This window comes from Hippoglossus hippoglossus, chromosome 5, assembly GCF_009819705.1.
Source record: "Hippoglossus hippoglossus isolate fHipHip1 chromosome 5, fHipHip1.pri, whole genome shotgun sequence".
NCBI classification, from domain to species: domain Eukaryota; kingdom Metazoa; phylum Chordata; class Actinopteri; order Pleuronectiformes; family Pleuronectidae; genus Hippoglossus; species Hippoglossus hippoglossus.
Genome location: NC_047155.1, coordinates 12,452,842 through 12,524,930, shown reverse-complemented (window position 1 = coordinate 12,524,930; position 72,089 = coordinate 12,452,842). Strand labels below are relative to the sequence as shown.

Genomic DNA, 72,089 nt, shown 5'->3' with positions numbered 1-72,089 from the left:
ATGAAAAAAGGCTTTGTCATGACTAGAAGAGGCAATTTCACCGGACGTTGCTAAGCTGATGTGTCACCTGAGCTGTACTGTTAAAGGCGTGGGTCATTGAATTGCACCACTGATTTAATACAGTGCTTGATTTACAGCATTAGAACAATTTTGAAATGTTAGCAATCACACTGTTTGCTCCTGGGCTGGATTGCTAAAGTTGGTATTTACACCCAGGTGTTAACCATGGTGTAAAGTCCGGGTTCTAGGCTCAACAATAGTGAAATCCTAAATGTAACAAAGTAGATTACCTTGTCCATATTTTCTAATAGCGACATTAAGGGTATAGTTCTTGCTGGGCGGTATGTTGGTCCAGTGATGAGCAAGTAGGTTCTTGATTTTAATCCTAGTTCAGACTTTCTCTGTGAAGTTTGTGTGTGTGGGGGTTGTCTTTGTGTACTCTGGCTTCCTCCCACAGTCCAAAGAAATACAGATTAGCGTTAGGCTACTTGTACACTCAAAATTTACCTTAGGTGCAACTGTGAGCGTGAATGGTTGTCTCAATACGTCAGCCCTGTGATACGCTGGTAACCTGTCCAGGGTGTGCCCAATGTTTGGCTGAGATTGGTTCCAGCCAATCCAGGAACCACTATGGATAAGTGGTATAGATAATGGATGGATGGATGTTTATTATGCGTGCCAAGGAGGTTAGGTTTCCACTCCTGTCCATTTGTTGGTTGGTTGGTTGGTTGGTAAGCAAGATTACACAAAAACAACTGAATGGATTAACACGAAACTTGGTGGAAGGATCCTGTATGGGTGAGGGAAACACCCATAAATGGACGGATTCCAATTTCTTCGATATTGCGGCGTTCTTCAATATTTTCAGAGAATGGTTTATGGATCTTGATTAAAAAATCTGGCATATTTAGAGAACTGAAGTATGTGAAATTTGTTGCAGCTTGATTGAATATAATTGGAATGTTGGGCCTTGGCAGAGGTACGAGCTCTACTGAGTACCATTCTAGTTTGATTTAAATAAACAAATGATGTTGTAATTTGATATTTTGGGAAATATGTCTCTTTGCTTTCTTTAAAATAATTTGAGAACTGTGCATCTCACCAGTGTATGACAAATCTGTAATGGGTCATCAACACTGATTCTCTAAATCAATGTAAATGTATGTGTAGAACTGCGGATCCTTTCTCACGATGTCTCCTCCCCTCAGGCTGGATGAAACCTTCACAGTGAAGGTGGCAGATTTCGGCATGGCGAGGGACATCTTCGACAAGGAATACTACAGCATTCAAGACCACAAACGGGCCAAGCTGCCAGTGAAGTGGATGGCCATCGAAAGCCTGCAAACGCAGAAGTTCACGATCAAGTCAGATGTGGTGAGTGTACCTAAGCATGCACACAGAAATACGTTTGAATCTGTTATATGTGTATAAGACACTGCTTATCTTTCCCCCAGTGGTCGTATGGCATCTTATTGTGGGAGCTGCTAACCAGAGGTGCTAGCCCGTATCCAGAGGTGGACCCCTATGACATCACAAACTACTTGTTGAAGGGACGACGGCTTCCACAGCCGCAGTATTGCCCTGATAGTCTGTGAGAATCTCAACAGCACACTAGAAACATCACAAAACATGACGACAGGACGCAATTGCTTCAACGTCTTAAAATATATATTTCTTCAAGAGACTTGGCGCTTAAAGGGATAGTTCAGCGAGAAATAAAAATTCACTAATAATCTACTCACCACTATGTCGATGGAGGGGTGGGTAAAGTGTTTGACTTCACAAAACACTTTAGGAGTGTCAGGGGTAAACAGTGTTGCTGCAGAATCCAATACAATTGAAGAAATTTGTGACCAAAGCTTTAGACTTAATAAAACAACAGAAAAAACATAACATCCCTCCATACTGCTCGTGTGGTGTCATCCAAGTGTCCGCAAGCCCCGATATTCAAATTTGACTCGAAACGGAGTCATTAACATCGTGTTTTTAGCCTAAATGTGGCTGCATTCAGGGACCGTCGGAAATGCTATCGTCCGCTAGCTTAGCCACTTCTGGTGGACTTTCAGGCTTAAAACACGGTGGAAATTACCTTGTTTCGTGTCAAATTTGATATCGGGGCCTGTGGACACTTGGATGACACCACACAAGCAGTATGGAGGCATGTTATGTTTTTTCTGTTGTTTTATTACATCTGAAGCTTTGGTCACTAATTTCTTCAATTGTTTTCGTTTCTGCTACAACACTGTTTACCCCTGAGACCACTGAGTGTGAGTAGATAATGAGTGAATCTTCCTTTCTGGGTGAACTATATCTTTAAGTTCTTTGTTGTAATAAGCAGCCATCATTCAGTAGTTTACACACCTGTTTAAATAGTCATGCACTGACTCATTCTCTCATTTATCATTCCACAGGTATTCAATCATGCTGGCATGTTGGGACCCGGAGCCTGAGTGCAGACTGAGCTTCCACCACCTGGTTTCAGAAGTACAGCACATCCTGTCCTGTCTGGAAGGAGAGCACTATATCAGTCTGAAGGTTAACTATGTAAACTTGGACCAGCCGAGGCCTTACCCCTCTATGACTGAATCTGCAGATGAGGCCGAGGCCTCAGACTTTGACACAGACTGTCATGGCACCAGCTAAGTGTCTCAGGAGCACATAAGACTCAACATGATCTGGAATCAAAGTTGGAAAGCATTCAAGAGGAGGGACATTCTGCTTCGTCCCGTAGGTTGTTGAACATGTGCAACCTGAGCTTGCGGAGGGTGTGGCTACTGATTTAAGACAATGTAGGTACGACAAAGTGTGATTTGAGCCGAGATGAACTCACACTGGAAGTCCTCCATCTTTGTTACATTTTAATTGTCACAAAACAAAGACAATGTGCAGATGGAAAGTGTTTTTACTCTGTAGCGAACAGCGGAAGCACAAGTGTGAATGAGACAAAGTGAATGTAACGTGCTTTAGTTCTCAGATTTATAGAAAAGAATCAGGTCGGCTTACTTGAGGATATTTTATAAATGTCTACGAATGCTGACTTGTGCTCAGGGTTCAACATTTTTCTTGCTATATGGGGATATAATATGGATTATATCCCTTCATATAGACTATAGAATGTAAACTATAATGGTACGAGCACCTGTGAAATCGTCATGTTCGATGCAGAACAACTCCATTGCTCTGCACCTACTGAATTATACAGGGATATCAACTGTACCTGTCATTATCACTAGAGGGCAACCAACTCCTCCTTCTGAAGATCAACTCATGTTGCTGCAGCAGTGACGCGCTGCGCTACAGCACACAGCTCAACACAAAGGTGTTACACCAACAACACAACTACAGGCATCTGCTGAGCAAATGGGACAAATCCAGTCCTTCAACAATCAATACTTGTTTCTGCATTTAATCAAAATGATCTCCACGGGAAATCCGACAATCCAAAGCATTTTAGGATGTATGCACTGATTTCTTTCTTTTTTTACTCTCAGACTGACTATGCAATTTGATTTAGCTAAAGATTTGTTTTTCAGATATACTTGAGTCTTGTTATCATGCAATTTTTCCCCCTTCCGTTCGAGATTGTGTCTTTTTACTACATAAATATGGTTTACTGCTCATAGCACAGCAGAAATGTCTACCTGGACTTGTGTTTTCTTACATCATCCTGAATAAATAGGAAAAAAAAACATGCAGGTGCTGCAGATGAGCAAAGTTCCACCTACATAAAATTGTATTCCTACATTTTTTTTAAAATCTGGTGTTCATGTTGTAAAAACTGCAGGTAACTAGAGGAAGAGAGGGCACAGGGGTTCTTCATGAAAGCAGCTCATAAAAGCTGCTGGAAAAATGATGCTGAGTGCGATGACACAGGTCTGTAGCAGCACAGCTCCAGTTCTCTGCCGGGTGGATGATAGGAAAAACACACAGTTAGAGGTCTGAATATGTCAGCACGCACTAAAAACTGCATGTTTCTACCTAATCTGTGTATCTAGCATTTTTTTATAGTCTTTAAATATTTTATGGATCTAAAAAAAATATCATCCGTTGCATTCAGGTTTTAAAAAGGTGACGATGACAAGCACTGGTTGTGTTCAGATGGAGGTCGGGGATTTGAATATGCAAGAGGAGATGAACGTGCAACAGAAAGTGATGGTTATGCTTTGCTCTGCACAATCTTCACATAAGGGATTTATGGACAAACAGAAACCAACACAGGTAAATGGTTACTGGTTAGTTGAAGATCTGGTTTCAACTGATGCATTATTATTTATCGACTGCACATGATGAAGAGGAGGAAGGGTTAGACGATGAATATGCATAATGAGGTTTACGTGAACTCAGAATGGGGAAAATACACGACATGTTCCCATCAGCCTAAAAACAACAAGTCCTCTTTCTGCTCCCAGATACAATGACATAAGTGTTAAAAACAAGTCAGTCTATGTTTCTGCCCAGTGTCACCTTGGAAAATGCTCTTGCTGTTTATTTGCTATTGCAGCCTCTGGGACAATCTACATCCAAATAAGGTATTAAACTAAAGCACCTAAATGAAAACAGACATTTGATAATTGAATTATAAAATCGATGAATGGATAAACAATTGTTATTCCCAAACAAAATAAATGAAATGAATAAATAAATAAGTTAGCCATTAAGCTCGGAAACTAATAAATAAAAAATAAAAAGAATAGCTTACAAACTTGATTCATACAACATTTAGTGTTCTACAGATTTCACTGCTCATCCAGGAAGAGGTACAAGGCAGTTGTTGGGAGAAAGTGCATCTTCTGGGATTAAATGAAGTTATTTGAAATAAAACTTGGCGTAACACAAAGACAGAGGTATTGAAATCAAAACTTGAATTGCACAAAGAAAGATTCGGCTTTGAGACTTTTTTTTTGTTCTGTTTTGACCATGAATGTTGACTCTTGTTTTCATTTATTTAATTTCTTAGAGTTATTGTTTCTTTTTTCTGTCCTGGATGTGATTTCAACAAGGGGACTTAGCGGGGGCACATTCAAAGGTAGAAACTAGAAACTCAAGCAAAAATGCAAGTTGAGATAACCTGGATGACATCAGCGTTATTTTCTCAGACTTAAGATTAAGCCTCCAGAGCCACAGAACACATTATACAATTGTTTGGTTGGGTAGTACTCCCCATGAAGAACAAATGGACTTTCATCAGTAAAATTTCCTTTTGAAGAAGTTTGTTTCCATAGGGGCAAATTAATATTTGATTACTATCAATGAATCAATGAAACGCCTGGTTCTCCATAAGAATCCTGAGCACCTAGAGAGAGAGAGAGATGGGGGGAGCGAGAGCCCCATCCCAACCCAGTAGCGCAGTGAGGGAAAATAGCTGCACTGAGCTGCAGACCCCTAAAGTGTCTGGTCTAAAATTCCTTTTGTTGTCTTCCAGTGTATATATTTATAAATATTTTACACTTTCATTTCACACTGCCCTGCTTTTGAAGCAGGGCTTGGTTGGAATCTGCGAAACTGCAAATATCATACAGCAGCTGTTGTGTGACCCATGACAAACTGGACGAGGGGAAAAGAAACTAGCCAGTCTTGGTGAATGTGTTCTGCTAAGACACTCAGACAAATGTGGTCCCAACAGATGGGAGAGCACAAAAAATCACTGTCATTGCCAAAGTTTAAAACTAAAGCAACTTAAACAACCCATGTCTTGTTTTCCAGCCAGGAAAAATAGGGATGGATCGCTGCTTTTAAAGTGCCAAACGTGACTGCTGCCAATGTGGCTTATCTTAAGGTTGAGCTGAGTGAGTCACATGTTTATACTGACGTGAGTTAAAACTATATAAGACCAAATAAACTCAACATTTTCTGTTGATACAATCTATATATTCATTTTTCAGAGATCTCTAGCCAACAGAGATCCATCTATCCATTATCTAGACTGCTTATGAAAGGCAGAGTCCACACTGGTCACCAGCACATTGAGACAAACAACTATTCACCTTCACATTCACACCTACAGTCAATTTAGAGTCTAAACTAATATGCATGTCTTTGGACTGTGGGAGGAAGACGGAGAAAACCCACACAAACACGGGGAGAACATGCATAACCTGCAGAAAGACTCCAAACCCAGGATTCGATCCGGGAACCCTCTTGTTGTAACACAGAGATCTCTGCATGGTTCTCTTTAAATGTTCCATTGGTGCTGTTTGTGTGGCATTCACCTGTGACTTCGTGAAAATGATGTTGTCACTTAGTGAGTGTTGGTCTGTGTTTGTGTTTCATGCCATCAGATGTTCTGCAGTGCACCACTCGGTATAAAATGGCCTGAGGAGTAAGAAAAAAAACACACACTTGCTTTATTCACTGTTGTCAAACCTTTCCTTGCAGGTGTTTTGAACTGGGCTGTGTTTGCAGTCCGAGGGTTTTCAGCAGTGCTCAAGGTCTCAGGTTTTTCGAGATGTTGGTGAGAGAAAGTCTGCAGAGGGAGAGGAGGAGAGAAAATATGAGAACGCAATAAAACAAAATGCATATTTGATGCACGCAGTCTGGTTTTCCTCTTATATCTTGTTTTAACTTCTTATGTATTTTTGCCATTTTCTCTTTAATTAAGACCCATAAATATAATATATGGACAAAAGGACTTGAAATCATTCTATTCATTATTTAGTTTTTATGTCAGAGAAATTCAAACCTTTAACATGGTTTTTGATTTTGTATTTTTCCTCTTAAGTTAAAAATGTTCAATCCCCATTTTGTAAAGTAATGGACTGAATCGTCCCCACCTTAAAAAACCAACTCCCTGTGCAAATATCTTGCAAGTAAGTTTGCAGCCTTTCTTACACTTTTGTTCGCTGCTATCCTTGAGCTTGTGTACCATCAGTAAATACCTGAATAGCGAGGCAGTCTTCCTCCCGCTCCCTTGCTCTTCTCCATTGTTGCATCGCATTCAGAGCTGGGAGGTCACAGATGGAGAGAAGTGTTATGTTTGTTCCCATCTCTGCTCTCTGAGTGAGCGTCTCTCCACAGATGGGATTACATTGAAAGGCAAACACAAATTTGCAGAGCAATTAAAGCACCTCGAGGTACAAGGCCAGGCCAGGTACATAGCTCACTGTACTTGATAAGAGTGTTTCATCATCCAGTTTGTTATCAATGTGCCAGGGTGTTATGTGGCTTGAGAATTCACACTCTGTAAAGATTCATGCACAAATTGTGCTTAATATGTTATTATTATAACTGCACAAATGCAATGCAAAATGGTAATGCAAATGTCTTCAGACCATATACGTTGACCCTCTCATGTGTATCATTACTGCAGTTTTTCATGTACTGACTTACACTTCTGCATTAATAATGAAACAGATTTTGTCAACACTCATCTTATTAATTTTTCATACTGTGATGTAGCAGCATTACCGAAATGTATATTTGCATAGAATAGTGGTAGAAACAGTGTGTTCTCTATATTTTCTGTTGCTCCATTGCTATGTTATCTGTGTTATTTGTTTTTATAAACATGTGCAGTATATATGATGTTCACGTATAATGATGTATATGTAACAATATTGATGGAAATTAGATTAAAATGCCTTTTTCCTTCCTTCCTTTATTTTATTATTATCTTATTTTTTTTATTTGATGTTGTCAGGTTTTCTTCTTTACTAGTTGTTACTTTTGACCTAGCTCTAGACACACACACACACACACACACACACACACACACACACACACACACACACACACACGCACACGTACACGCACACACACACACACACACACACACACACACACACACACACACACACAGTGTAGTGAGGTCTGTCTCATCATGTCTCATCATGTCTCACCTGTTATGTCACATTTCACCACACAAAAAAAGGTTCATGTCATGCTATGGTGACAGCGGCTAAGGAAGGTAGATATTCCGGTATCCTAATTCTTCACTGATAACTAATAATTTTGCTCACACAACTCATCACATGTTGCCATACTTCTTTGTTAGTTATGCTTTCTTCCCATCAATGGAATTTGGTTGTTTAGCTACTGCTCCTGTCCCTGGTATTTCTGGGTGATAATGATCAAATACACCCAGAGGAGTCATATCCATGGCACACTGACAGCATGCCCTTGCAGTCAAGTCCCACAAAATCCGGCTGGCTATGTTAAGTAATGCGATATTTGGTATTCACTGTCTGCAAGAGAGCAAACCAGACCACCCATAAACAAGCACATGCATCTGAAGGACGACAATGGCATGGATGCATTCAATCAATATTGTTGCTCACCGAAGTTACAACCTGAAGGCCGTTTGTCCAGTCAGCAACCATCAATATATACTGTATATACACATATAAATCCTCTTGAAACCAAGCACCTATAGGATTACTGCTGCTGTAGTGTTCGTCAGCTTGTTGGTCTCAGTGATGGTCACAGTAGGGATAGTGCTTATTGCTGCATTCACATCTTCTAGCAGACTTTCTGAAGGTACTTTATGTACAGTATATATGTATAACCCCTCTCAATCTATATCAAATTTTCTTTGCTGACAGAATTCTGCTCTTACTTTCTGCATTGCAAATTAAAGATGGTGCAAGGAATGTCATTATAAAGCCGGCCATTCAGTGAAACAGTTGTGTGTCATCTGCCTATATGGACACATGCATGACAATGTGTTTTGATTGGTGATGATAAAATGGTAATGGAATATGATGAGAAAATGGTAAAAAAGTTGAAAACACTTGCACTGTCCTGTCAATAAAGGAATAAATCCCCCAAATATCTAAAAAAACAGAAAAGAAAATTGTTTAAAACTGTTCACATAAGATATTTAGAGAAAACATCCCTTCAGAAATTATTTTTTTTGTTTACTTTGATATGAAAATACCCAATAATGATTTACAAACACCCGTATATGGGGTAGGTTAGATCATTAGATGTTGCATACTTGGCCAAATTGCCCTCATCTCATAATCTGCCGTCTCTCAGGTTTTTTCTTGTAAACTATTCTGCAGTGGATTTCAAAGTCTATTCAAGTAATGGGGATGAGAGGTGTTCCTCATCGACCAGCTCACACATCCATGGCTGCTATGATGTGGACAAGGAATTAGTGGTAGTAAAAGGTAGCCCCTCTTTTCCCACTTGTCCTCATAACAATTTTGCTCTCACAATGGTTTTGTAAAAATGTCACACTTCAGCATTTGCTGAGACTGTGTCAAGTTTTCAGTTTCACACCAGGCCCCAGCTTTTGGAAGCAGCTCAACAGTATGTGATGGGTTTCAGTGCCTGGTGTGTCAGTCTCATTTAATGTACATTCATGCATATTGGTCAAACATCAACTGTTTTGCAGAGCTTAGATGACTATACAATTGCTGTTTTCTAAACAAAAGGGTCAATAAGATGAGAGTTATATACATTGAGAACTCTATTTCAATAATAGGGTTTACATGAATACGCAGTTACATTTTTTAAAATTTAAATTATAAAAAATGACAGTGACAGTGTACCATGTGACACAGTTTGCTCATTGGTTCTTGTCTATGGCGCTGGTTTACTTTCATCCCTTCATCTGCTCACACCTGCCGTTCGCCCTCCATCCACCAGGTGTCCCTGGACTTTCTTCCTATCTTCAATTCCACTGGCTCACCTGTTCTCAAGTCACCTGAGCTCCACTGCCCCCTCACTAACCCGTTCCTCTTCACCCCAGTCGGTATTTTAACCTTCCCTTGTCACTAGCATGTCTGTTTAGGTTCCCTTGTATTCTTTTATATGTCAGCTACCTTCGATAGGGAACCTTTTGTATATCTGCCTGTCCGTATGAAGACCAACCTGCTTACTGGAAGACACGTCTGTAAATTCTTTTCACCAGTTAGAGCAACTTGACCACATCATCCTACCTGTGTGTGTGTGTGTGTGTGTGTGTGTGTGTGTGTGTGTGTGTGTGTGTGTGTGTGTGTGTGTGTGTGTGCCTCTCTACGTTTTCTTTTGCTTAGAACTTTAAAAAAAAAATCTATTTAATTGAATAAGAATTTAATTGTTTGATAAAATCCTCATAAAAGGTATATACCATATGTAAAAATACAAATACAATATACAAAGATGACAGTCCTTTCTATGACAATAACAGCATGGAAATTTTGCCTTCAATGGTTTAACCATTTTGTTTTATCATAGCTGGTCTCAGTATTGAGCAGGTATTTGACATTGACTGTTACCTTTTTTATTGTTAGACCATCAAACCAAATTTGCAACAGGATTTTATCAAAATTAAATCAAGTTTCTTCAACATCATTGATAGCATTCATCTTTTCGTTCTAGTATGAATCATTTTGATAGATCCTCAAATTTCCTCCCCTGACATACATGATATTACTGCAGCACCCGGAAGAAAATCTATGCACGAAGTCTGCAAACTCCAGACATAAAGGCATCAGATGTTTTAAACTCGTATCCAAACATTGCCCAATGTTGCTGAATTGCAAACCGCTCCATGCCCTGCTTCCATTAAATAATAAGTATTATCTGTTATCCAGAAAAATTCATTGAGTTGGTGGTGTCAGCAGTCACCCATGTTGCTGTGACGTCAATCATGTTAGGTTTCATTAGCCGGGTTTAGATGGGTTTGTAGACAGAAACTGTGGATAAGAGAGATTTTCTGTTATGCTGATCTGTGTTTGTCTTCCAAAAGCCCTGTTGTGGCTTGCAAGCCTGTTGCTATGGCAACCACCATTTGATACCAGTGTTGTGTAGGAAGGCAGAGAGATGGTTGAAAATTAGCAAACTGCTTTATGCACGTCTTATAATCTATTCATAATTTTCACGTATGTGTGTTTGTGTCAGGGGATTAAATTGAAAGAAGAGCAATACACATACTCAGGGGGGAAAAAAACAACGTTCATTCAACCATCTGGTAACACTGGGTCATGTTCCCTCCCATGATTAATTCAAGAAATATTATAATGTATATGCCTCAAAGTGAATACTTTACTGGGAGAACACTGGATGCATAGTTTCCTTTCTTTCACTAACTCACTGAAGTGCATCTTTTGCTCATACTTCTTAGTGGGTACGCAGGTAGTGACCCATATCAGTCCCCTCTAAACCCTGCAAGAAATGTACATATGTATAAATATATTCCTTTATAGAATGGTGGATAGTGACCATTAAACCATATTAGTATAATCACTACTGAGCTCAATAGCAGAATTGTGTGTTAACCATCACATTACATAATTCGTCTATTGCTTAATATTAAACTTAGTTATGAATATAAATGGTATTTAAAGATGAGGAACACCTGCATTACTACATTTTGTAATATAAAGGTTAATACAGTCCTAATATGTTCTAAAAAAAAAACTATCACAATTTCTTAATCTGTAGAAATAACACATGAGGTGTAATAGTTTTATTTAAATGTATCTTTGTTTGTTTTATAATCAACATGCAGCAATTAGAAAGAGGAGTCCCACTTTTTATGAAAGTAGTTGAATGCAGACCTAAAGGCAGCTGTCATAAACTCTGAATTACCACAAGAACTCACTCACATACTTCATCAGGAGCCGCGATACTACGCTAATTACAAGGATATGATCCCTCTTAAAAACATACATTTATTTGTTTCTTTGTCCTGGAACAATGACCTCATAATGAAATGCACCAAAGCTTCCTTTGCAGGGTTGAAATGAGGACTGGGTTACTTGAGCTGATCATTTTTCTGGAGACGCTCACTACGAATTGGCTTGTTATGGACATGTTAGCTTTGACACAGAAATCATAGATGCACCACCGGCTACGTGTTAATCAGCGTTATGGACATCCGGTCTCGCTCCGTTGTGGTAGCTATGGTTACCTCAAAGAGCACCAAATGTTCTTGTTGAAGTGTGAGGGTAACGTTTGTGACACCATGCCTCGCTCCAACATGGAGGCAGAAACAGTCAAACTCCACATGACTCCCCAACTGTCCAAATGATTTGGTCTTTATCGGATTTGTTCACACTTAGTTCAGAGCAAGTCGTGTAGCTTTGGTTTCGTCTTCTCTCTTTGACTTTTGTGGAGTTTGTTCCTGGAAATACACTTGAGCAGCATTCAACTCCTTTTTCCATTTTTATTTGCTACATTTGTTCCTAAACATCACTATTTTCTATAATAAATATTTATGCATATTAATAATTTGAAAATCCATGACTTAATGTATCCACTTACACCCAGGGCTTTTATTTTGTAGTCATGTTTCCATATTTCATTGTATGATTGCGACTTTTTAATTTGATCTTTTGAAAGGAAATCTTTTGAATGTCTTCAGTGTCTGCTGAAGTCAAGGTCTCCACTGATGTTTGTGAGAAGCATGCCTTCAGCCCTTCAAAAGTTTCTATCACAGACCCCATGACTATTGGTTTTGGTTTCTATGGTAACTAAGATGAACTATAAGTTGACTCATCTTTTTTTACAAGCATGAGTACAGGATTGTGGAGAAAAAAAAACAACATTTTGGTCTGAAAGTCATTTCAGAAAAATAACAAATAAATCAAATTTTCTTAAAACTGTGAAAAAAGTCTGGAGATGGAATGGGATTGTTTACACAGTGTCTTTCCTGTGACCTATTCCGTCTCTTTTCGAAATACAACCATGCAGTTTTTGAATATAAGGGGGAAAGGGCTATTTGAGGCTGAGTTAAGAAGGATGATTTAGCATTTTATTTTGACAAACACTTCTAACTTTGCTATGTGCTCCTTTGTCCTAGTGTTTTAAATACAGTAGAGAGGGTTTATCTACACTTGTTTTAACGTTGATAGTTTTCATAGTTTGTTATGCACTCACAATATATACAGGCAAACAAATTGTAAACATAACCCGCGCTGTGAGGAAACTGTAAGGGATTTCAATAGGCCACTGATGAGAAGACAGACATGTTGAAGCAGGGGAGTCACTCGAGTCCATTCATAGACTTACAAATGCTGGATTAACTAGATGCAGCCATGGTAACATAAGGCTGAGCAGAGCATTGGGTAGTTTCAGAGAAGCACAGGGAGATGCTGCCTGCGAGCTTTGTGACGCAGATCCTGGTTTTGCGTATGCTTCAACTGTATGACAGAGATAATGTCTTATTGTGAACAAATAAAATTAGAGGAATATACTGCATTGGGCACTTTGAGCAATTGCTAATAACTGACGACACCAAGGGATCCTGCATATTGCATCGTCTAAACAGCTACAGAGTATTGGCTCTGGCCAGTTTCTAATTCATCAGTGAGTGTTGAAGGTTGGATTACATCCGATGACTGGCTGTGCAAACACTTGTGACAATTTAAAGTGAGTTCATGGCACAGATTAAAATATCTAGCTAAACAGAGTAACTAAATTACAACTGTGAATGGCAACAGAAGACCCCCCCCCCTTTGATTCAAAGGTTAGAGAATAGATTTTTTTTTAAAAAGTTAAATGAAACTTAGAAGAATCCTTAAATATGCTTGTGTGGACTCTCCAGCCACCAAACGTATGTCACAGCTTATTCATTTTCGATTTAACAATGATCCGGACCTGAAGTGTCACAGGTTGGAAATTTATCCTTAAGGTCTAGTTTCTTCTTTCAAATGGCACCAAACACTGCAATATCTATCTTCCTCAAGAGACTGTTACTATGGTGATGGCAAATGACAATTTGTCAAGCACATGCACATATTAGAACATAAAGCATGACATCACATTGTTTACATACTTGTGCGTCATATACTCAGTCTCTAAAAATGGAGATACCTCACTTTTCATCTGAAGAAATGTAAGACGCACCTTATCTCTGCCTTTTTTAAATAAACCTCCTCATGACCTTTGGGGAATAAATGCTCTCGTTCTTCTGTTGTTACCGTGTCACTGGGGTTATATTTATACTTCCAAGTATTCTTTTCGCATTGAGAATTGGTCTTTGCCCATTAAAAGTAAGGTTTGGCTTCTCCGGTGGATGTTTGGAACACAAACACCCTCCTGCAGGTGGATTTGAGGAGGATTATAAACGTCTCACTCTTAAAATAATGACAGTGATTCCAGGTCTCAGGCAGCTGATGCAGCACAAAGTTGTACTGCAAAAACAACCGGAGTTCTGGAGAGCCCTGCAATACCTGGAGTCAGAAACGAGAGAGAGAGAGAGAGAGAGTAGGTGGTTTTGTGGGTAGGTGGGGAAGAGGTGAAAGATGCTCCGCCGCTCTCTTTCCTGTTATCCCAATGGCCTTTTAGCGGCATTACTCATATTGGGAAAGAGACACTCCTGTTACATAAGCCAGTGCTACAGAAACTGCCTACCCACCAAAATCCCTACAGATCCTCTCTACACCTGTACATAATTGCAAAGTAGTGCCACTGGTCAGATGAGTTTTCTCTTGAAAGTGTTCAACTGCTGACTGCACAGAGAGTTCTGTATAAAATTATACGTCGGGGAAATTCAGAGCTTTTATGCCAGTGTGTTTTTGCAACTTGCCTCCAAGATATAAAGAATAGTACGAATAGCTTAGATGTGGCAAAAACCGGACAAGAGTGTGTAGACAGAAATGGCATCTATACTGTCTCTACCTCATTACACATCCAGGCAGGGGTGTTCCAACAAAGCAGGCAGTTGGGGGCTCGAGCTGAGAGGGCCCCCCGCCAATATTAATCTGGTATTACTAACATTAGTACCAATAATATTCGATGCTTTTGGAATCATTTTCATTTCCTCCCAACAGCTTTGCCTCTCCACGGCTTGGTGTTTCAGTGGAGTAGTCTCCCATTCCCTGCTTGCTCATTAACGTGACTGGTGAGCTGGCAGGTGTTTGGCTCTACCTGCTCTTGCCTACTTGTGTGCATTGTATAAATGATATCGAGCTATATGTTTTCTGCCTTCCTGCCCCCTGTAGGGTCCTGCTACCAGTTAATAACACTGTTCATTTTTTGTGAATCAATTTAAAAGGTGTTTGGGGTCTTGCGTGAAAGCCCAAGCTTCATTGTCAATTCATTAAAAACCCAGAGTGTAGCATCCTGCCTCACTCTAACTAAAGCTGCTTTCAGACTTGCACTGAACTCCTCAGATGCTCCGTGTTTTCTCCGGAGGAGGTGCATGGGTGAACGCAAATGTCCAAGGGAGAGGCTCCGCACTTTCTGCGCACTTTCTCCGCCTGGCCTCCTGGTATAAAATGTGTCGAAATTCACACAGCAGGGGATCCATGCGCATAGAAGACAAAACAAAGATGTCAGAGTTTGTAGTGATAAGAGTTTGTAGTGGTAAGAGTGTGTTTTCAAGAAAATCACGTGATCTCAGCAGCGGAGTTAATACATCACTTCCTGCCTCCTGAATAATGTGAAAGATTTGATGCTTTTGTGAACACGTCTTTGCAGAGAACCTCTGGCTGTGCTGTGCATGTGTGACAGGCAGACTGTCGGTAAACTCAAATTCAAAATCTGCTTCCCATTAACACCGGCGTGAACAGGCCCAGTTTATTTGAATTGTCACTTGATGTGCATTTTCACATGTTATGGATAGAAGTTACTACTTGAAACTAAGATTTTTTTTACATTTTAGTTTTAAAACTATACTTACATACTGTATTTATAGAAATGAGTTCGGAAATAGCCTGAGACAGTTCACCTGACTGTTGCTGCATGGGGGTGGGTGGGGTGGTGGGTTAAACCATTCATCGACTCAATAAGTGACACCGGATAGGTTAGCATAGGCTAGAATGGGATAAGATAGGTATTAGATATTTTGTACTTGTGAATTTTGAAATGTCTTTATCAGAAGGGCCCCCTCCATGCTGAGAGCCTAGCTCCGCCCCTGGGTCTTGTTGATTGACTGGCACCAACTTCCGGAGGGACTTTATGAAAAAGAACATTTTGAATCTTTTGACCCGGAGGTTTTCTTTTATTGCAGGAGAGCTGACGTGCAGCCTCCAGCTGAACAGCGTGAGCATCACTGTTTAAAAAAGTCCTGGAAATGATAACAGTCTTATTCAAACATTTGCTGCACTGATGCGCGCACACACACACTCACACTCACTCACTCGAACACACATCATAGTGGTACACACGCGCGCACACCTCCCCTCCTCCCTGTATCATAGCCCGCTGTTACCATCACACGTTCACGTAATACTCCCGTGAACAAGCTGACTTGTTGGAAATGCTCGAGGATCTGGAAGCTCTCTGATTGCGCACTGGCTGCAGAATCCGTGGAATCCTCCAAAGAGAAGAAAAGTCAACCAATCGGCACCAGGAGAATTCACCCGGAGAACAAGACCAGGAGGATTCGGATTATTGATCATTTCCCCCTCTACTTCATTCAAGGTAGGTGAGCGCAGTTTGCGTAATCTTTGGCACTGGCCGTTTGAAAACGCGAGAAGTGATGGATGTTGAGGACTGTCCTCTCTGACCACCTGTCGTGCTGTGGACACACAGTTTGGTGCTTCAACTTTTTAGTAATTTTTTTTTAGCGACAATCAGTTGTGATTTCCTGATATGCTGATGTGAGAAAACCTGCAGGATAGTTTCCATGCGTTCATCTGCAACATCAGTCCAAGCAGCAGTGATGCGCAAAAACTGTGCCGCCCATCTAAACTGTCAAACTGCTGTGGAGCTGCCGGGTTTCTCTGTTCTACCCCGTCAGCTCATTGTGAGGAGCTCAGTCAAGCTTTAATACTTATCGTTCATAAAGACTCGTAAAAGCTGCGCTTCAGGTTTACATAAGCTCAGCTTGTTGCACTCAGACTGCAGCACTTCTCGAGTTCACAGTCTCACAGTCTTGCGGTGTCCCTGCCTCCCTCCCTGTCATCCTCTGTCATCCTTTCACACCCAACGAGCTTGTGATCGCAATACCCACTAAATCCCTGACGCTCAAACCTGCACTTCACACAGCCCATCGGGATGGCAGGGTGCCTGTCCGCCAGAGCCTCCCGGGTGTGTGGACCTCCTCGTGAGAAACAGCAGTGTAGATTTGAGTTCAGCTGTGCTACAAATTGATTTGCATGAGCAGCCTCATATCATGCACGAGAACTGTGCACAAAAAGTTTGGGAGCCACTGCTGCAAAGCCTATTGATTTGACCCAGAAAACAATAGACCTATGTGGTGGTGCAAGCTAAAGGGGTCTTGTGTTGGAGAAGAAAACATGTTAGAGCCTTTATACAATCAGATAGATTTATGGCTTATTTACAAATTGGCTGATATTTAGAAATTAAACTAATCCTAAACTTTAGAATGAAAAATCATTGAACCCCTGATATGCAGTACGCTGCTGCATGAATCAGTGCTTTTCAAAAATACTGCCTCACACCATCCTTTATTTAGTTTATTTTTTAACAGCTGTATATTTCTGTTTCTCCGCCCTATCCCTAGATGTTTTGTTCCCTTAAAACCTTTAAGTTCAAAATACTTATTGGAAGAGCAAAGCGTTTATTTAAATAAACAGGCTTTTACACTGTATTGAATGTGTTACCTGTGGCATGAAGTGTTTCATGGGGCATTCAAGTGTGTTATTTAAGTCAGTTGTTATAAGATAAGTGGGACTCGCTGTTTTCAGATAAAGGTGGTAAAATAATAATAATAATTCTCCTTCCATTGTCTCAATTTCATCGATGTTCTCGTCATTCGATCGACTTCAAATGGGGGGTAAACACCCTATTTGTTAAAAACTACAGCTGTTGGGACTGGTGATGATATTAGGCACAGAAAAATCGCTGTCCCTCTGTGTGTCCTTCAGTTTTCTCAACAACCGCTCATTGACGTCAGACTTGGTGGGTGTGAGGACTCCAGAAAGTGCAGTGTCGTCTGTCTAGTTGTTTTGGATCAGCGGACATTAGGACCCCAACCCTAAAATGATGTATTCTAGCCTGCTCTTGCTGTTGTCTCTTTATAGTAACTGTATAGATCATACAGTAGCATCCTGTAATATAAATAATAACAATAAATAGTAATAGTAAATCTTTAAATTAAAATGCGATGATCATGAATAAAATTAGGGGGAAAGGCAAGAAGTGTTTTTTAGTGTCCCTGTTGTGCTATCACACGACTTACCCCTTATTTTCTCTTTTCAGGGACACATTGTTTATTTATCATGATTCGTTTGATTCATCCTCTGGTGCATGGCTTCTGTTTTGTAAACTCTTTAAAAATTCGAGATCAGCAAATGGAGTTCAGGTCACACGGAGCGGCAGTGGTCTTTGGCAGTGGTGTCGACGAGTGTGCGGAGAGCTATTCTGTACAGACAGTACCGTGGTGCATGCTGTAGAACTTGGTAACCATGGCAACAAAACAACATCAGAAGAAACTGGTCAGATGAGCCAGTGACGCCTGGAGAAGAGATGAATGGTCGACTCAGTGCACAACAGAGCCAAGGACAAAAAACGCCGAGCGATTCATACTCATCAGAATTGTCTCCTCCTCTCTGGATGAGTGGGAAAAACAGACACGTTTCTTTAGCTCCGTTAAATTCTGATTGAACGAAGTGTAAAAAGTGGTCGTTCTGTTCACAACTATAACAGCAGTAACATTAAGATGTTAAATGAAGCATTACAGGGTTTCAAAATTTGGCTCAAACATCGTCGGCACCATCTGCCCTCTCCAAGCCTTCTCCTTTGAAGAGACTCCACTGTGGCCGGATCCACGGCTCTCTGGCCTGCTGCCACCGTCTGATGTGGCTCTGACCAACAAAGCTGAGCTCCAAAATAGCAACATAAAAAAATAAAATAAATGATCAGACATGAGCCCCATTACGCAGTGCATAAAAAATACAGCACACAAACCTTAGTAGTAAAATAATCAAGAAAGAAAACTAACTTTGCTGTTTGTCGGCAGGATTACACATATAGAACCCAATAAATATGATTGAGCATTTTAAAAAAACAAAACAATTACCTCAATTTCTCAGCAAATAATGGATAAATATTGATGTAATATCAGACATTTTAATGGAGTCAATAGTTTTAAAAATGTGGTGCAGATTAGCAAACCCCCGCATTTTCTACATTTTATTTTTCTATTGTAAGAGTTTGACATATGTACAGAATTGTTTGGCCTTGATGGAGGTATGTGCTCTATTCTGGATATGGATGCAAACATTTCTCCTCTGCAACAGCGGGAACAATGTCCGACACACGATATATAATATATCTAATCTTCTTAGGTTGTTGTTTTGACTTGTATTTTTTTTCTCTCTTGTTATGCCTTCATCTGCGTGATTTATTTTTAATTTTTTTTATCCATCTGTCCCTTCATATGTATGCACATCTGTGCCTCCGAGGAATATTTAGATTTATTATTATTTAGTACAAACATTCAATCTGGGTCAGATTGAATGTTTCTACAAATGGCAGTCAAAGGTCAAGTTCACCGTGACCTCACAAAACACATTCACGGCCGTATAGCTCAAGAATTTGCAAGCTCGGGTGATGAGTTCACTGTTACATCATAATGTCCCGCAAACACATTTTCTGGCAATTATTTAATATCAGGAAATCATTGTTTCCCTTATTTGCAGAAGTTTCTGATATTTCCACAGGGTAACATTGGCCCTGTTTGGATCTGTATGAAGTAACTCCCATAAACAAATCGTCAGGTACCTTCAATAACTGATTTGAACCCTGTGGTCGTGTCCAGAGTGCAGATCTTTTCTTGCTCTCAGAATAACAGAAAACCTTTTTTCCTTCATTAGTTTTCCCTTTTTTCATTAAATTTGAAGAAATCATGCGCTTACAGAAGAATCTAAATGAAAAAGCTTTTATCTTTACCTACTTTGTGCTGCTAGAAAATTAAATGGACACAGATTTGAAATCTGTTGGTCAAATGCAGCAGCACTCCCTCTGTCCACAGTTAAGTTTTCTCGGAGGCTGTCTGATTTTGAAACCGCATTTACATTCCCATTAAAGAAGAACTCTTCATTCAGATATTTCAAAAGACGGAGATAAAAGAAGTCTGATTCAGCAATAGTCAAGTGCCTCCTATCTTTTTCTTCTTGTGGTGAAGGGAATCAGCCTTTTATCTCTGAGACTACCTTGAAAAAGGGGAAAAACAAGCGCACTGAAAATTCGGTCTCACTTGTCACGCTTACTGTTCAGTGGTCGGCGCACTGTGAGGTTCAGGGATCTTTGATTCATTAGGAGGTTAAATAATCGCATTAAACGGTCTCTCATCAGCCTCGACCCTTCACTCTGCTCAGCATGAACAGGACTGTTTGTCTTTGTAAGGCTGCTGTTGGCAATGCGGTTATTTCATAACAGAAGCTGTGGCCACCAAAGTGTCCCACAGATTTCTATGAGACAGAATATAATTTTTCTAGGGCTGTGGCCAACAATAATATAAAAATAAAAACGTTAAGGTCAGTCGATAGCAATAATTATCACGATAAATGTCACATTGTCATTGCTTTTTAAATTGAATACCGATTTTTGCTCCTGAGTGAAGGTTTGGATTTTTAAAATCTTCTTTATCAGCAGAGATTTTAAAAAACTTGATAAACAGCCAAACATTTTACTAATCGAAGGTAGATCAAGTATGTGCTTTAGTGCTCAACCCCATTTTGTTCAATTTCAGAAATCCATTAATCTGATGATGAATCTGTTTGAATACACCTGAAAATATGTAGACAAGCCCAAAAGCAAGTAAGGAAAAGTCTGTTAGTTCCCTTGTGTCCATCCTCTCTGTGCTGGTTCTGAATGATGGATTGAGGGATGTGTGCGGTTGCATGAATCCAGGTCAGAGCCAAAAAGCAGTAATGGTGAGCCCCGGTGTTTTTTTCCCCGCAGGATTCATGCAGGGGATGTGATTTAGCTCATCATATACTCCAGACTATTTGTTAACTCACAGTCCTCCCCTTTAAGACAAAGAAAGTTCATGCTATTGTATATGCTGTGTTTCTGATCAGGAAAACGGTGAAGTTCCATATGTAAATGTTCAGGCTGGAGAGCTGCCGTGAGAGACGGGATCTGCGGTTGTTTACTTTACAACATTCTCCGTCTCGTTTCACAAGGCCAGAGGAAGCATTTTACTTGTGCATTCTCCTGGAATAAAACACAGCCCTGAGTAGAACTGTCATCTTCGAGGATGGACTCAAACATTAAAGTGCTGTTTGAATAGAAGAGGCTTGATCCCTTTGGTCAAATTAAGTTGGCTTCAAGATGCACTTTCACAAGAAAACAAATGCAGCAGGTCTAGTTGACAGTGAGAGTAGCCGGTGCTTTACTACATAAAGTAACAGGGAGTTAGAAACACTGTCAATTTACAATGTCGTAGTTGTTATTAACATATCTTTGCTCAGCTTAATCCTAACTGTAAAACCTTTGTTTTTACAAAAGGATGTGAACTTTATGAGGGAAATTACTAATCAGATTATTATGACACCATATGATGATGGATCTTCTCAGTGCAGTAAGTGCAGATAAGATCCATGAAATCAGCGTCAATAAAGAGGCTAAAAACGAGGGAACATCAGTGGAAACACACTCTTTATATTAATGAATAAACCAACTTATTTACATAATGTAATATTTCTTCCTATCAGCTACACAGATCTGTGGAGACTGGATCACGGAGTAATGAGTCCCTTTGTGGACAGTAGCATGCAGCCGGCTGTCTTTAGCCCTCTTTTGATTTACATGCTATTTCAAAATCATAAACAGAAAGAAAGCACGTTCATCGACCACGTTCTTCATATTTTAGTGTTTGATATTTATAACATTCTTCGCTGTTTTACAGATTTTACTTAGTGCTCTTATCTGGGAGAAATCTCTTCCTCTGACAGGGTCTTGACTGAAGACTCCAGACATCACCTCCCTCAGAATTTCTCTACTCCCACTCTTCTGTGCTGGCTGCCATTTTTACTGAGACGCCTGCCAAAAAAACCTGAGTCTGTTTTCCATACAAGCCTCACATGTCACCAGTAAGAAACATCAGCTGCTATGATGGACTTGTGTAGTAATCTTTAGCACAGCTGAAGTGATTCAAGTTACCCCAATTTAAAGTTCTATGTAGTTATGTAAGCATGAATTTGCAGTGCAGCTGATTGCAAAAAGCACTAGTGTTGCAGGTAGCTGCTTGAAACTTGTCAGGTTAAAGCAACACCAAGACGCTTGCTGCCGAGACAAACATGATATAACAAATTACCCAGTGTTAGATCACCCTGTGTCCATTATCTCCGGTTTGCATGGTGACAAAAATCCGCAGGATTTTGTAGCCAGGCTGTGAAAATGGCTCGGAAATGTGTTAAAAGACTTCATGTGGGTGAAATTCTTTGATTGAGCTTTTTTGTCGTCAGCTGTGAGAAGTGTCTGCACTGATGTATCTAGCAGCTGAGGTTATGTATTGTCTGTTGTGTTGCGTTGCGCAGCAGGGTGACTGGTCAAGTTTGAGGATTTAGGCCATTCAGGGTTGGGCGGTATGATGATCTGCTGTCAACGTTCCACAGTGTCATAGCCATTACTTCAAAATAATCGTGCGTTTGAAGTCATGGCTCGATGCGCCTCTTTCTATTGATAAACGATCTGTGGTCTCTTACGACCCCTTTAAAAAACAACTAAAAACTCAATCATCAAACAGGCCTTTGTCTAGTTTTCTGCTGTCTAGTTTTTCAAATGTGTGTTTATGTTTTATGATGTGGTTCCTTTATTGTTTAATTTCAACAATTATACTTTTGTGAAGCACTTTGTGTCTTCGCTCTGTGAAAGGTGCCATATTAAATAAACTTTATTTACACTTCTAGTATACTCTTTGCAGCACAATGTCCCTTTAACATGTTCTGACTGTACAGCCCATTGTTGGCAATCCGTCAGAAAATTTAGATTTTTATATGATTTTTGTGAATAAAGTTTTACTATCTCTAAATTGTACTTTATCTTATAATATACTAATATACTTCTTATGATGTCTTATGATATACTTGGATATAGCAAGTAATATGTGTGTGTGTGTGTGTGTGTGTGTGTGTGTGTGTGTGTGTGTGTGTGTGTGTGTGTGTGCGTGCGTGCGTGTGTGTGTGTATCGGGTATACTGTAATTCATATAATTGTTCACAACTTGTTTGTTGTCACAGTTGTTGCTATGGTTGCTGATTCCATTATCAAACCTTTCCATATCCACACCATCAGCATCTTTCTATGATTTGAATGTGATCTATAGACCTGCAGCTCTTTGCATGTGAATGAATTATAACAGCTTTTAGTTCCAGCTTCATCTTTTACCGACCTGCTTGCAGAAATTAAAACACAAACTCTTCTACATCTTTTCCTCCAGGCGAGATAATAGCTTTTTTCAACTTTGAAGTTTTTCAAAACATACCAAAAGAGAGAGAGAGAGACAAAAAACGTTACCGCTGCAGTAACGGGGTCAAGTCCATCTGAATATTCTTTACTGTAAAATGCAGATGGATGATGAATAATGCTGCTCCTGCTGCAGCAGCAGCACAGAGCTGACTCACTGCAGAGTGGAGAGAAACAAGCCCGACACTCTGACTGAGCTCTCTGAACAAAATTATGTTAATGTAAAAAATCTCAATCTTACATTCTGTTGCTCTCGTGCTAATTTGAATGAAATAGCTCAGTTGCACTTACATGTTTTCAGACGTATGACCGACAAAGATTTTGGGTAAAGAAATAATCGTGCGTTGAAAATTGATTAACTGCATTTATTATGTTTTAAGTGTTATTTTTGTTATTGTCATTAATGAAACATTTCATGAAAGCAACGTCTACAGAAATACATTCACAGTAACATTGTTTTATGTTTCAAGTTTTTTAATGTCATTACAGCCATATCTGTAAAACATACTGTGAAACTAAATTGCGTTTCTGTGCACATACACTCAAAAATGTATTGCTGTTGTTTATTATTCAGAACACAGATCCAGATGCTGCTTGTATTCAGACCATTTTTTGGAGAGATTGGTCCGTTTGGGCAAATGTAACATGTTGTATATTGTTGACAGGTTGTGTTGTGGCAGGACATTCCTATAGGGCAGGAGCTGCCATGCCATTTGGTTGTCTGACACTTGGGGAGAAGAAGGATTACAACAATCCCTCAGAGGTGAACGACAAATATGACCTCGGACAAATTGTTAAATCGTGAGTACATCTGTTGTGATGTTGTTTTTTTTATAATAAGCACATTAATGCTTGTGAGAAAATTGGTCGAAGAGTGTGATGCATGTTCCCGTCCTCTGCCTCTTTCACAGGGAGGAGTTTTGTGAGATTTTCCGGGCCAAGGATAGGAACACCTTGAAGATGTACACCTGTAAAAAGTTCCACAAGAAGGACGGAAGGAAAGTGAGGAAGGCGGCCAAGAATGAGATAATGATCTTGAAGATGTGAGTGAAGTGTTAATCTCCTCATCATGGGTCTTTCATGTTGGAGGAACACTCCTGGAGCTTGAAGGTTTAATCTCAATTCATCAGCAAAATTCGTTCTTAAGCTCAAAAACCGACATCATGAGATTTCGGCTTTGTACATTACAACAGTAAGACCACAGTAGTAGACACAGTACAGCTCTAGTTACTCCTCTGTGCTACAGGGATCCTCTGTGTCGTAAAACTAGGCAACACTGTAGTTTATTAAAGGAGCTGTAGTTTATTTTAAATACTTATAAATACAATCAGGACTCCAAATTTGCAGCTGGAAAATCCCGACTGTGTAACAAAATGGTTTGGGGCTGAGGAAATCAGAAAGTATGAAATTACTTTTTTGTTTTCTCTTTTTTAATAATAACAAAAGTATAGAGTATCTTTAGCCTTACCTTTTGAAAGAACCACATCAAGGTATGTCTTGGAAATTCTTCATGCTTTCAATTTAATTTGTAGAACCACTAGCAATGAATACAACACCTTCATTATGTTGATGATAACAATAATAATAACCAACATATTTGATAAAAATGAATGAATCATAAAGTTATTTAAAGTTATTTGAGGCAGTGATGATTATTAATCTTGAAATTACATAATATTGTGACATTTTAAATATTTTTTTAGATCCACATTGTGATGATTTGTAATAACACAAGTGATTAGGCCCAATCAACAAAGAAATGTTTGGTTTTTATTACAAGTTTAACTTCTCTGTCCCCAAATGTCTCGTGTGGAGGGTGTGTGGCTGCTTTGTACAACTCGTTCCATCCATTCATTATTTCCTCCTTTTATGCCATTTCCCCTTTATCTGCTTTTTAAAGGGTAAAACATCATAACATCCTCCAGCTGGTTGACACGTTTGAAACTAAGAAAGAGTACTTCCTTTTTCTGGAACTGTGAGTATTATGCAAGCAACAAGAGAGAAGACTGGTGTCTCAAACTGGTCATTTTATTTCAACATGTACAATTGTTATGCATTTCTATCCTCGACAATATACATGTGTTTTAATTCGGTCGTCCCGTCTGTTCAGCGCCACGGGCAGAGAGGTCTTTGACTGGATATTAGATCAAGGCTACTACTCCGAGAGGGACACCAGCAATGTTATGAGGCAGGTGTTGGAAGCTGTAGCTTACCTGCACTCTCAGAAAATTGTCCACAGAAATCTGAAGGTATGTTACAACGCTGACACCTAGTGCAAACCAGCAGCATTTCACCAAAAACTGCCCTTTTGCAAATACAAAATCATGCGGATCACATGCCTTTCGATTTTATAGCCCGCACCTTTATTTGTTTGCTCATGCAGTTGGAGAACCTGGTGTACTTTAATCGTTTGAAGCACTCCAAAATTGTTATCAGTGACTTTCAGTTGGCAAAACTGGAAAATGGACTCATCAAGGACCCGTGTGGGACTCCGGAATATCTTGGTAAGGAGCATAACACCTGAACGTAGCGTGATTTCAAATATTTTTTAGATAAGTTGATTTGTTAGGACACAGTAGGAACAAATCCTAGATCTAGATCTTCAGCTTATGATCAGGAAACCTTAAGCTTGTTTCTGCTCTCAGCTCCTGAGGTGGTTGGGAGGCAGAGGTACGGGAGACCTGTGGACTGTTGGGCCATCGGTGTCATCATGTACATACTGTAAGTGCCCATTCATTTGATCACACAAATATTATTATCTGATGTTTATTCATGTGTTATTAACAAAACATGCCGTGTGTTATTCTGTTCTTATTTTGCTGACTCAATAGTTTGTCTGGAAACCCTCCTTTCTATGATGACGCTGAAGAAGACGACTCTGACAATCGCGATAAGAACCTTTTCATAAAGATCTTGTCCGGGGACTATGAATTTGATTCCCCATACTGGGATGACATCTCAGATTCTGGTGAAGAAAATCAATCAATTGTATATAACGTGTATGGATGTAAAGATATCACAAATGTCCCAGATAATGTAATAAAGATCTTGTCTTTGTTTAACAGCCAAGACCTTAGTGGCGTCCTTGATGGAAGTGGACCAAGATCAGCGATTGACTGCACAGGAAGCTATTGCCCATGAATGGTAAAATTATAATAATAATTAAGTTTATCAAATATAAATGGTCCAACTAACACAGCTAGAGTTATGAAGCTTGTTGTGCAGGCAGCACAAATCTTATTAACTGTCGGAAATAATGTTCTCTTGTTCCTTCTCTTAGGATTTCTGGAAACGCTGCCTCAGATAAGAACATTAAGGACGGTGTTTGTGCACAAATAGAAAAGAACTTTGCTAAAGCCAAGTGGAAGGTATAACTCCTCATAAAGCTTACATATCAATACAATGTTTGCTCATTATTTGAAAGGTGTATAAAACTAAATGATGATGTTCTCTACATGATCATGGTCCAAGTCTCAGGACTGTATTGCACTGTATTGTGTCTTTTTGAAATATTCTATACTCTGATGATACAAGATAACCACAATTTTGACTGAATGAATATTAATATACACACGAGCAATTATCTCGTGGTTCTTCCCTCTGACACAATCCTCTTCTCACAAATTGTCAAAAACATATTCATATGTCCCTGCAATCACTCTGATTCTAGTTAATTACTGTTTTAAACCATTTACAACGTTTAATTAATATTGTTTGTGTGCTATGAGTGTACTGCTCCCTTGTTTTATTTTCCCAAAAAATCTGAAAAATGGTACGCTCCTGAGAGACAAACTGGGTACTCACCCTCGAGAATACAACCAGTTATCAAAGCAATCAATGTCCGTACAGTTTAGTATTTTACTAAAATGTCAAACACCTTGAATCCAGGTGTCTTTCAGGGAGCGTTCACTTGTTTTGTTTCTGTGTTGGTCACATTTCACTGTAAGAATAGATTAGTAAAGTTTGCTGTATGTTGTAATTTAATTTGAACTAACCTTGGTCATTTATATTAATATTCACAGAAAGCTGTCAGAGTGACCACCCTCATGAAGAGGCTCCGAGCTTCTGAGCAGGGGGAATCTGGGGCCTCTGGTCTCGCTGAGGGGGCTGCAGCTGATCCCAACGCCCCCAGCGGCGCTGCTCCCGCTCTTCCCGTGGGCAACAGCCTCGCTACCAGCTTAAAGGCCGCTCTTAGCGAAAAGGCTCCCGACACACAGACTGCCACCATCACCCAGCCCAGTGCAGCCAGACAGGACGAGCAGACGCGGTGCAACGGCGACGTCCCTCAAATGCTGCCACAGAGGAAGGCAGATTAGTTAAATAAATGAAGAGGACCCTTGCAAAACAACAAGCACATGTGCAGTACAGCCAATCAGTTTGGCCTACGATGATACCATGTCTATGATGTTTGACTGTCCCCAGTTTGCTGAATTATTTCACAAAGCCATGCATCCCATCTTCTTTGCCTTCTGTACTGATCTATTGAATAGTGTTCTCCATGCTCCCTTGTTATTTTATGTACAAGTCCCTTTAAAGCTAGTTGCAAAGTAGCTCTTCTGTTGTTTCCTTTCTCCTTAAGAACTGTAGAATCTCAGTGTTATGTAGTGGAATCTTCATCTTTAGTCATCAGCTCATTGTATATAGATGTAATTTGTCTGTTAAAACAAACTGCTAGTTTTCAGCCGCAGAAATTAGAATCCTGAGTTCAAGTCTTGTGACTTAAAGTTTTTAGTTGAAAGATTTAGTGAATTGATCAAATCAAGGTTTATTTCAAGAAATAAAATTAATTTACAAGAAACTTTCATGCTAAAATATATTTGAGTTGACTCTTTAGAAATCATGCCTCAAAAATATAACAGGAAATCTGTCATATATTCGTTGAATGAATCATAGAACAATTTGTTGTGTTGATTTAAAAATTGATTTTAGTTATCCTGAAAACTTCAAAATTGTATGATGCTTGTATGATACTTGTATGAGGACGATCCCTGAAATGTTTTTATGGTGAAATACTATGAAACAATTTGTGGCTTCTGCTCAACATCTTAACTAGAAATCGTTTTGGTTTATCTTCAACTAGACAACTTAGAATTTTAAGGCAGCAAGAAAGTATATTTTTAAGTTAAAGTGCCTTAATATTTGTTGCAGTAATGTTGCTGAAATGTTTCAAAAGAAACAACTTGTTTAGAAATGCTTACCGACTTCTTTGAAATGTTTTAGCCGTTTTCCTTTGCTCCTCTGTTTAGTCTTACGCTGTTGTACTGATACTTGTGTTCTGTCCACTTCATTTAAAACACAGAAAACTAGGTTTAGAGCATCCTATGTGAAGTGGCGTTTTAGCTGTTATTGTGTTGTCCTTTGTAATTAGTAAGTTCAGAGTTTATAGCTGAGTCCATATACCGCTATGTATATTTGCAATGTATACATGTGTATTTTTTTATTTACATACAACAACATTTAGCTGAGCTAACAGGTTGCTGCAACGCTTGTGAATGAATAAAATGAGCAATACTAATGTTGCTGAAACTCAAGTTGTCCCTCGCTGAGTGTTTCCATATTTTCAACAGTTATATTGTTTCTGTTGGTCACAGATGCTTCAATGTGAGGTTTTTCAGGTAAGTCAAACCAACGTTTTAATTCAGAAGTCCCTCATTGTGTGAAAATGGTGATGTGTCTGCCTTTTAACAATAAGCATTAAAGTATCAAATTGATAGGGGTTTGATGAATGTCAAATTCTCATCGTAATGTTATTATTATAATTATTATTACAATTTTAAATGGGGTAACATTGCAGGAGCGGAGGGGTGAGGTCCGATGGATGTGTTTGAGTCCACAAAACACTTTTGGGGTTTCAGGGGTAAACAGCGTTGCAGCCAAATCCAATACAATTGAAGAAGGATAACAGAGGAGATTTAGGCTAAAAACATGGTGTAAATGACACCGTTTCGAGTTGAATTTGAATGTCGGGGCTCCCTGACACTTGGATGACACCACAGGAGCAGTATGGAGACTTTTGTTGTTGTTTTTATACATTTTAAGAGGTGGTCACCATTAACTTCCATTCCATTGAATTTGGCTGCAACGCTGTTTACCCCTGAAACTCCAAAAGTGTTTTGTGGACTCTAACACTTCTCCCACCCCTCCTTCGGCAGTGATGAGTGGATAATGAGGGAATTTCCATTTTTTTGGGGTAAACTATCCCTTTAATCCTGGCTATGGCAGTGGTTTTATGGCCGCTGGGTGGCAGCAGTCGGCCCGACAGCACCGCGCGATGCAGAGGAAGAAGAAGGTTCGTCTCCACTGCAGCAGCCCGCGAAGAAGTAGAAGAAGAAGAAGAAGAAGAAGATCGTCTCCATTTTTCATCGGTTTGTTGGATCTATCGACGACCTACTCCTGAAAAACACTAGAACATTTGATACTGAGCTCGATAAACAAGTAAGTAACGTCCCAAAAAATACAACATGCGGTGAAATATACTAATTATATTGTTGTATTCTAATGGCTCAGTTTTGAGACTGCGTACATCCACCGGCTTTTAACGCTGTTAGCTAAGAGGCGCTAGCTCCCGACACGGTCATCCTCTGAATGGTGTCGTTTGTTACAATGATCCGATTCAGGTCGATCATTTAAACCAGCACAGAATCACCGCTATAATACCTCTGCTTATTTGAAGTGGTTTGCTTGTGTTTGTGCACGCGATCTAAATAGCACAGTTATTTATTTTTGTTGTGGCGTAGATTCTTCAGGCCTAGTGATGGTCAATGAACGACTTATGCAGCTTTAGCCATCACCTCGTCCAGCGTCACTCAGCCCACGTTTCTAATATGAAATGAAATATTCAAATCAGTTTTATGTGGCAATGCACACAAGGACGTCTTCTAACGCTTGTTTAGGGTCGTTCATTCAACGCCCTTCTCCCAGCGGATGTCCTGTATTGAATATGGTCAAAATGGTGATTTTATTAACCTTAATAAAATGATCTTTTATCTTTTTTAATTTTGTTTCCAGATAGGATTGAGACTGCAGCCATGTGGGATGGACCAGGGCCCAGGCAAGGACCACGGGGAGGACCGCCCTTTCGGTAAACAGACATCATTTAGTCACTGGCAATAGATTATTATTATTATTATTATTACACACTCCAATTGAGTAAGAATGAAATATGATCTCTTCAGTCAGGAGACCATGTTGTCTATGCCTGTGCTGTTCGCTAGGGGTGAGGAACATGGTTCAAATGTGCTATCCTCTCATATGTTGGTCTGTATATGATTGCTATAGCCAGGTCAGCAATTTGTGGAATGCCTCATTTTGTGTTCCCTTCTTAAACCATTTATTTATATGTTTAATGTATAATGTAAATTTCATTAATAGCAAAATATTAAAACTCGTATATAGCAATATAATGCTTATTCATTGTGCAGGCACAGGCATTGAGGAGGTATGTCGCATAATTGATTCACCTCAAATTTCTGAAATGTTTTGTTGTAGATCGAGTGTTTGTCATTCTCTGCTCATAAAGAACAGTTTAAAACCACCAACCTTCACTCAGGAGCAGAAACCACTCCTTAACCTCAATGATATCAACAGACATGAAATATTTTATCCTGATTTGGTTTTTGGCCATGTCATCCAGTCCTGTTGTAACACATTAGTGCTCTAGTCTCTTGGTAGACTTGCTCATTGGTTGACTGATTTATTTAATGTTTACTCAGCTAGCTCCAAACTAATTAACACAATGTGACATATTGTTATATTAATGTTAATTGGCTTAGTGAGCTGATGAGTGCACACTTTGGCTCATTAATCTAGAGATATCATTGACTTACACTGTCTTTCTTTAACTACACCTATGTAGCTTATAAATTCTCACGTTTCTGCATTTAGTGTCTCCTTTTTTTGGGGTTTATGGCAAAATGTCATGTGAGACAAATTTCAGTTTGTCACCATACTGCCCCTTTCTGTATACCTACAGTGTACAACAGTCTGACCATGTGTATGTATGTGTATACCACTCTATATGGCGATGGGAACAGTTTACCCTCTGTATTATTTTGTTTTAAGAATTATTTTCTGTTATGTGCATGCCAAACTAATCAGTAGCCTAACATATTAATATGTGTTCCAGTGGAGATCATCGTGGAGAAACGTTTGTTGGCAGAGATCGTCCCATGCCTGATTTTAGAGGTAGAGATGGGATGAATATGGGTCCCATGGGTCATATGGGCCCAAGACCTCTTGATCTACCATCTATGGACATGAGGAGGATGGATGCACCACCAATGAGGGGCCGTGATGTGGATCCACGTGATATGCGAGGTAGAGAACCTAACAGGGATTTCTTCAGAGCTGAAGATGAACCAGATTTCAACCTCAGAAGGCATTTTGAAGGTTCCATCAGAGAAAAACTGATAAACTCCTCAGGGCTACCGGGACCAGGCAGGAACTCAACAGACATGGAAGGAAGGGGAATGCCACCACGGGATCCTAACAGTAAATTTATGGACATGAGAGACAGAGAGTCGTTTCATTACAACATGCCACATTTCAATAATCCCAATGTAGATGCAAGAAGAGGGTTTCCTATGGACCGATCAGAGCGAAATGATGGATTTAGGGACATGCGTGACCGGCCCCCAGTAGGCCCTGGTGACAGAGATCGTTTTGATATGGACTTACCTCCACGTGAAAGGAGAATGATGGACTCTGACAGAAGAGAAGGGCCACCTTTAAATTCAAGAGGTGGATTTGATTCTGATATGGATTTCAGAAATCGTCCTGCACCGTCATCTGAATTTAGAGGTAGAGATCGATCACCCATAAGATTTGGAAACAATGATGCCCCCCCAGTGGACAGGGCGAGGTCAGATATGCCTTCAGACATGTCTGGCCCTCAAAGATCACAGTTTTTGGGTGGGAAAGAATCACTAAGAGAGAGAGGCTATCAAGAGTCTAGTGACAGTCCCCTCATGGATTATCGGAGTGGTGAAGAGATGACTCTTGCGGAAGAATGGAAGAGTCGCCAGAGTGACAAAAAACCATTCGTAGCCCCGGGTAAAGGTAGGGGAGATTTACCTGAACCCAGCTTCCCTGTAGGTTTTGGCAGAGATGCTACTGTTAGGGATTCACAACAGTTTCAGGAAAGGGATCGACCATCTGTTGAATTCCCGAGGAAAGATCTTGGCTTTCCTCGTGGTGACCACTTTCCTGCTGTTGACCTACCACCAATTGGCAGGAAAGGTCCACAAGACAGTCAACCTCCAGGAATAAGTCTGTTTCCTGGCCCTCTTGGTAGAGAAAAGGAAAGTAAGCATTGGCATGGAGAAAGGGAGTCAAATCGCAGTCGGGATAAATCACATCGGGATGAAAGACCCCCTTACCATCAAGACAAGAATCTGCCCACACATGAGAGCCAGCAGCCAAATGATTCTTTTAAAGGGTTGAAGGAAAATCAAGGTCCTGCCAGGGCTGAGATGGGACTGGCACATGATTTCCAAAGCAGCAGCACTGTACAGGCCAGAGATCAAGACTACAGGGATATTGATTACAGAACAGGGTCCGGGAGACCTTTTGATTTCAAATGTGAGGAGCTTCCACCACCAGAGAAACTCATCAACGAGTCTAAACCAATTGCACCTACAAAGTTTAGTGAATCTGTCTCTCAGGTAAGACACATTCTCCCTTGCTAGTATTTGTTTAGTCATATTTGCTTTTTCTTATAATTGATGTTTTGTAACCATCATTTTGATCTAAATGTCTGTGAAGGATCAGGATTACAGGAGTGCATCCGTGAAGGAAAAAGTTTCCAATACAATATCTGTAATTGGTATTCCAAAGACTGCCACAATGGAGCAGGTAATTATCAAAGAGAAAACCCGCTTTGTGTTAATTACCAGACTGTCTTGGTAGTTTTCATAGACAGCCATGGCACACTCCATTCACTCAGTTCAATATTTTGTGTTTTTGCAGATTCTTGGGGCCTTCGCGATCCGTGATGGTGTTCCAATGCAGGGGATGAAAATCAAAAATGTGGTGCCGGGTAAGAATGAAGTTTCTTTTTGGAACTGTTTGTGTCATTCGATCGCTAACGTGTTCCTCGACATTCCGCTCTTAACGACATTTGAAGCTCCGCATTCTTTCTTTTTTACGATCATGGTTGCTGTTGTTGCTGGTTTGTGTGAACTCGCTCATAAAGAAGGGGGGGGGGGGGGGGGGGGGGGGGGGGTCTCTGTTATAGCTTCCTTTTTCAAGTCAGAAGGTGTTGGGTCATTGTCAGTTGTAAGTAAAGGAGTTACCAAGGATCCAACATTAGGAGCGTCGGATAGTGGCAGTCACAAAAGGTCTGGGACAAGTGACTCATTCAATGTGTCCTTCAGGACAGTTTATCTTATTTCTTAATTTGAAAAAAGATCAAGTCAACAAACCTGAAACGAATCTTGTTAGGGCTTTGTTCATCCTGCTGATCCAAACATCTGGATTAGTGAAAGTTTTCCTCAATGTATGGCTGTAAATGTGGTTTTATATGATGCCAAGCCTTTTTGTGAAGATTATGTCTTAAAGTCTTTTTAATTTTGCATTAATCAAAACACAATCACAAATTTGATATAAAAAAAAATGTAATTACTGAATGGGCTCATTGGTGCACACCAAGCAGTCGTTCACTGCCACTGGTCTGGAATATCTGTCTGTTAAGGCTTGCCTCAGGGCCTTTCATGGCAAGGTCTGATATGACTTCAGTCATCTGAAGCCTGGTTAGAGAAAAAGCCTAAACAAAATGTGTTTTTCCCTGAAAAGGTACGTGTATCACTTGAGGGATAAAAATTCGCTCACACTGTTCTCGATGTATTCACGAACTGGTGGCTTGAATGTTTTAGTGGGTGGCTGTCATTACTGGCATTGACTAACAAAAACCCATCTGTATTTCAAATGCTGTCCCCAGGTTACAGCTACGATACGGCCTATGTGGAGTTTTTAAACCTCGAGGATGCAGTCCACTTCATGGAGTCCAACAAGGTGGCCCATCCTCGTCACTCTACGAAGGCCGTCTCTCCCATCAGGATTTCGAGGGGTTGAGAGGGCATTTTGTAGATGGGGGAGGGGGAGAACCTGGGAACTCGGGTTGCTATTATTTGTGGTTCACTAACATTAGGATATTAAGGTGTCACCTTTTGACATTTTTAGGTACTAATGTCTTAAACCTCAACAGTGAGTCTTAGTATTTAAAGTATTATTAAAATTACTTACAAAGCTATGATAGTACTCCAGGTTACTTGTTAAGCAAGTTATATATATATATTTATATCACATTTTCCAGGGCAAGTTTCCTTCCCGTTGTTTACTAGTTCTAACCCCAGAATCAGCCACAAACTGCCTGGAATTAGTTAAACCAGAAAATGTTGAGGAAGACTAATAATAAAACTAATGAGGTTTTAACATTTAAGGAATATTTAACGATGATTATGACAATGAAGGTACTGTACTCAGCCAACATTTCTTGTGTTGTAATTTCGTCTTTGTAACAAAGACGATCGCAGAAATGGTTCCGACTTATTAATCTTTGTGTCTCAAGTTTTATTTTGTCATTGCTTTGTGCTCCCATCCGTTACGTGTCTGTTGTTGAAGAAGCAACTTCAGACATGAGCACTTTTCTTACCAATTCTTTGGCATGCCTTCAGAACTAAAACAGACCCGCAGTGGTATTGTTCCAGGATTGTAGTTTGAGTAAAGAGGTGTATCAGATATTGAATCCGTGAGCAGCGGTGTACAAACTCTGTCACTGACTTTTACAACCCTGGAATTTTATCACAGTGGCAGTTAGTTTATCATATGTCACAACGTTCATTACGTGAACAGGGGATTGTCTTCCACAGCTATGTACCAGGGATGTTTTGTTTTGCTGCTGTAGTGCCTTGGCAGAGAATGGCTCAATGCTTTCTGACAAAAGTTTAGCCAGGTGCAACCTTTTTGCTGGAAAACTGTTTTTTGTTGCTGAATCTCTACAGTGGCATCCCCACTGTGTCGCTGGCCTGACCTCATTCAAATGAACGAGGGGACTGTGTTTTTTCATGTAGGGCTACAGTCGGTCTTGATGTAGCCTTATTAATGAAAACTCTCTTATTATGATTTAATGGTTAATATACAGTCAGTAGTTTGTTTGCTTACTTTTCAGAAGAAATGTAGGATTATTTTAGGTTATAGCAGTTTCTTTGAAAATTAAGATTTTTTTATTATTGCTTCTGAGGACTGTTAGATATGTTAATAGTGTGACTTATTGGATGCCAATGGCAGTAGGTCTATCAAGTTGGTTTCAAGCTGAATTATTCCACTATCAAACACATTGCCAGAAAAGTTTGCACAGGAATCGTATTGTGCCCACAGATTTAGATTTTTCTTTTCTTAAAGAGGCACCAGCTGGATAAAAAAGGTAATTTAACCTGTAAATTATTACTTCATCTACTTGATGGATTGATATTTACCCCTGATTTTTCTTCTCACACCACCATGAGGCTGACTTTGGTGGTGCAGAGAGATTTCTCTACAGATGATGGATACTTTGCGATACAGACATCTGGGGCTTTTGAAATGTGGTTACCGACTTTCCATCTAGTGCCATCATGAGGTCGATTTTCCAATACTTGGTTTGCTTTTCTTTATATTGACAATTACAGCTTCATAAAATGTCTAGTGTTGATTCAGACGTTCAGTCTTGTTGTCTTGAAGCCTGAACAAACATTTTGCTTGTTCAAGTTGTTTTCAGTCATTTGTGACTTCTCCCAGAATGCCCGTCCTCTTGATGGTGTTCTCTTGAAATTGTCAGTGAATTCTGCCCACTGGGATTTCCACTTCCTTTGGATTTCTCTAGGAAATTTATGACTAAAGTTCTCATCTTGGGACAATGAACAAAGTCTTCAGCACTGACCAGATCGCTGCACTTACCCTATCATGAGATGTAGGAGATGGCTTTAGATTTGTTTAGTTTTTTTCAAATTCGTGGGTACTAAGATAGCATATTGTATGGTTTTGATGGTTAATTTCATTTTGTACAAATGAGATGGTCTTTCAACTTGACTTGTAACTATGGCTGATAAACACTCTGTAACAATCTGAACAGTACATGTTTGTGCTGTGAGCTTCCTTTTTGAAACAGCTTCTATACAAATGCAGTCTAGTGTTGCAATGGTGTTTGGTTGTTCACCTTACCTGCTGAGTGTGGATCTCATTTGCACTTTGAAGTTCTGTTCCCTTTGTATATTTTTCTGTGGTTATGAGTATTTCTTTGACAAGAGTCGGGAGTATTTGTAACTGAGAAAAGCAATTATTTTTAATGAATGATCAGTTGTTTTCTTAATTTTAACGAAACTATGGCAAATATTCTGTAGCTCAAATTGTTTTCAGTTGTGGGGGTTTGTTGATTTTCTTTGTCTTGTGTGGCAGTGAACGGCAGATCTATGTTTTTTTTTGGTTGGACAACACAAGCAATTTGAGGAGAACCATGGGTTATAGAAAAAAGTGATGGTTTATTTAGGGATTTCTGACATTGTATGGATTAAAGGATTTATTGACAGAATAGTCAACAGATAATGAAAATTATCCTTAGCTGCAGCCCACAAAACAATCAAATGTAGTAAGGGGACGATTGGGCTGTGTGAAGCATGGTCCTGGAGCTAGGTTTTGCACACCATCATAAGTGTTGGTCCATTTTATCCTCAGCAGTGAGGAGGAGGACTAAACCTGCCACAGTGCATGTCATTGATAGAATTTTAGGTATGAGTCACCAGTGTCGTTTTATGCTAATTTGAATTTTTTTGTTCTTCTTTCAGGGGTCCCTAAAGGTTGGCACTAGAACGGCTGCCATGAAATTCATTCAGCCAGACGAGCGTGAAAGAGTTGTCCATGTGAGTAAAGTGAGAGAAATAATAAATCAATGGTTTTTTTTTTTCATTAGTTTACCATAAATTCCCAAATATAAGCCAGTATTTAAATAATTGTTGGGGCACTATGAAAACAAAATGAACTATATTATATTAGCTCTCTTAGTTAATGTAGCATTATTTCCAAAGCCTTATTTTACTACAACATAGCAAACACATGTCACTCTGAGATTAGCCATTCTTTCTGAACAAGCACATCTGAACGCGCAATAAAGGCGATTCCTCGAACACAAGGGCCCAGCCACTCGTTCAGAATCTTGGAGTACCATACGGTTACCATATTGCTGACACCACCATAGTTTTAAAAGTAATTGAATGTTCCCTCCTTCCTGTCTTCGCAAATTAGGAATCAGATCAAAAACTACCCCAACACCAGGAGCCCCAGTTACCCAGACCAGATGAACCTTCAGAAGATTCGGACACTAACCTAAATGGGACCAAACCCAAAGGTCCTATGGATCCAATGTCCCACAACCTGTGGCAGCGCAACTCTGACCTGACCCCCGAGGCCTGGCAGCAGCAGGTTGACCAGCAGCTCCGACAGCAAGAGATGGAGCTGCAGGCAGAGTCTTTGGGCAACCGCGGCCCTCCTCCACACGGCTCTCGACCTGAGTCAGTGTTTAAAGACAGTAAAAGTACGTTTTCGAAAGCTTCTGCTTTTTGTAACAGTCCATGGACGGTTATGCTTTATTGTAATTCATAACTGAGTTGACGTAACAGTTTTTTTCCCCTTTGTCACTCTACAGCTATGATTATAAAGAATGTGAAGCCCACCACAACAGTAGAGACTATCCTGAAAGCCTTGGATCCCTTTGCTTATCTGGATGAGAGAAATGTCCGACTAGTGAAGGCCAAGCCACCTGGAGCAAAGTGCTTCTGCTTTGTTGACATGGACTCCCATGAGGTATATAACAATAACTCATAACCCAGTTTGCTGTTGTTTATAATTTCATATTCTAAAAGTATATGAGTACCCTCTTTCTGCAGTGTTGCACGATGATTTTCTTTCACTCATCAAAGTGTCTTCTTTTGTAGCAAGTGACACGTCTGGTTGAGCTCCTCACTAAACCCAGACCCCTTTACATTGATGGAGTCCGAGTTTATGCTGAGGTGGCAAAACCCCTGAAGAACCAAAAGTAAGTCACCAACGTTAAATGAAGTGTCCTCGCACCACGTCTAGTCAAGAAATCCAGTCTCATTCCTTCCTGATTATTTTCTGTCTGCTTCAGTTTTAGAAAAGATTTTGATAAACCAAACAGTTCCATCCTTGGCTTTGCACCTGAGCCCGGCATGATGGGGGTAAGTTGTGGTCTTTATATTCAATATTACTGATAAGAAGAGACTGATCAGAGCTCTCAGCTTGACCAGATGTTTTTTTAATTTTACTGTGGCATTCCAGCAGCTGCCATTCCCGCCACCTCCACAGTACTTGCATCCTCTACAGCCGCCTCCTACTGCTCCCCCAGTTGGAATCCACGGTGAGACTTCATCAAACACACTCTTGTATACTGTATTTCTGTCCATGCTCTATTTATTATTAACAAACTTTTATCATTAAGCATCATGGAATCATCTCAAGCTGTCTCACATTTTCTGTCACCAGGTGATATGTTAATCGGCACTAATCTGTCTTCAGATCCCAGCATAAATCAGGTAAATTGTGAATCAAAATGCAAAGATGTCAGATATTTTGTCTGAAAACTAGGCATTTATCTGGATGTATATTTTCCTCTCCTCTCAGGGAGTTGGCTACTGTGAGCCCCAAACTGTGGATCCTTCGCTTCATACTGGTGGAGCTCACGTGCCCACAGAATCTGCTGGTGTGATGAGTGCTGCTGCAGATGGATCTCAGCCCTCTGGTAAGAAACAAACAAAGCATTTAAATCCACATTGTCCGATCAACTTTTCGTTCCCTGAATAACTAAGTTGCTTTTTTGTCTATACCTGTTGTACCGGTCGTAATCTGTCCAGGCTCTGAGGTTCCAGACACGGCCAACTACTTGTATGATGCTACATCAGGCTTCTACTACGATCCTGAGACAACGCTGTACTATGATCCCAACTCTAGGGTGCGATTTCCTCTTATTTGATGTTTTCCTGCACGTTTATTGAATGTTTGAAGATGTTTGAAAATCATGTTGTCTTACATTAGTTGATATAAAGCTGTTAAAAACAGTTGTGGTGTCATCTCACAATCAAGATAAAAACCAAGAGCACCCCACAATGCTGTGGTGACAATAGTACTACAAATATTTTATTCCATCTGCGTGTGTTGTCTCTTAGTAGAAGATTAGCAAATACCCAAAAAATAGTTCATCACTATATGATAATGATAGAAAATGTGTTTTGAAGGATTTCCTGTGCACTAAAAAGTCAACCTCTTCTCTTTAATCATTGTTTTTGTCATTTCTCTCTTTTCTCCGTTCTTTTGTGTGTGTATAGTATTTTTACAATGCTCAAACCCAGGAGTACATGTACTGGGATGCAGTGTCAAAAACGTACGTCCCAGTTCCAGGGGGAACCCCAGCTGAGACCCAGCCTGCGGCCATGACTGCTGAAGACCAGGCCATTCTTGCAAACCCAGCAGCAGATGCTCCTCTGGAAATGAAGAAACCATCAGAGTTGTCGGATTCAGAAGGAGTTGAGATGTCTGCTTCAGATTCAGTCCCCACTTCTGCAGGAACTCCTGAGAAGAAAGATGATGACGACGCTGCTAAAAAGGACAAAGAGGACAAGCCAAGAAGTCTTGCTGCTGTCAAGGTAGCACTTCAGTTATACCTGTGTACCAAATGGGACATGAACATGTTAAAGGGCAGGTTGTAAAGTGGTTTGTTGCTGTTTGCAGATCATGAAAGATATGGAGAGATGGGCAAAGATCCAAAATCGGCAAAAAGACAGTGTCCGTGCCCCATCACCGCTGCTGAGGACTGGAATGGACGATGATAGGAGGCAGTCAAAGACAGCTGATTGTGGTTTTGCTATCTTTGAAAGAAAGGTGAGTGACCCACTCTGGACATTTGTGTGTGTTATAGTTTTACCATTAGTGTAGATATAGGAAATATACATTTGTGCGGTCTTTTAATTATTTTTTTGAAATATTTTGTAACTGTTACTTGTCTACACCTCAGATATCCGGCGGAGATGATCTATTTAAAAAGCCCCTCGCTCCCCCTAAGAAAGATGAAAAGTCAAAGGTATGAATCCTCCAGTGAAGACCTGTTTACACACTTCATAGTCCCTCTGGATGTCACTGAGCCTTTGACCACACATCACTCACTTTGTATGCACTCCTGTGTGGGCCATTTAAACAAATGAGGAAGTTATGAAATCAACACGTGTCTGGTGTTTTTCTCAGCGTCCAATGGGTTCCCTGGGTCTGCTGGCGTCGGACTATGCAGCTGGAAGTGATGAAGAAGTGGAGGAGGATAAGGAGGATGCAGCTAAAGGGAGTCAAGGCGGCCGCGGCCAGTCTGAAGACAAAGAGGACAAACTGACGGACTGGAAGAAGATGGCCTGCCTGCTCTGTAGGAGACAGTTCCCCAACAAGGACGCTCTGCTCCGCCACCAGCAGCTTTCTGACCTGCACAAAGTACTACCTCTCCTCCTCTGTATGAACACTAGTTTATAGTCATCATGTAAAAATAGCCCTTTAATACTTGATGTGTTGTCTCGACAGCAAAATATGGAGATCCATCTTAAGATCAAGAGGTCAAAGAAGGAGTTGGAGGCACTAGAAAACCAGGAAAAACAAGTAAGCAAACAATATTAGGCTGTTGTAGATATGCTGAGGACTTCCATGTGGTCCGTTGCTAAATGTAGGATGTGTCTTCCACAGTTGAGTGCCAAAGAAACCGTCAGATCACCAGAACCGAAAAGAAAAAAACACCATCAGCAGCAGCAGCACCAGCACCACAGCAACTGGGCTGGAAGCTCAAGGTAGGTGTGCTGAACTCACTGTTACTGACATAAGAAAGACTGGAAACTAAATGGCACTCTTACTCCGGATACTAATTAATAATTTCCTTTTGTTTTAGGGAGATGAATAAAGTCAGCGAGAGGCCTGGTTTAGGATCTGAACCCGTCCCGGTAGGTGTAGAGCCTTTTTTTTAATAAATAAACTTCACGTCGCTTCTCCTTTTTTTTAAATTCAACTTATCCTTGCACTTCTTTTTTTCAGCAGAGGAAAAAGAAGGAGACCGCTGCTTGGGACCACGCCACCTACAAACAAGCAGTGCGGAAAGCCATGTTTGCACGGTTCAAGGAACTCGAGTGATCTCATCTGAGCACCTCCCCGCTTTGATATGTGAAATATTAAAGACATGCTCGTCCACCTCAGCATGAGAAATCCATTCGACTTTGCTGTTTCCCTGCCTGTAGAGCCACAGTTTTCTGCACTGAGATTAAGTGACTAATGATGTGGTTAGGGAAAAGTTAAAAATAAGAATTATTGGACATTATCGGCGATGGATGTTGTACAGAAATTTATTCCTGTTACTTTGAGCATTATTCTCATATGTGGCCTGTATGTGAAATGTGTATTTTTTTTAAAATTAGGCTCTCACGCTGGCCACAGTCACATTTTGTTTTAGATCTGAATGATTTTTACATTTTCATCATGGGTTGTAATTGCTCCTACATGTTCATATTTTTAAGTATAAAAAGTTATTAATAACATATGCTTCCAGTGTTTTTGCTTCTCCGTGTTTCAACTGTTTGGTGTGAGTTGAATTGTGTTGTACATTCATCGTCACTAGATGGCAGAAAAATGCCTTTTTAGTTTTTCTCTTCAGTTGATGTTGACCTATCTAAATCAGTTGGCTGAAATGAAATCACCAGGACTAATTTAATTTTACCAACTTAATGAAACAATATGTAATAAAACTTCAAGTTTATACTTGAAATTAGAGTTTAGTCCCACAGATTCCAGTACATTGATCTTCCCAACTTGCTTTATGAAATTTCTGCCTTTGACAGTGATTTCAGTTTGTAGTAGACACAGCTTTAATGTTCCCCTCTTGTGCACTGTAGGGTTTAGAACATGAAGCCCCCCCCCCCCCCCCCCTGACCTTTACTGACAAGAAGAAACCATCCCTCTGGCATGTAGAGGATTGCATGGGTTTAGTGTACGGACATACCAGCTCCTCTGAGAGCAGTAACCACTGGGGAGCCTGAGGAGCTGCAGTCAATGACAAACAGCAGACATGGTGTGGAACGCAGCCAACACATATGTGCCTCTTACGTTGTGTTTACTCCAGGACAGTGACTCCATGAGCAAACCGAGGCCTGTAACAGGTAGCTGACTTTCTGCCGCTGGGCCTCCCACGGCCTGGCCCCTCTCCAGACAGCAGTGGGTAAGAACGCCGAAGGTGAACATGATTCTTGGAGAGTGACGTGCAGAACGTGGAGTCTCTCTGTCTGAAGGCATGGGGCAACATGGTAACAAAGCCTCACAGTTCAGTGGAAGCCTTGTTTTGTGGTTTGGCTATAAAAACAGAGGAAAGCACAATAAACAAAACCGCGGTGATTCTCTCAGGTTCAGATGTTTCTGCAGTAAATCCTGACGCACATGTTTGTCATAGCTTAAGCTGGAGTTGTGGGACTGCGCTCAAGAAACAATTCTTAAGAGACCAATTTTCATTAAAACCCATTCATTTTTTTCTGCCTGGTCATTGACAACACCACCGTTTTCCACTATGTCACTCAGTAGAGTACATACCTCTGCCAAGGCCACATTTAAATTCACCATCCAGATCTGTATTTGGATCTGCACCATATTGTACACATTCATAAATATCAGTCCTCTAAATATGCCAGATTTCTTTCTTTAAGATCCATTAATTATTCTCTTGGAAATCAAGGAAAAGGTTGAAAAACGCCCTCACAGTGCAGGAAAGTAAAAATATAGATCCACACCAATTTATGTTATGTTTAACTTGTTGTGTTTGGTGGTTTCTGTTATCTATTTTAATGTTAGTCATCAAAATCTCCTGCAACCTTTTCCACAGTTTCACAAGTTGGGGGGAAATCTTTTTTTAGTTGCATGTGAAACATTAGCAAAGGAAGTAAAATTGCATAAAAGCTTTATTCTCTCTCTGTTTACACAATAACCCAAAATGTACCATATTTTGCAATATTACAATGAAAAGATGGACCAGATTTACTGCCCTGAAAATGAGCAACCATTGTACCTATTTAAATATGTTACTTGTCACTGTATTCCCATGTGTCCTTGGAAAAAAGGACTGACTGTCTGAGAAAATCAAAGGTCTAATCACACCTTTAGATGTTGGAGTCTCCTTTAAATTACTTCCACATCTGCACGGATTTTTTTTATGTCCCTCTATCCTGCTGGTTTGACATGATCACACATTTCCATTTCACTGTAGGTCAGTGAATCCTAGGACATCAAATAAATGAATACATTCTCACTGCGCCACATTCAGGCCCAGGATCTGTGTATTTGCATATAAATAGAGTATTTATTACCAAAGATGGACTTAGGTTTACCGACATGGGATGAGGTGTCTTTGTCAATGCAAAGGTTACTGTACCATCCTGATCCTAATGTGTAACTGTGTAAACAGTATTAGTGCGACTGAGCTGTTTGATCAATGCAGACATCTAAAATCAAGTCACTGAGGGATTAGCTGGTGTTTCCTTGTCAGGCAGACGGGGGAGTTCAGAGGAGGGTTCTCTGCAGAGTTAAGATAAAATAAACTTTATTGAAAGCATGTTGGGGAAATTCACCTGTTACAGTTGTCTAACTGAGGTAGATGTGAGAACATGTGAAAGTATAAAATAGGATCAAATAAAAAAAAAGAAAATAAAGAGAATATGTATATAATATAAACCTTTTACTACAGTCTATGTTATATTAGAGAAACAGGCTTGAGTAAAATGCAGTGGCACAGGATGAGTGCATGAGCATGTATAGGCTACTGTATTTGTTCATTATGTATAAGAAAATATTTAAGTAAACGTACACTATATATATATGTATATATATACATACACATATATAAATACTGAATATATATATGTGTGTGTGTACACATACATATATCTGTAAATCCAGAATAGTATGCATTATGAATTATGATAAAATGATATGAATATACAAATTTTATATAAATATACCTAAGTAAATTTCACAAGATGTGGCAAACATATGGAATAATATAATTAGTAAATCTTATATGGATAAAACTACAAGTAATCTGCACATAGACACTGATAAGCAAAAGGACATTTTTAGCAAAAATAAGATATTATTTACTCTTTATTTACTATTTATATATTGTTATTATTATTATTATTATTATTATTATTATTATTATTATTATTATTATTATTATTATTATTATTTATCTTTTCTGTATTCTGTCACAAGACCCCAAAGTCACCCCCATCTCCCAGTGACAGATGTCATCATTGTCCATCTACAGTCGTATACGTCCCTGGAATGAAAATGAATGTGCTGTTAGTCTGTAAGGATGAGAGGTCAAACAGAGAGCTGCCATGTTAGTTTCCCCTGCATGTGTGAAGGATAGTTTTCTGGCAGCAATGTTGGGCAGAGGAGGTGGGGGGGGGGGGGCCGCAATTATCCCAGCATGAGGGCTTTTAGCAGCAGGCGAGTGGCGCTGGTGCAACAGTCTGGGGACGAGACAGAAGAAGAAGACAGTCAGCAGGACGCTCACATGTTGAGATGTGCTGTCAGTTTGCACAGGCGAGCAGAGCAGGAAGAAACATGGTTTGATGGCTTTTAACTGGAGGTTCGACACCCAGCTGCTGCAGACAGAAGAAGCTCTACATGTTAAAAACACATTCAAAAAAATTAACTTCCATATCAATACCAAGTGACAAGGACCTCACCACACACCATCTAGTTTTCCAGTGCATTTCATCCTGTTATAGAAGCTGATCTCTGTATGAAATCAAACCCACACAGCATTAAAGATGAAATGGATTATTTCACGTTATGCTTATGATTGTGTGGTTGTTTCAAATCCCGTCGTTGTCCGCAGTGACAAATGATCAAAAACACATCCCATGTAGAATGACTCGGCTAAGGGGTAGCATGTGCTTGTGGTCGCCCCATGCAAACAAAGAGACTGCACCGTCGCAGGCTCAAAGGAAAATCCTGGCTGTCTGCACAGTTTTCACCATCTGGCTTATTCTTTCAAGTGCACGTTGAAAAATGATGTCTGTTATTGATTGCTAATCTATAACACAGTCTTGAAAACGTCCTGGTGATTGTCAGGCGCAGGACGGACTTCAGAGAACAGCTTATGTTGGGAATATTTGGACCGTTGCTCATAGCAGAACCAGATCCACGGTCGGACCTGTCACTGAGAACATTATAGACACTGCAAACATTTGGGAATGATATCATGGCTTTGCACTGCAGCGCTGAGCGAGACACGACAGGAGTGATAGCACCACATTCACTGAGGAAACAGTCACGCTGCAAAAACTGCACATGTAGCCAAGTGTAATAATCCTATATTTAGATTATAAGAACTAACAGTTCTTGTTTTTTGTTTAAATTGATTAATTAGTGCCTTCTAAGGGAGATCCTCTGACAGATTTTGGGTTCATGTGGTGTACAAATACTTGGGAACATTTTGAAAATTCATGTGAACGCCGCCTCAAGTCCAAAATCGCGGTATACGAGTCGCCAAGTTGCTGAAATAAACCTTTAACATAGGTTTCGATGTGAACTTTTCAAATGTTACAGTCTTGTCACTTGCAAACTCCACGTTCATCTCTTGCAGGCACCTAACACAATTTGCTTTTTAACCAAAATAGAGATGTTTAATTGATTAACATGCAAACATTTTGAATGATTTATACCTCAGTCACACCTGATCCTTTTCCTTTGCTCTTTGTTATTGTGGGTTATTGTGAGTGTGTTGTTTAAGTCCATTAAACACATTAATACACCACATTTTCTTCTACAGCGTCCATATTGTCCAGCAGTTTATGTGTAATCCTGCTAACAAACCAACAAAACAGACAGGGGAGAAAACATAACTCTTGTGATAATAAGTATAAAAAAATATTATCCTGTCAGGTTAATTTGATTTCTCATGGTCACAGGGTTCAAGCACTCACTTAAGATTTCCATCCTGGTGTATTATTAATGGCTCTTTTAATTCTTAATGTAATGTGAGGGTCAGTGAGCAAACGGCTGCGGGACCACGAGGTTGAGGGAGGGGACAGCACTAACACTGAGTCAATATTAGCAGGAGGGAATGTAGGACCTACAATCTGCTGCAGTAACACGCTCGTGTAGCATGTGATACTGGTCAGGAGGAAATGGTTTTTATTTTAATGATTTTCTCAGAAATGGACATTACCATACCCGACAGTGTTGCTATTAACAGTTTGCAGTAGTGATGATAACCCCCGGGAATATGTGTGATGACTTTCACATAGCGGCCATATGGATGAAACATTACGTCGGGTCAATTCCTTTTCCTCAGTTTATTATTGCAGGTCACATGAAGTGGAAATAAACACCCTCGCAATCAGCCATTACCGCCGCAGTATATCGTGCATGTAAACTCTAATAGTCCATTTTGATACCGTATCATCTGCTTCCTATCTGTCGTTTCCTCCTCGGGCCGCCGCCGCTTCCTCTCTCTGTAGGTCTACTTCTCAACAGTTGCATCATCCCGACATGCAGCTGCAGCAGCTGATGCCGTACCTGTGTTTCTCAGGATATCATAAATGATTTACATGTACGTGTATGTGTATGTGTAAGCATTGCAACAGCTGGAGCGCAGATCCCGGTTACAGACCCCTGACGACAGAAACACGACTACGCTTTTCAGCCCTTCTTGCAGAACAATACCTGAGCAGTGGGGCCCTGTAAATGTGCACTGAATCAGGGGGGTGCTGAAAGGTGCTTGCAACACCAAGGTTTTCACAAAAGCTCCAATCTGCTCCGTCTTCCTTCTGTGTGGAGGGAGGCCCGGGAACACATGGACAGTTTCATCGGCAGTGGGTTTACATTAGTATTCTTCAGCTGATAAACCTATCAGCACTGTGTGGGGAAACAGATGAAGACGTAGTGCTGCTGCCTTTCCTCAATCGCCCGACATCACAACTCGATCCCCGCTCCGAGCTGGCTGCAGGATATTTTCATTACAGCACTTGGCCGTGCAACATTCGGGTGCATTTTTTTTATATGACAGCATTGTTGTAACACAATCACCTGCACTGGAGCCAATTCCCGCAGTGAAAAAAAAAAGACTGCAAATTATCCTGAAGGCACAAACCAGTACAGGGACAACATTACCAGCCATATCCCAGTTGTCAGCGATGAGGGATTATTGCAGTCTGTAATATTGCCTGTGCTCTTACATAGATAAACATGGGTGAAGCCGGTGGGAAACATGCAAATGTCCATGTCTACAGTGTGAGCTCGGACATTTTTATTCACTCTTCTTCATTTCCACTGTGACAGGCAAGTCCACATTTCTGCTTATCTACTGCAAATGATAGGGAATGAAATCAGGTATAATGTTTATATATGTGCATGAATAAAAATATCAGGCACTCTGTAGAGTACCTCCAACAAGGCCCCAAAACATCAAGCTGCACCAAATTGCACACACTCATAGAATCGCATTTAGTCCCATTTTTTCATCAAGATCCATGAATTATTCCCTGGAAAATCAGTGTAAGTGTAAAAAACAAAAACCCAGTCCTATTTTTCAATGTTAAAAAGAGTCGTACAAAATTCCTGGATCTGCACCAAAATGTAATGACTTTTTATCTGACCCATACGCCATTCTTCCCCCAAATTTCACGGTAATCTGTCCAGTGTGATCCTGCTTAAAAACAAACGGACAGGGATGAAAACATGGGGTGAAAACATAACGTGGGGGGGGGGCAATTGTATCTTGGCGTCAGTGAAACACAAAAGATTGAATGACTCTAATTGAAAGAAAAAGTCAGACTGTGCACAGGAAATAATTTTGTCTTGTTAATGTCATTTGTCTGCAGCTTAATCAAATGTTTTCAGGCCCTGTGGGTGACAAACAGAGTCATTTTATCTCCCTCAGAGAAAAAGACTTTAAACTGCACATGATACCAAGGATGTAAAGCAGCGGATAAAAGCAATCAGTAATTTTAAAGTGCATTTAAAGTGAATCTAACGAGCTTTACATTTAAAATGATCCCTCATAAGCATCCCTTATATTCTCAATTCTCTTTCTCCCTCACTTATGTGCCTCACACATTAAGCGATCGCTGACAAAGCCTCAGCCTGAGACATCCACACCTCCCAGGAGAGAGCATTGACAACAACACGGCCATTTGGGGAAGTCGGTCCCTGAATGCAGCGCACGAGAGAGAAGTGCTTTAATGTGAGTGTCTTTTAATGGGAGCCTGTTAAACCTCAAGTGGGGCAGCGCATCTGCACGTGAGCAGAGGTGTGGTTTCCTGAGAATCTCCCAGGTTCATGAAAGAAATGATTCTCACAAAGGATTTTAATTTTAATTTTTATGTTTTAATAATTTATTCATTGTGAGGTTGGTATGAATCAACAATTTACACAAGATATTAAGTGGGTTTAAGACTGAACTCGACTTTAATTAAACTTATAACTGCTATTCTAATGTCATGAAAATGATGAAATTTGAAATCATACAAAATCAGGTTGATCTTGGGTTTGATTATTGGATTAGTTTGTGGACTCCATGTGCAGTTTGCATTCTGCTACATGTATGTGAAAGGCAAAGTACAAAGAATAACCAGACCGGTCATCTGCCTCCAAATCCCAAATCTTACGTTTTCAGTGAATCAAATGAACAGTAATTAGTTTCACTCGATAAAATATAACTGCTGTATAACCTTATATATAGAATTAAATGATATATCGTGATATTGATGAATAATCCAACAGTAGTGTCTTTCTCTTTCTCGGTTCTTTTTTGAAACACTCTTCTTTGCTAGTGTGTTGGTTGGGCTGTTGAGCCAGTGACCAATCAGAGCCTGTCAATGTCTGACAAATGAATAAAGATTAACAAGGAATTCAAATTGTTCATGATGATCAGTCGTCCACAGATAAGTCTTCATCATCGGAGTCGTTCCTGTTTGCTCCTCTTCTCCTGCTTTCAACTGAACTTGTAAGTTCACTTAGATCTTCTTCCAACTTCCTTCTGCTCCACTGCATCTGATCTCACACTCTTATCTTTGAAATGTCAGACTTTTTCAAAGCCTTTTTGCAGCTCTAACTTCTTTCACTTGTCAACACTGGGACTCTGGCCTCTTTTTACCCTCCATATTTCCTTTGAGGCTCTCTTCTGTCTGTCAGATGGGCGCATCCTTCCACACTGAAATGTCATAAAGAGGAGACGAAAGACGGGGAGCGTGTACGTCGCTCTACGACACAGAGAGTTCACCCTACATCACGTTTCAGGATGGGTGGTCCTGTCAGGGGTCCTGCCTCTACCTGCCCGAAGAGCAGCTCTGAACCTTGAAGGACTAATGTTATTTACTCGGGCCTGAATGATGCCTGCAGGAGTGGTAACACGGACGGTAGTGACCCCGTTTCTCCTGCTCTTGTCTCTGTAGGAAGCACGACCAGAGGGCAGAGAGAACTCGAGATGTAGGTTGGTAATAATACCTACTTAACGGGTTATGTTGTGTTGGTTTTGAAAATGTTTCTTTCTGCACCTCAGATTGATCGACCATGCAAACGCTTCAGTCATGTACGACGGGGGGTTATGAAAGACCTTTTGCATCCGCGTGCTTTACTTTGTGGTTTTTCGGTTGTAAAACTGTGATGAGGTGCAGAGCATTACGCTTCATGACCTGATCTCATGTAACATGTCTTTATGTCGATTTCATGCGCACAGAAAATACGATCCCAGCAAAGTGTCAAGCTGCATCCATCATACGGTGCATGAGAATCTGTTCTGAAAGTTTAAATCTGGGCTGCCTGGATACTGCAGTATGATTCGATTAAGATGTAGGATTACGCTTCAGCCGTGCACATGTTGGAACATTGAAAGATTTATGAGCTGGCGTTTGTTTAACAGAATGTCTCTGTCACATAAAGACATCAGCAGCCCACATCTGGCTTTACCCTTGTATTGAAATCATGTACCGTTTGCATTTTTGCCAATTGCTCTATAGGTAGTGTTGAATGGTTGGAAGGAGGTTTTCATGGCCTAAGATACTATCTGAGATGTATTTTCTGATATCTTTTTTTATCAGTGTTGAGGCTGTACATTGGAGATAAATGTGGAACAGAGACAGAAGCTGTGTCCCAACTCAGGGGCTGCATCCTTCATTGGCTGCATTCGTAGCGTTCACAGCGGTGCAACTAGACTGTCCCAATTTCGAAGGCTCCGACAAATGTGTACTTCCAGCCCTGAGCAACGAAGGATCCGCCCGGTGGCCCAACATATCCCAAGATTCATTGCGCTTAAGTGACAAACAGTTTTTCAAAGAGGTCATGGTGGCAAAAAGTGAGGAGAATTCCTTTTTAAATGTAAGTACTCAACCAAACAGCTAAGGGTACACATGTTAAAATCGGCTGCGTAGACCAAAAATGACCTAAAGTGCTGAGCAAAAATAGATACTAGATACCAACAGTAAGGGATGCACTGATCCCATTGACTCTGTATAAAGATGGACGACTGCTCCCAAAAACGAGGCCAACACAACTTGATTGCCCCCTGGTGTCTGACTGCAGTATTGGTCATAAACCTACATAAAAACCTAACCAGTATAAGACAAATACATTTTCTGTCATTTTACCGTATTGCTTATGACAGTGATGTTGGTGGAGCGCATGTATCAGCAGGACCTCGACACAGCGGCTCCATCCTTCAATCACCACTGGACAGACTCTGGCTCCAGATGATGTCATTGGCGCATGATGGCATAGATCGTATCCAGGATATTTTGACTTTATTTCTGGAAGTGGGAGGAAGTGGAGATGCATCATCCATCTCTTTAGACAGTCTGTGACTGATGGGTGCACTGTAAACCAAAGTCTGTTTGCAATTTCTTCCTGACATTACCTGTGTACATGTTGTAAGTTGTGTTTCTATAACCTTTATCAAAAGTGTATGATCATCACGATAGTGGAAGGCTCATTTCTTTTGCCTTTACATACAAACATACTTTAATCCGTTCTTTTGTACACAAATACGGAAGAAATGAACGCAGAGTACTGATAGAGTACTACGTCCTTTTCCGAATGCATATCTAGCATTGAGCATAAGGGGGCTCAAGACTCAAAGATCATACGTTTGTTGTTTGCCTGGGTCATCTCCGACAAGCTATGACATGAACCTAATCACCTTTAGAGGCCGTCAGGGGCTCCTGCTGCAGAGAAGTGATCACAGAGCCAGGAAACGCAGCCACCATTGTGTTAGGCCTAGCTGAGTGTGTGTGTGTGTGTGTGTGTGTGTGTGTGTGTGTGTGTGTGTGTGTGTGTGTGTGTGTGTGTGTGTGTGTGTGTGTGTGTGTGTGTGTGTGTGTGTGTGTGTGTGTGCCGCCTCTGCAGCTGTCCCTGCGTAAATCAAACACAGAAACTTGACGAGGTCTCCTAGTGGGCATGTTTGACTAATCAGTGACCATGACTGCCCTCTAACAAGATTGTGTTGCTTCCACCGGTGTCAAACGTTGTTAACAATGCAGCCAGCGGGAGAGAGACGTGTTGTTTCCTTTAAATAACTCGAAACAAAGGATGGTTGCTTCTCTTTTTGCTACAAAATCATCTGTCAATATTAAACAGATCAATTAATGAAGACCTGACCTGATATAACCCGGTGGAGTCTTTTCTAAGAGTCTTTTCTAAGAGTTTGTTTTGTGTTACACTGGGTTCTCCTGAAATCCTAGAAGGTGTTTGATCTGCTGTTCTGCAACGTGGCCCGGACCATATTATTTATATGTCCTTGGCATATCAAGTGGTTCAACAATGGCATGCTATCCCTTTGGCCTCGACTTCCATTTGAATATCATCTGTCAGACGGTACAAGAGGAGACCTGCTCCGACAGAAAACGCCCCGAGCGTCTGAAATTACACAGCAATTTATATGTCATCTGTAATCGCTCTCTGCATCCACTCCGTATCCCGTGACAGCCATTAATTATCAGCACTTTTTATCTCTCCCCTCGTCTGCTTTAGAAATCTACCTGGATTCTCTGGGTGCTCAATCACAGCGCGAGCTTTGATACTGGAGACAGTGGTGGTAAAGGTGGACGACATAATACTATAGGTGCTGATATGCTTTCAGAGAAGAATGCAGTTATCTGAGCTGCTTGGAGGTGCTGGGTAATAAGCTGATGTGCTGGATATAGTGTAGCAGTAGCTGTACAGCTAAATGAATTATTCCTGTACACTGAGCCGCTGCAAGCGGTAATACAATGGCTCAGAAATGTTTGGCTTAAAGGTATCAGGCAATTTTCTTTTTCCAGGTCAATTCAAAGAGCAACACAGGATTAAGTTTCTCTTTGCATCAGGTGCCAAACTCAACAGTGTGAGGATTAAGAAGCGTCACAACCATAGACTGTGTATAAAACATGCATCGACCTATAATTAGGACTTCATTCATTATACTGTATGTGCAGGACACAGGCAAAGTTCTGTCTCCATGCATCAACCTAAAGAGCTGACTCACTTAACATTTTAGAAACCAAGCTCTACACAAGAAGGAAAATACATGACAACGCAATCGATTAATAAATCAATCAAACTTTATTCATATAATACTTTTAAAATAATCTAAATGGAATTCAAAGTTCTTTACAGGTGATTAGCAAAACATAGGATGTTGAAAATTAATTTAAACGTGAAACCAATGAATGGCAACGTGATAAATGATAAAAAAGACAACAATAAAAAAGTTAAGATAATTAAATATATGTAATTAACACTAAGGTTTTTAGCAAAACAAAAAATAATAACATAAATAATAATGATAGAATATAATAAATTAAATATGATAAAACCACAGTGTTATAAAACACTACAAAGAAAGATGAGTTTTTTTACTATAAAACTGCATTAAAATTAGTTTTTTGGGGGAGTTGAACTGTTGAATTAACTTTTGTTTTATATTCATGCTGAAGCTAAGTGATCTAACTCCTACTCCAGCTGTATGTGAGAAAGACATACAGCACCATCCCTCAGTGGGCACAATCCTGCATCATCTTCAATGGACTCTAAAAGTACTGCTATCAACTCAGGCTTATGATAAAGATAGATTTAGCTGTAATGGAATGTAAGGGATGATCTTTAGAAATCAATACTTCATTTCCCCTCCCCACTATCTCCCTCTCTTGTCTCCCCTCTTTTACACCCATCTCTCCTCTCCTCTCCTCCCCATTTTCCCCTGCTCACCCCAACCGGTCGCGGCAGATGGCCGCCCACAATGAGTCTGGTTCTGCTCGAGGTTTCTTCCAGATAATGAGGGAGTTTTTTCTCTCCACAGTCGCCAAAGTGCCGCTCATCGTGGGAACTGTTGGGTCTAAGGTCTTGACCTTCAATGTAAAGTGCCTTTAGATAATGTATATTATGATTTAACGCTAAACAAATAAATTTAATTGAATGAAACTGAGCTCTAAAGTATAAATGCAATCGGCAGTAATTAGCTGAAACATTATATAAAAATTATGAAAAGAAATCCCTGCTGTGTCATGGCCCTGAGATAAACAGTTTGGGGATTTTGGTTGGACTACTTGATGATGGACTTTTTGCTTACTGCTTGTTTGTGTTTGTTTGTTCTCAGTTTCCTGTTTTATTTTGAAATTTAGCTCCTTGTGTTTCAGTAGCTTTATTTCCTGCCTTTGTCCAGTTTCCAGCCCATGTGATCGTCTGCACCTGTTCCTCATGTGTCTCACCTGTGTTCCATCATCCTGCCCCCCCCCCCCTGTGTATATGAGTCTCTGTGCTTCAAGTTGTCGTCTTTCACTCGTCATCGACTTTCGCTGTCATGTTTCCAGTGTGTTCTTCCTCCCACTTCCCAGTGTTGTTTTTTTAAACCTTGTTTTCTGTAAGTACTTTTGATGTAATTAAATTAGACTTTTTCTTTTGTTCTGAAAATGTTGTCACTGTAGAAAGTAGTTCCAACAAAAGCCGTTCACATCGCGGTCTGTGGTTTGTGCTGAGTAACCGGGCCATTGTCTCTGCAGACATGCTTCTGTTTAGTTTTTCTCGTGTAATTATTTAATACTGTAATTATTTAACCACACATGAAATTCCATTCATTGTAATGGGCTTACAGCAGAAACTTTAGATGTAGATTTCCTTAAACCTGGATAAGTACGATTTAAGTTAATGGAGTAAAAATTGTAATGAAAGTAAGAAAACAATGGATTTATGGGATTTGAATGACTTGACCTTTTTATTACATTTCCTTGCACAAGACCGGGGCCGCCACATTCTCCTTGTGTCACAGTTTTAACCCGAAGGTTGGGAGAAATATCTCAACACAGAAAAGATAATTGGATAAATCAGGAGGGCATTTCTCCCTGCTGCATTGGATAATCCTCACGCCTGTAAAACGACTTTTCGTCATGGGATCCATTTTGCCGATGCAATAGCTTTAGACACACATAATGAGCACACAGGCATTAAGAGCAATTAGCCACAACTGTGTATCTCTAATCCTGTTCAACAGACTGTCAATATGAGCCTCCCATGGATCCTGAGGCCTGAGCCTGCAAGAATTCACATGGCCTGCGAGTGAACTTTAAGCATGTCCAGCACTCTGACCTGTGCAGACAACAGAACAGGTAGGAGATTGTTTTACTGACTGAGAACGATGAACATCAAATGTTTTGTTACTGAGCAAATCAAACTTTTTCCACACATGCCAGTGATATATAGACTAGGCTGTAATCTCCTCATACTTCAAATCACCACATCTGTCCAGTCTCTGCTCAGCATCCGACATCATGCAGCTGTTGCCATGGGGAGTCTGCCACAGGAACAAGCTCTGCACTACTGCCATACAGTTTACACATGAAAACACCAGCACAGGTCCCACATTGTGTATACAGTTTGTACGGACGCACACACACACACACACTGAGCTCTTTCTCCCCATAATGTCAGCAGACATGAGAACTTGTATAATTTTTGACACCAAGATTATTGATACTTTTTATTAGATATATTGCATAAATTTGATTATATGGCATATCATTATTATTGGGTTTAGGCCTCTCGTGGGTCAAACCCTAATCCAAATGCAGACGAAGTTTTATCAGTGTGTACATGTAATGTTAGTTTACTTCGCACATGCCCACTGTTGCTTTCTGGGCATGCGCCAACAACAGCAAGTTGCAGTCGGCCATATAGCGGTTTCTCTACGTTTGGTTAACATTTCTCTATCTAATTACAAGTTTGCAGCCAAATTTAGCATCTCTGCTACACATTACTAACATTTGCGGGCGTCTGCATTGCTCAATATTACTCTGACCACAGTTTTCTTCTCTGGTATTTGACAGATCGTTGATTTAGACTTTAGAGCCGCCTACACGCATGAAAATATCCTTTCAAAATAAATATCTGCAGTTGTATAGACGAAGCCTTTATTTATATTGGCTCTGAGGCGATAAAGGCACAATCTTGATTATAAAAAAAAAGGGAATTATCATTTAAGGTTGAATGAACTGAATGAAATAAGAAAACAAGTTATGTATTAGTATCCCTGTTGCTGTAAATACACGATTTGAGCGTAACTTCTAGCAGTTTAATGGAACCATCGGAGTCTCCAGCTTCTCTCGTGGTCCTGCGTTGGATGTGGGTCTCATCTGGACCTCATCAAGCCTCTGGCTGGCGGATGGAGGTGGAGGCGTGAAACAGCCTCACACAGAGCACACAGGGCTGCACTGCAGAGGAAATGAAGGAAACAAAGGTGTGACACCTGGGTGAGCCGGCCTCACGTCTCACGTCTCACTTCATTTTCCATTTAAGTTTGTCCAGATGAGCGCAGACTGATCTCAGTGGTTCAGAGATGTGATGTCTTCAAACTGAAATGTGGTGCAAATCAATAATCTGCTGTGAGGTGGGACTGGCTTTTATTCAGCGCTGGTCTTCATTGTATTTAATGAAATGAGACTCCAAAGGACTGGTTTCAGACCAGCCGCTATCATTTGGGATCAATACAGATCCATGTTGACAAATTCCACAGCTTCTTTGAGTTAGTCTCAGGTCATATAATACTTCCCGTGTTTCGGAGTCAGAGTGGGGTCTTTAGGGAAAGGTAAACCAGTGCAAGATGGAGAGGAGGAATCATGATTGCTGAATATATATTTAATCCATAGATGAGAGTTATTTTCTTCTTTCATGTCATGATATCATCCATACCACACTGCAAATGGCTTTTTGATCCCATGTCTGCTAATTCAAAAATTGCATCATGAAACCATGATCAGAGACTGCTGGTACATTACCGTACACAGACGCCCAGTTGCAATTTATCAAATTAAAGTAACTTTAACACGATGTCTTCTTGCAGACAGGAGACAGCTTTACTTGAAAGACCAAGCGTCTTAACTTCCTGTAATGTTCAGCAAACTTGTCTCTGCCCAGCGGGACTCGGCCACTTGTCTGTGTCCAGGCTGTTCCTGTTTAGCTCCTTGACAGTATATTTGACACAAGTCCTGCTCCGGCTTCCTCTCAGCCATAACAGACCCGAGGGCAGAGCGCGAGGCAGCGGCACATTTTGAAGGTTAACTCCGCTAATGAAGCCAGGCTGGCCGGCAGGAACCCCTGGGCTTTTGTGGCACAGTCATCCACATGCCACTCTGCAGGAGAGCTGGACTGAGAGGGTCCTCATGCTTGTTACTGACGTCCCTGCTGGCACCATCAGACAGACCCCAGAGCAAAACCACTGTTAATGAGAAATGGGCCCCCTCAATTATTACTTCTCTGAGACTGATGCTGATCTGAATACAGAGCTGGTGTCTGCTGATACACTTGAATACAAAGTGACAAACTGCCAAAAAGTTCCTGTTCAGACACATATTACATGGATTCAGATCAACACCTTAAAGGGATGGTTCACCCAAAAATGAACATTCACTCATTATCTACTCCCCACTATGACGATGGAGGGGTGGGTCAAGTGTTGGAGTCCACAAAACACTTTTGGAGTTTTAGCCAAATTCAATACAATTGAAGTAACAATACATTTTTCAAATGTAAAAAAACTACAGAAAAGAAAAGAAAAATGTCTCCATACCGTTCGTGTGGTGTGTCCATAAGCCTCCTCCTAGTTACTGCCGCTGCAACTGCAGCTATCGCGAGAACGTACGGACTCTTGGATGACACCACAGGAGCAGCATGGAGGCATTTTATGTTTTTTTATGTTTAAAGAAGTTGTCACCATTTACTTAAATTGTATTGGATTTGACCGCAATGTTTACCCCTGAAACTCCAGAAATGTTTTGTGGACTCTTCACCCACCCCTCCATCGGCATAGTGGTGAGTAGATAGAGTGAATTTTCATTTTTAGGAGAACTACCCCTTTAACTTACAGTTGTTAACTATTAGTTTGGAGCCAGGGTGATCGTATCGTGGAGCTGTTGTATCAAGGTCCTGCTTAACACTCGACCAATCACCAGTCAGTCTCAGCTGTCAATCATGACATTTCACCACATTCTTATACTGTCAAATAACTAACTAAAACCAAACTCAACATAAATATTCAGGTGAGTTATATAAAAGAATAGATCAACACAATTTATTTCCATCATAAATGTGTTATAAAAGATGAAAAAGATCACAGCTGATGTGACAAACATGTGTCCGAGCTCAGAGGCGACCGTTTCATAGCACTTTGGCATGCGCTGCAAAAAACGTGACACAGTGTGAGGGATGCGTGAAGTCGAGGGGTCAGAGCAGGAGTGGTTTTACCCCCTAACAGGCCTCGTTGAGCTTTGGCTAATGTAGTGTGAATGGAGGTTTATAGTGATGAGGTGCTACAGGACAAGAGCTAAAACTGATTCAGCGGTGGGATAAACAGCTAATTGATAACAGAGTGCGATTATAAGAAGTGAATGTGAGAGTTGTAACAATGCTATCAAGTTACCGTGATTATACACATACTCTCATTCAATTCAGGATGATAAAATGCTTTGAATTCTCTCTGCCCTTTTCTTTTGGCATTGCAGATTTGTCATTACCGCCGAGTTGCGGTCAGACGACCGGGTGACTGTAATGATTCTCTGTCATTTACAGATGCTACGTGGACAGATGTTAATGAGGTGCCTGTCCACAGTCTGAGATACGCTGGAACTTTCCCTCGGCCGGGATAACGCGTTACCCCTTCTTCCTTTCCTGTTATGATTTCCTGTGATACAAACACCCATTTTGTTCTGGTGCGTGTGCGTGTGTGTGTGTGTGTGTGTGTGTAGATGGAAAGCGAGGAGCTGCCCTGACTGACTGATTTGTGTTCACATCTGGAAGTTCAATCGCTGACTGCGGCTCATACATGTACAGCTGTCGACTAAAAAGCACTTCCCATTAGGGGATGTGTTCTGGACTTCTCTTTGCACAGTAAAGCAGGAATGTGCATGTGTGTGTATATATTCTCTAATGTGTATTTAGACATGTGCTTGCACGCGTTTGTTAACCGGTGTATACACAGAGACGGTGTGTTGATGACAGCGAGGAGAGAGCAGCGTGCTGAACTGCACGGTGGCAGTCTCATGAGTATTGTGACCAGTTTACTTGCAGCAATGAAGGTTTAGGATGCGATGAGGTTGCGTCTTGTGCAAGTTTATTCAACATTTCAAGCACAATCATCTCTGTGATCCATTTTAAAACATTTGGATTAGAGCCCCCCTGTTTTTGGACAAACCCAACGTAATTTATGCCCCAAAAGCAAACGTCTGTCACATTGCTTTTTAAACCCATGACAAAAGATGAAAAAGACTTTCTGAGGACTTAACCTTAGTTCATGTCTTCAATATAGGAGGAGGGGGTTGGTCCAGGGCTTGAAATGGAAACTAATCCGGTGTGAAATGGGCCTCGAGGCCAATCCATTGGACCTGTCCAAAAGGAAAACGTATCACACGCTGAGAAAGATCTGATGTCATTTGAATCTGGGGGAGAGAAACCTGACATGTTGCTCACTCAAGTGGCTGCTGACAGCACTTAAATTTATTGTCCGCTCATTATTTTTGTTCCATGATGAGGTATCAACAATCTCAATAATGGAGTCAGAACAACAGCCGCAGCACTCATAAATAATGCAACTGGATACAGCCTGAATGGAGACTCCACAGGCTACAAACCCAAAGTGAGCTCCCAGAGAGACCCCACACAATGAGTTTGGGGAGGTTAAAAGGCCTGTCAACAACACAAACAACACACTGAGTGCAGAAAAAAAGGGGCCCTCTGCTGTTTCTACTTTCTTTTTTCTCCCCTCTTGTTCTGCCTCTTTGCAGCTTTCACAGAAATATTTGGTCGTTGTCCATTTCCCCGCTCGCTGAAACATAAAGAGCTCTCCCCTGTTTGTGAATTCTCTGTCTACACCCAGTCCTAATCCTCATCTGAAGTGACTCTCCATTGAGCGTAAGGCATCTCGGAGGTCACAGGCGGGATTGTTCGAGTTGACACCGACACAGCAGCCAGGGGCCTCTGCAGCGCACAGCAGTGGGATTCAAATCCGAAGCTGCAAACACACGAATGGAGTTGAACCAGTCAGAAAGTTACGTCACATCAGGCGAGGTCATTTCCCCTGTGATCTGTGTCGTTAACAAATTCCATTCACGCTGATACACTGAGTTTCTCAACATCTTATATTTTCACAATGTGTCTATTAGGTGAGCTGCTTTCAGACATGCAATGAACTCTGGACCTTTTCCTGTAATTTTCCAGAGGCGTTGTATGTGAGAACGCAAATGTTCGAGTCTTTTCCGAAACTTTTGCCGCCAATTTTCTGGACATCTTCCCTGAGTTCATGTCTCTAATTTTAGAACTTCTATGTATGTTAAGACAATCAGATTACACATCTGGACTTAGTCCAGCCTGAAGCCATGTATTGCTCCTCTTCTTCCACTTCGCACTCTATCCCTGATCCACCGTCCCCCTCTCAGGGCTCACAACGCTCAGTCAGCCATGTGCATTAGCCAGATCTGCACAGAAGTGTGTGATATCGATCTGTAAATGTCCCTGTTATGGTAAATCCATGGCTGGCTGTGGACCTCTCTCAGAAGCTGCTACATCATCAGGTTTATGATGTTAGAGGAGAAGAAAACTCACATCCTGCTCAATAAAGTTGAATAATTGATGCTCGTAGACCTCGTTACTACATCCAGGGCTGGTGCAACTGTCAAGTGTGAGTTGTTTACTGCTGTACTGGCAGTCGAGCTTTTTAATGGCTTTGGTTAATTCAGCTGCTTGTTTGCATTAGTGATACATTTACTGTATATTTGCAGAGTGATACAGAAAATCTTTATCTTTCACCTTATTCATAAATTATATTAATCAAATCAATGCATAAATATATATATATATATATCTGCAGTTGTACTGGACTAGGATTTTGTTTTATCAAAGTAAAAAATCACTTTAAAAATTTGAGTCTATCAATAAATAATGCGATATGAATACATTAAGATAATACATTTATAATGACCATTAACACTAATGTTATAGTGCACTGACCACTTGAATAAGTAGTGGTCTTAACCCATCGATGCAATGCAACCAAAGGAAATGCATCAAGACAACACGGGGCATTGCTATCTAGGAGTCATCTTATTTAAGGTTTCAGCTCCCATAATTTAGCTTTTAATGTTATACGTCCTGATGTGCATGTGAGAGACTGATGCACCAGATGTCAAGAAGCTATACTGATAATAGAAGGGACTATGGGTCAAGCTCCACAGACAAATCCTACACTTCCCATAATGCAATCCAATCCCCCTGATGATGATTATCAAGGTTATCTTGATTATTTTCTCAGACTCCCCTCAGAGCCAAAAAAGACAAACTGTTATTTCAGTTGTGTTCCACCTGGCAAATAAACTGAACCTAATGAGTAAAATTGGTGGCGTGCCCTTTAAATCTCCACTTCAAATGTGAAAGCGAATCTCCTTCCGTTTAGATGTGAAGTGGTTTGGCAGAGCTGACGGACAGGTGTCACCCATCAGAACACATTAAAGTTAACTCGATGAGAAAGGTTCCCTGTTGACAGGAGCTAAAGGGAACTCCCTGGGCCCACAGTGTCCCTTTAGTTGTGGCACACTGTCCCGTGAGAGCCTCATTAGCAGGGCAGTGATGACTGAGACTGAGTGAGAGCTGGGAGGTGGAGGTTCACCGGGGGCCCCACGTGGAGGGCGGCCGTGCCAGTGAGTGGGCCTGGGCGAGAGTTTCGGGGGGCAGAGGACTTGAAAGAGCAGGGGACACGGAGGGTGCAGAGAATCTCTCCAGCGGCCCTTTTAGTCCAGATCAGGTGTCAACACCGCATGCCAGAGTTTATATAGCATCGGGCAACAAGTTGTGAGGAAATCTGATCCTCTTGGAGGTTGGCTTTCCTCACACTCCGGCAGCCCTGTGGCTAGCCACCAAGCCACAGTTTGCCCACTACGTAGGGTGTGCATTACCTCCTCAACAGGGCCTAACCCTCCCTTCCTCCCTCACCTCTGGCCCCCCCCAGCGTAACGCCTGTCCAGCAGCTCTCGGGTTTCACAGACGCCGCTGGTAGAACCCTCTGACGACAGCCCCGTCGGCGGCGTGTGAGGCAGTAAGAGGATCGTCTGACTCGCGCCGCTCCCTGGACCCGGTGTGTGTGGAATGCTCCGCGGAAAGCGAGGAGGACATCACAACTTCTAAGAGGAGGACACCGCTACTTCAGATGCTCCCCTCGTATATGCATGTAACACAATCTCTCCTCCTGTGCTCATGGCAGAGTGGGAGGCTCCTCGGCTCGGGTTGAACCTCCTTCCCTCCAACACACATCTTAGGGCCTCTTATCTTGTCTGGTCTCGGGTCAGAGCAGACCTGCTTTATCTCTCTTGATGAACAACTGCGATAAAACAGATCTGCATTTGATGCTTGGATGAAAATACCAGGCCGACATAAAAGAAAACACTTGACTTTTGATCGTATTGACAATAACTTTTCCCTGAATGATACTCACCACCGAAGTGTCACATCTCCATAAACAAACAGAAGCACCAACTGTCTTTTAAAAGCTGCTTTCAGACCAACTCTAAACCCCAGATAGTCTCCTGACATTCTCCAGAGGGGCTGTATGTAAAAAACGCAAATGGCCGAATCAGAGGCTCCAGACGTTCTTCGGAGTTTCTCCTGCAAGCACCTCAACGACTGAGTGAGACCACGAGTGAATACAGATTCTCCATAGGATTCACAATGAGCGAGTGGGCACGTTGATGACATGTCTTACACCGGAGAGGCGCAAAACTGAAAGAAACCAAACAAGAGGAATACAAATATATCAGGAAGAAAAAAAGTTGCCATGCATGTAGAAGACTTGGACGAAAATGTCAACTCACCTAGTGATAAGGGCTGTGCAGTAAACAAACGATCTCTGTGTTGTCGTGAACGAATCTGACCATATGTGAGAGTTCATGGCTCAATACGGCTTGAGACGAATCTCAAAAGCCATTTATGCGAATCCTCCTTGTTGGGATAAATCCGTTATATTGGTGATCTGAGTCTAAGGATTTCTCCATGAAGCTCATCTGGGACCCAAAGAGGGGAAAAAACAAGACACTCTCTGATCCACGCTCTCCGAGCCAGGTTATGCGAAGCGATTATTCCCATAATGTTTCACAGCATATGAGGTCATTCTGGATCGCTAGGAGCTGTTTTGCTTTTGCTGCTACAAGCGAGGCATGTGCTGATAGCAGGAGATGGATGTGCTCTGTTTTAAGTGTGAGAATTAGTCTTCTCCCCTTTGAGAAATGACTCTTACTCTCCTCGGGGAAAGCTGAAATATGCAGGATATGGGTATTCCTTGTACTCAACGTGATGTAGTGAAGGAAGACATATTTTTTAAAGTTCCATCCAGTTTTATTGGAGTGTATTATGTTATCAGTCGTACCAGGCACTCGAAGCGAAACATCCTTTTTCTGACAAGAGGACGTGGGAGATTTATTATGAAGCACTATTAATAGTTTTATCTGATGATGAATGCATTCACTGATGCCGTATATAGCGCTGAAGAGCCTTCTCGGCTCCGGTAAACAGTCTTCTCATGTGTGACAGCATCTCTGACAGGAAGCCCGGTAAACACTCTTTAAAGTCATCCAAAATAAATGATCCTCTTTTGGAGACGCAGTTCGGATGTTGTAAATATTGCTTTAAAGAGGTTTACACACGGAGGTGAGAGTTATTGGTTTATGCAACGTGAGGCTCATGATGTGGGGCTCTGAACACAGCAGATAATAGAACCTCACAGTCTCTCAGCAGGTGATGTATCAACCAACCAAAACACTTGTTTCTGCCTCTCTCCTGTTTCTTAATGTTGCTTACTTTACACTGTGACAACTGAGGGACCAGAACGACTCGAGATGTCATGGTTCAAATACCTGTCTGCAAATTACCACAGGTTTCTGACCCCTCTGACTCAGAAAACCAATAAAGTGATTGTGATTACATTACCATAGGACATTGTGTTGTTTTCAGTATTTTTGTTTGTTTGTAAGCAGGATTACACAATAACTACAGGACCGATTTCAATGAAACTTGGTAAAAGAACCTATTCAATTCTGAGGATCCAGATCAGAGGGCAGCTCAAAGCTTTTTTTAAAATTTTCTTCAACATTTCAACTGTTGTCCGGGGGAATAACTTATGGCTCTTGATGGAAAAAGTCAGGCACATTTAGGAGACTTCTATGTGTGTGATATTTGGTACAGCTTGATTGGATTTGACTGTCGGGCCTTGGCGGAGGTATGCACTCTACTTTGTGTATTTGCACTATCCTTTCCTAAAATGTGTATGTTTTTACTTCCTGTATCATTTTCTTCATTTTGCAGTATGCTTCCGTTGTAGTATTTGTTTGGTGTTTTCATGTTTTTTTGATTTGAGGTAAATTAGTTTTTCTGAATGGAAATGTTTTGGGCAATTGCAATGCATTTGCCAAAGTCAGCCACACTAGATGCTCCCTCGTGAAACCCCAACGTAATAAACATGAGAAAAGTGTGTATATTCTCATCTAAGCCTCAACAAAAAAGTGTATTTTCCAAAATTTTCTTTTAATTTCTTCAAATTGTTAAGGAGTCAAGAGAAAATGAAACGACACTCATAACGTGTATAAACATATCAAAATACTGCCTTAGCATGCTAACAGTTGGGGGGGGGGTAACCATGGTGACACTAAATAAATGCAAGAGCTGGTGCCAAAGGTGGGTCACGCGTGACTGAGCGGAGCTGATAACCTGAAATCGTACAGCGTGTCGTCTCTTCTCTGGACGTTACGTCTGAGTCTGGATTCCACCCAACTCACTCACAGATAAGAAGTCTGAGGAAATCAAAACAAAAACCCATATCAGATCCCCCCCCCCCCTCCCTGCTGTCAGCTTTACCAGAATGGCCACCGATAAGGCCGGTCCATCATGCAATAAAACGCAACAACATCATTGTGCCGGTCTGTCGGCAGGAGTCTGCTTTCTTCTTCCCCACTTGGAGACTCAGCGAACAGATGGGGAGCCAGACAGCTTGGAAAGAGAATATGAAGAGCATTCATAAATTCCTGTTGTTATTATATTGCAAGCTGTCCTCGTACTAAAAAGCAGCGAGGTGGGTGAATTTGAGGTTTCCCTGTCAAACCTTCTCAAATATAATAATAAGCATATCAGCATACCAGTATGAGCAACACTGACAAGAGCCTCGCGTGAAATCCAATCTGGGTGCTCCGAATGTTATCCAGGAGATCTAACTCAAATACCCCCATGGCCTTCGTGCAACAACAAAGAACTGCGCTGCTGATAATCTGCATGCCGTGCATTGACAGTGAATGGAGTTAAGGGGGGCATTGAAGCGAGGAGATAGCACCAGGAGCATCTTCAGCGGCTGTTAGACCATGTTTTGGGCGGAGAGTGACTTTTGTTTGAAGTGGGAGATAAGGAAGGCAGATCCGAAAGAGAAGGGATGAGAGTCCAGCAAGAGGCATGAAGCAAATAGCGTGCAAAGCAACAGCAAAACAGCTATTGCATGGCCATCAGAATGCATGAGAGACAAATACATAATCATAATATAAATACTGTGAGAGCAGCTGGGGCATGGGTAGGGAAAGCATATGGACAGCTATGCTTTGTTTGGCATCCCTGTGAGGGCATGCAGCTGATGGAAATGATGCAATATCAGACAGTGAATTCACTCAAAATTAGTGTCATCAATGTGTAATCAATGTGTTTCTATGCCTGTGGGCAATCATAGCTTGCTCAAATGTGATTGATCAAACTAAAAACAGCAACCAGAAGGTTTCTGGCCCCAAATGCCGGCTCATTCTGCATATTCACATGTAGAATCTGTTTCTAGAGATTACCTAAACAGTGACATGATACTACAGCAATATGATATATATGTTATAGTCCTTTCAAAGTCCAATTAACAAATTACGCCTGCAAACTACAATATTCTTGAACTTCTTTGTATGAGCAGGTATGTTGCTATCTGTGCTTTCAACACAAAATAATGACTGACAGAAAATGTAGTGATGTCTCGGTTCAGACAGATAGGGGAAGTGGGATTATAAATTCCTCCCTTAACATGTTACACGTTTTTACATGTGATGTCTGGAGCCAAGTGGACTTGCTCCAAGTGACATTAAAGGTTTCCACAATGTTATCCAGTTCTCGAGACCATTAATTGTGCGCCACTGTTGCCAGAGAAAAGACAGAGCTCAACACCAGGTTTAAAAAAAAGTTTCCTCTATTAATACTGGGGCAGAGAGAACGAGGAAGAGAGCGTTTGAAGGATGGATGCAGGGTCGTGGGAAGTTTCTGTCATCGCTGTGCAGATGCTTCAGAGCTTCTAAGTTGTCACGAGAAGATGTAGCTGTTACACTGTGCAGATACGGAGGCAGAAATATTCTCAGGCTGCTCATTTCTCCACTCTGATGAAGAACAGTCTGATTTCAGTGGAAATGAAAACAGTCACTATTTTTATGAAATCCGTATTATTATTAATATGGGAGGAACACGTTCTGTAGTTATGAATCTTTTTCTGGCAAGTTTCTTGAGATATTTGGGAGGATATTTATTTTACATTGTCAGAGTGTGGCTTTGTCAAAACATTGAAATCCACCTAGTATCCCAGGAATCCTGCAACGTTCAGTGCCAGTGCAGGATGTTTTATGTGGCGATTCAGGGAGTGAGGCTGCGTTCAGACCTACTTTAGAGGGGCGGCCAAAACACAAGGTCAACTTTTGTCAGATTGCACGGCTGCAACCAATCAAATACATGCAAGTGCAAACTCCTGCTGATAGCTTTGTAACATGAACTGAGTATTGTTTGTTTATAATGATCATTCATAACTTTGCATGACTGTACAAACTTGAGTGTTTTGCAGTGTTTCCGTGTTTCAGTGTCTCATAACCCTGAATGTATGGATCTTTAAGCTGGATTGCATTTCATTATATCACTGGTACCTGGAGCAACATGAGCCAACACATCCAGATAAACTTTTTTTTTAATCTGGACACTCATTAGTGGTTCTGCGGTGGAGGTGAAGCTAGATCATATCGGCAGTGTCCTTTTTCTCTAACTTAAGCAAAGTGTTTTAGTTTCCTAACAGTGACCACACATTAACCATAGTGTCATAGCCACCATCTCTTCTTGGCCTTATCAGGGGCATTGTGATTCACAAATATGGCTGCCATGCATAGTTGCCATTAAAAGATATTTTAAATAACAAGAATTAAAAAATGTTGCAGTAGATATAAAATAAAATTGTCATTGAATGCAATTTGAGGTTTTTGCAAATTGTGCAGTAGTTTTGTTGTCATCACATAAAATCTGCAACATGTTGCAATAACAAAATGAAGAGAGTAGTGTTTGTCACTGTCAGTCTATCGTTAAGTCAGACTGAAATCAGTTTTATTGTACATGAAGCAACATGCTCCTGCCAAATCATCCTCTTTACACTTTTCTGAATGCAGGACCCTTTTCACTCTGGACACTCATTAGTAGTGTCATAACCACATTCTGTTCTTGGCTTTAACAGGGACCTTGTGCACGGCAACAATGGCTGTAATGCATTGTTGCCATCTACAGATATTTTAAAGAACAAAAATTGAAAAAATCTGGCTTTAAATCTGAAGTTTTGCAAAATTGTTCAATATTGATGTTATTGTTTTCAAGTCTTAAAATCACATAAAAGCTGCAACATTTAGCTCTCATAAAAAAACTTTATTGGAGCAAATATTTGCGGTGAAATTTCACCACTGGGCTGCCAATGATCAAAGACGGATCAAAAGGAAATGAGGAAAAGCTTTAGGCCCCAAAGTGCAAAAAGAAAAACTTTCCCATGTCACTTTCAATAGTTGACGCAAATGAACTAATTTTGAAACAATGAATAAATGTCAGTCAAGGCAATGGGGCGTCCAGTATTACAACATCACAACCACAACCACATTTTATCCAGTGGTTAGTCTGTAAGATTGTGTTTAAAAATTCTCTCGCTTTTCGATGCAGAGGACAGAAAAAGTAAAGACTTACAAGAATACATCAAAACAGAGCGTGTTGGCACAGAAAGCGGTTCTCCATCCACAGTGGTATAAAAAGCTTGTAAAAAAATATGTAGATGTAAAAATCGAGTCTGAACTTTTAGACAGAAATGAGCCACTCAGACCTGCAGTGATATAAGAGGGTGTTCTCTCCTCCTAAACATGGCTGCATAGTTTTCAGTGCGTGAGAAACACTTTTAGATGTTTTAAAATCCACTCCACACGTCACTGGATCCAGAGCTCGGTTAGAAACAAGCCTTTTTGCCTGTGAATAATTATTGCACGTAATTTCTGCGTGGTCCTGGTTCACTCACCGCCGCTCTGACTGACAAGCACCCCTCACCGAGCCAACACAACACACACACACACACACACACACACACACACACACACACACACACACACACACACACACACACACACACAGGGAGTAGACACAAAGAGCATATTGTAGAAGAAGTATTGTTATAAACATTGGGTCATTTTAAACATATGGATCTCTCTATGGATTTTAAATAAACGCACGTTCCCAAAAAATCATTTTAGTCTATGCTGTTGCTTTGGGCCACGGGCTCTCATTCAGTTTAACAAATGGAGGCTTAGAACAATTGTGGCATTTGGACAATCCTGGCCCAGTTCTGTAACCGCACAGGGCTGCCTATATACCACGATGTGATGTCAAAACAGCCACACATAAAGTGGTGCTACCGCCGCTTTAGTCAGTAATTGTTGGACATATATAAATACTGAGGTTTATATAAAAGCCTCGTAAAAGGAATAAAAAGATTTCGGAGCTGTACACACAGAAATCTTCAATTAAATCGTCATTGTTTTTTCGAGTTATTTTCTTTCGCAGACATTCTCATCTTTTAGTGTGAAATGGCGTTCGCCCAAACTGGCTCAGACAAAACCAGCAAAATGAGCCTTGCATGTGAGTGTGTTTGTGTGTGTTTGTGTGTGTGCTTGTGTGTGTTTCTCTGACTCTCTGTCTTTGCCTTGCACGCCTGGCACTCCAACTATCTGTCTGCTTTGGCTGTGGCCCGGCTGTTGTTTCTCTCCAGGCTCACGCTCTGGAGATAAGGACCTGGAGAGGACTCGAGATAACGTAGAGACCCAGACATACCCCCCCACCACCACCATAATCCCCGGAGAGCCAACACTGTGATAGCCTCATTCCAACCCTGATTTAGTGACTCTGACACTACATAATTATCCCGTAAGCACAGATAATCACAATCTGTATCAATGAGCAATTAGTGTAGACATGGGCTGAAGGCTCCCCTGGGGCTGCCAAGTTGGAGGCATTGCAGCGAAGCTCGGAGGACAGCGAGGGAGCACTGGTGTTCTCACTGATCCTCTGAAAAACCAAAGATTTGTCATACAGCCGTGATTCTGATTCACACAGACAAAACCAACTTTCCTTACAGGCATTAGTTATTTGACGACCATAAATGTTTGGTTATTCGGCTTCACATTAGCTGAAGCATCACTTCAGTTTGTCTTTGGATTTCTGGAAACAAACGCGATCTGATCCTTTGTTTTGATGATCGAATTAGGCCAGATGTATCCCCCGAACAGAAAAAGTGAAATTGGCCCGTTCTCCGAGGGCTAATGAACTGCTGTTGAATGTGTTTCTGCAAACAACTGCCTCTCTCCTCGCTGAAATGTGGGGTCTGTTTGTTTAACAGCAGCCACATCAGCTGTATTGGGAATGCTGGTTCATTGGGGAGCGGACCCTGCACTCGCAGGCTCGTCAGAAAGAGAAGTAAATACTTGCAGACACGCGCTGTGAGTATTTACATTGACATGCAAACTGTCAAACAATCACATGACATCTTTGTCTGTTTGCTGCAAGAGTATTTTGTGGCAGTGAACAACGTAATGTGAACATTTTGTAAAATGTAACTGCACGCAGACGCAGTGAGAGCATAGAAAGTACTCATCTTTGGTTGCAAACTTGTTATTGTGCACCGTGGCATGGTTGCAGTGGTGAGCACTGACATTACTGGTTGGGACTCCAGTTTGCCCAGTGTCGTTCTGCATGATATTGCATGTTCCCCCAGTGTCTGCGTGGGTTTTCTGCAGGTACTCTGGCTTCCTCCTATAGTACAAAGAGATGTAGACATGGGGTTAGAGTTGATCGGAGGGTAGTGAATGGTTGTTGGTCTCTGTATGGCTGCATTCAGACATGCACTGAACATCACAGCATAAGAAGAGGTGCCTCACACACGTAGAAGCGTTTGGTGAGGAGGGCCGACGTCAGTGTTTATGTGTTGTCAATAAAAAAACGTAATGTGAATCCTCATGCGTGAGAGGCAAACTCTGGAGAAAGTCCGAACCCAATTCTTCATACATGTCCGAAAACGACTTATGATACCCCAATGTCAGCTGGGATTGGCTCCGGCTCTCCCTTTGATCCTTAAAGGATAAGCGTGCAGATACTTGATGGATGGAAGCTGTTATTCTGTCAGGGCCGATGCCAGATTTTTTAAAGATTATGAGACATAAGATCTTACATGTTTTTTTTACAGTAGAAAACCATGTTTTTATTGATTTGTGACCTTTTAGAGAGGCCTCTGTTTTTGTCACACTGGATGGACACATTTTTCCTTAAAACCCTCTCTCTCTCTGTCTCTCCTACCTCTAGTGCCGCCGATCACCGTGTTCTTTAATTCCTGACCCCTCTGCCGTCTCGTCAGTGACGTTCTCAGACTCCAAGACCCCTTTACTCGTTAGAGAGAACAGACATAACCCAATAAGTCTGTTTACTGCACTGGTCAAAGGGCAGGCATTTAACAGACACGTACACAGACACGATCGGGCTCCTACTCTGGAAACTGGACACTGCATCTGTGCAACACAGCTTTAAGGTCACTGATTAGGTAGTGGAGCCCATGTGATTTTCTTGTAAGTGTAAAACTTATTGATTTCTAGGAACAAGACAAGCCTGAGCTGTGTTTAAAAAGCCATCACTGCTGTAGACCAGAGTTTCCATTGCAAATATGTGTTTCTTGAAATTGGATAAAGAAGTGCCATGACAAGATTCAACATAAAAATCTTGATTTTATTGTGCTACATTTTATTGTGATTTTATTGTGCTACATTTTATTGTGATTTTATTGTGCTACATTTCTCATAAAATTGACATTTTCACTGATTTCCTATAGAATAAGTCATGGATCCTGATTAAAGAAATCAGGCATTTTCAGAGGATTGATGTTTATGAGTGTGTAATCTGATGCAGCTTGATTAAATTTAAGGGGACCTTGGCGGAGGTATGTGCTTCACTTGTATGTGTTCTGAGTAGAAAGTGGGTGGAGGTTGTTGATTCCCAATATAAGAAAAAATGAGTCTATCCCTCATCATCATACCTGGTAAAAGCTCCCGTGACCTCACCTCTGCTTCAACTTGCCTAGAAAAATGTTTGAATATTGTGTTTAATTGAGGCAACACTCAGCCATTTCTATTAGGATGACATTTCACTGGGATTGGCCTGAGGCAGGATTTGATCCACGCAGCCTCTTAAGACGGCGTAATTGAAAAGTTAAAAGGCTGCACCATGATAACCACCGGCTTTATTGTTCTAATCTAATTGCCTTAATTTCATTTTCCAAGGAGGAACACAGCGTCAGGGTTCCACCAGGCATTTTCCTTTCACTTGTATTTGTTGCTTTCCAACTAAATCTAATGACATAGATCTCATGCAGATTACAAACTCGGACCCAGACGCAGCTACAGTGTGGTATCATGATCCACTCTCTGTTTTTCGGCGTCATGCCTTCGTAGACCCAAAGAGCAATAGTTAGGAAAAGAGCTGTAAGTTACAAGTACTTCTCCTGAAGGTTAACCTTCCCTCACTTTGTCTCCTCTTCCCCAGTGACTGAAAAATAAAGTGGAGGCCTGTTAGAATCAAGAGCCTTATGTAATCATACTCCAACCAGGGCAAAACAATCACAACTCAGCACGGCACAGAGTCAAAGTTCAAGAGAGACATGTTATTCATTTTGAGAGAATACTCCAGGGTCTTAGGAGAAACTTTGTTCGACAGACTTTCTGTCAGGAAACAGGAATGCATGACCCGACAACTCTGGGGTGTTGGAGCGGCCATGTTTTATCTCTTCTCTGGGGAGAGGTTATCAGTCAAAACAACTAATCACACATACCTGGCTACTTGAGACAACATAATTATTCACTGTTAACTATTCTCACATTCACAACTCTCTCCTAAGTA

The 72,089-nt window shown here is 40.9% G+C and overlaps 3 protein-coding genes across 6 annotated transcripts in view; all 3 read left to right on the top strand.

Annotated features, from left to right (window-relative positions):
• Positions 1–4,541, top strand: part of LOC117761246 (macrophage-stimulating protein receptor-like) — a 16,128-nt gene extending 11,587 nt beyond the window's left edge. The window contains exons 18-20 of one of the 2 annotated variants that reach the window (XM_034584951.1): positions 1,209–1,374; positions 1,455–1,591; positions 2,412–4,541. In XM_034584951.1, the coding sequence (XP_034440842.1) occupies positions 1,209–1,374; positions 1,455–1,591; positions 2,412–2,643 (535 nt within the window). In that variant the 3' untranslated portion in view covers positions 2,644–4,541. The remainder of the gene's footprint in view (positions 1–1,208; positions 1,375–1,454; positions 1,592–2,411) is intronic. The other variant, XM_034584950.1, reaches the window with a different exon arrangement.
• An 11,352-nt stretch (positions 4,542–15,893) lies between these two features.
• LOC117761316 (caM kinase-like vesicle-associated protein) lies at positions 15,894–28,780 on the top strand. The gene is made up of 11 exons (XM_034585074.1): positions 15,894–16,293; positions 23,915–24,050; positions 24,161–24,292; positions 25,150–25,224; positions 25,360–25,498; positions 25,633–25,753; positions 25,895–25,970; positions 26,081–26,217; positions 26,315–26,393; positions 26,530–26,617; positions 27,272–28,780. Exons 2-11 carry the CDS (start codon positions 23,956–23,958, stop codon positions 27,563–27,565), a joined length of 1,236 nt encoding a protein of 411 aa, XP_034440965.1. The 5' UTR covers positions 15,894–16,293; positions 23,915–23,955; the 3' UTR covers positions 27,566–28,780.
• A 754-nt stretch (positions 28,781–29,534) lies between these two features.
• LOC117761315 (RNA-binding protein 5) lies at positions 29,535–41,851 on the top strand. Of its 3 annotated transcripts, none has more exons than XM_034585072.1 (23): positions 29,535–29,684; positions 30,258–30,330; positions 31,375–32,911; positions 33,012–33,101; positions 33,216–33,285; positions 34,186–34,259; positions 37,067–37,141; positions 37,524–37,812; positions 37,924–38,081; positions 38,213–38,313; positions 38,407–38,476; positions 38,580–38,655; positions 38,781–38,830; positions 38,919–39,036; positions 39,149–39,246; positions 39,620–39,937; positions 40,023–40,172; positions 40,306–40,371; positions 40,533–40,766; positions 40,854–40,940; positions 41,013–41,113; positions 41,212–41,263; positions 41,355–41,851. In XM_034585072.1, the coding sequence occupies exons 2-23, from the start codon at positions 30,278–30,280 to the stop codon at positions 41,448–41,450; spliced, it is 3,963 nt and encodes a 1,320-aa protein (XP_034440963.1). In that variant the 5' UTR covers positions 29,535–29,684; positions 30,258–30,277; the 3' UTR covers positions 41,451–41,851. The 3 variants fall into 3 exon arrangements, with proteins under 3 accessions (XP_034440963.1, XP_034440964.1, XP_034440962.1); XM_034585073.1 differs by having other exon boundaries at positions 38,577–38,655; positions 40,854–40,928; XM_034585071.1 differs by having other exon boundaries at positions 38,577–38,655.
• The last annotated feature ends 30,238 nt before the right edge of the window (positions 41,852–72,089 follow it).

Bases quoted from the DNA above. Each gene is read 5' to 3' on its own strand.
- LOC117761316 (XM_034585074.1), top strand. From the start codon at position 23,956: ATGCCATTTGGTTGTCTGACACTTGGGGAGAAGAAGGATTACAACAAT. The intron at 24,293-25,149 runs GTGAGTGAAGTG...TGCTTTTTAAAG, and splicing joins GAGATAATGATCTTGAAGAT to GGTAAAACATCATAACATCC. The intron at 26,394-26,529 runs GTAAAATTATAA...TCCTTCTCTTAG, and splicing joins GAAGCTATTGCCCATGAATG to GATTTCTGGAAACGCTGCCT.
- LOC117761315 (XM_034585071.1), top strand. From the start codon at position 30,278: ATGTGGGATGGACCAGGGCCCAGGCAAGGACCACGGGGAGGACCGCCC. The intron at 34,260-37,066 runs GTGGCCCATCCT...TTCTTCTTTCAG, and splicing joins ACTTCATGGAGTCCAACAAG to GGGTCCCTAAAGGTTGGCAC. The intron at 41,114-41,211 runs GTAGGTGTGCTG...CTTTTGTTTTAG, and splicing joins AACTGGGCTGGAAGCTCAAG to GGAGATGAATAAAGTCAGCG.